The sequence below is a fragment of the Gossypium hirsutum genome, chromosome D12 (genome assembly GCF_007990345.1).
Source record: "Gossypium hirsutum isolate 1008001.06 chromosome D12, Gossypium_hirsutum_v2.1, whole genome shotgun sequence".
Lineage (NCBI taxonomy): Eukaryota > Viridiplantae > Streptophyta > Magnoliopsida > Malvales > Malvaceae > Gossypium > Gossypium hirsutum.
In genome coordinates this window covers 61,516,901-61,571,800 of record NC_053448.1, presented here as the reverse complement: position 1 = coordinate 61,571,800, position 54,900 = coordinate 61,516,901, and the positions used below count along the sequence as shown (strand labels likewise).

General features: G+C 32.3%; 8 protein-coding genes across 14 annotated transcripts in view; 4 read left to right on the top strand and 4 right to left on the bottom strand.

The window, feature by feature from the left end:
* Positions 1-2,511: 2,511 nt before the first annotated feature.
* On the top strand, positions 2,512-7,475 carry LOC107943479 (putative leucine-rich repeat-containing protein DDB_G0290503). 2 transcript variants are annotated; one of them, XM_016877230.2, is made up of 9 exons: positions 2,512-2,985; positions 3,076-3,276; positions 3,371-3,493; positions 3,611-3,648; positions 3,743-3,839; positions 3,986-5,992; positions 6,215-6,367; positions 6,752-6,867; positions 7,008-7,475. In XM_016877230.2, the coding sequence occupies exons 1-9, from the start codon at positions 2,914-2,916 to the stop codon at positions 7,195-7,197; spliced, it is 2,997 nt and encodes a 998-aa protein (XP_016732719.2). In that variant the 5' UTR covers positions 2,512-2,913; the 3' UTR covers positions 7,198-7,475. The 2 variants fall into 2 exon arrangements, with proteins under 2 accessions (XP_016732719.2, XP_016732718.2); XM_016877229.2 differs by having other exon boundaries at positions 2,516-2,985; positions 7,005-7,475.
* Positions 7,476-7,583: 108 nt separating this feature from the next.
* LOC107943477 (protein SHORTAGE IN CHIASMATA 1) lies at positions 7,584-17,085 on the bottom strand. Its single transcript, XM_041107688.1, has 10 exons — positions 16,766-17,085; positions 16,074-16,142; positions 15,881-15,967; positions 15,722-15,790; positions 12,783-15,055; positions 11,991-12,198; positions 10,435-10,926; positions 8,242-9,864; positions 7,990-8,150; positions 7,584-7,888 (listed from the first exon to the last, which is right to left on the bottom strand). Exons 1-9 carry the CDS (start codon positions 17,063-17,065, stop codon positions 8,055-8,057), a joined length of 5,217 nt encoding a protein of 1,738 aa, XP_040963622.1. The 5' UTR covers positions 17,066-17,085; the 3' UTR covers positions 7,584-7,888; positions 7,990-8,054.
* Positions 17,086-19,308: 2,223 nt separating this feature from the next.
* LOC107943476 (low-temperature-induced 65 kDa protein) lies at positions 19,309-21,479 on the top strand. Its single transcript, XM_016877224.2, has 4 exons — positions 19,309-19,412; positions 19,495-19,719; positions 19,809-20,276; positions 20,353-21,479. The coding sequence occupies exons 1-4, from the start codon at positions 19,379-19,381 to the stop codon at positions 21,300-21,302; spliced, it is 1,677 nt and encodes a 558-aa protein (XP_016732713.2). The 5' UTR covers positions 19,309-19,378; the 3' UTR covers positions 21,303-21,479.
* Positions 21,480-24,547: 3,068 nt separating this feature from the next.
* LOC107943475 (pentatricopeptide repeat-containing protein At3g60050) lies at positions 24,548-27,607 on the top strand. The gene is made up of 3 exons (XM_041107687.1): positions 24,548-24,759; positions 24,983-26,632; positions 27,141-27,607. The coding sequence occupies exon 2, from the start codon at positions 25,028-25,030 to the stop codon at positions 26,504-26,506; it is 1,479 nt and encodes a 492-aa protein (XP_040963621.1). The 5' UTR covers positions 24,548-24,759; positions 24,983-25,027; the 3' UTR covers positions 26,507-26,632; positions 27,141-27,607.
* A 1,782-nt stretch (positions 27,608-29,389) lies between these two features.
* On the bottom strand, positions 29,390-30,426 carry LOC121224402 (heavy metal-associated isoprenylated plant protein 39). 2 transcript variants are annotated; one of them, XM_041107686.1, is made up of 3 exons: positions 30,242-30,426; positions 30,035-30,113; positions 29,390-29,814 (listed from the first exon to the last, which is right to left on the bottom strand). In XM_041107686.1, the coding sequence occupies exons 1-3, from the start codon at positions 30,248-30,250 to the stop codon at positions 29,561-29,563; spliced, it is 342 nt and encodes a 113-aa protein (XP_040963620.1). In that variant the 5' UTR covers positions 30,251-30,426; the 3' UTR covers positions 29,390-29,560. The 2 variants fall into 2 exon arrangements, with proteins under 2 accessions (XP_040963620.1, XP_040963619.1); XM_041107685.1 differs by having other exon boundaries at positions 30,035-30,116; positions 30,242-30,370.
* A 3,481-nt stretch (positions 30,427-33,907) lies between these two features.
* On the bottom strand, positions 33,908-35,545 carry LOC121224401 (heavy metal-associated isoprenylated plant protein 31). Of its 2 annotated transcripts, none has more exons than XM_041107683.1 (3): positions 35,269-35,545; positions 35,105-35,183; positions 33,908-34,414 (listed from the first exon to the last, which is right to left on the bottom strand). In XM_041107683.1, the coding sequence occupies exons 1-3, from the start codon at positions 35,275-35,277 to the stop codon at positions 34,086-34,088; spliced, it is 417 nt and encodes a 138-aa protein (XP_040963617.1). In that variant the 5' UTR covers positions 35,278-35,545; the 3' UTR covers positions 33,908-34,085. The 2 variants fall into 2 exon arrangements, with proteins under 2 accessions (XP_040963617.1, XP_040963618.1); XM_041107684.1 differs by having other exon boundaries at positions 35,276-35,478.
* Positions 35,546-44,435: 8,890 nt separating this feature from the next.
* On the top strand, positions 44,436-49,762 carry LOC121224400 (O-glucosyltransferase rumi homolog). The gene is made up of 6 exons (XM_041107682.1): positions 44,436-45,232; positions 46,920-47,488; positions 47,931-48,123; positions 48,263-48,327; positions 48,685-48,895; positions 49,292-49,762. The coding sequence occupies exons 1-6, from the start codon at positions 45,047-45,049 to the stop codon at positions 49,646-49,648; spliced, it is 1,581 nt and encodes a 526-aa protein (XP_040963616.1). The 5' UTR covers positions 44,436-45,046; the 3' UTR covers positions 49,649-49,762.
* Positions 49,763-50,711: 949 nt separating this feature from the next.
* Positions 50,712-54,900, bottom strand: part of LOC121224399 (actin-depolymerizing factor 7) — a 5,843-nt gene continuing 1,654 nt past the window's right edge. The window contains exons 4-7 of one of the 4 annotated variants that reach the window (XM_041107681.1): positions 54,636-54,729; positions 53,810-53,841; positions 51,729-51,988; positions 50,712-51,106 (exon numbers count right to left, since the gene is read on the bottom strand). In XM_041107681.1, the coding sequence (XP_040963615.1) occupies positions 50,956-51,106; positions 51,729-51,988; positions 53,810-53,841; positions 54,636-54,729 (537 nt within the window). In that variant the 3' untranslated portion in view covers positions 50,712-50,955. Of the gene's footprint in view, positions 51,107-51,728; positions 51,989-52,482; positions 52,613-52,637; positions 52,793-53,486; positions 53,842-54,626; positions 54,730-54,900 lie in introns of those variants that run through there. The other 3 variants (XM_041107679.1, XM_041107680.1, XM_041107678.1) reach the window with 3 other exon arrangements.

Below are 54,900 nucleotides of genomic sequence, written 5' to 3'. Positions count from 1 at the left end.
TCTTGAATGTCTCAAATTAAATAATTTGTGAGCTGTCTATAGCACTTGTGTTTAGCACAATTCTCTCAAATGGTATCATACTCCATGGTATGGTGCAAAAAAACCTTTTGCATTTGCATCATTAGCATAAATCTTATAATATTTTTGTTTACAGTCCAAATAGTCTATAACTTTAATTATAAAAAATTATACAAATTTAATTTGGAGAAAAACTTATGCTATGTTATGTCCCTTTTTATAATATGTAAACTAAAAAAAAAGAATATATAATTTATAATATTTAATATTCATAAAAAAAGTTTTTTTAAATTGTCTAATAACTTTCATAACACTTCTTATAAATGATATAACTTTTTACCATAACTTTAAAAAAATATTTTTTTATAAATAAGTTTTGATAAAAAAGTTTAACATTTTTTTATGAATAACTGTATTATTTTTATAACGATGTTTTTGCCGGTATTGATCCAGATTTGGATGCTGAAGTAGAATTTGGAGCATTCCAAAAACTTGGAGATCCAACTACAAGAAGACAAGTAGTTTGATGCAAGATTGCTTTGTTATTTTCGGTTCTACTTCTATTTGTGGTTTGCCATACACTGTAGGAAAAATCTTGATTTAAATCACTGTCTTTTCTTTTATTCTTGTTATTTCTTTATTTTATTCGGGAGATGATTCCAAATAAAAAGATACGGGAGCTATAATTGTAAACCACGATCGAATTTATGGAAGCATTGGTTTATACATTCCTCTTAGTATCTATTCTAGGGATAGTTTTTTTCGCTAACTTTTTTTGAGAACAGCCTAAAATTCTAACTAAAGAAATGAAATAATTTTTCATTATCTCAATTGAAGTAATGAACCTTCCAGTATATCATGGAGACATAAATAAGTTATATTCATATTTTTTAACCATAATTTTTTATAAATAAATATATTATAACAATTTTATAATATGTATATTAATTTTTTTACAAACTTTTTAATTATAACTTTATTTTTTTAGGATTTACATAATATAAAACTTTATTATAATTTTATAAAAATTATATATTTTTTGTCATAATCATCCCAAATATTCATACATGTTCATACTTATAATATAAATTTTATAATTTGTATAAAAATAAATTTTTAAAAATTGACTTTGAATGTAACTTGTGTAATTATTTCAATTTTTACTTTCCTCCCAATAATGAGAAAGTGTAATTGTAATGCTTCAATTACATCAAATTCGACAAGATCAATTAATTATAATAGTTATCTAAACATGTCATTATTGTATAATTATAAATAATTATATCCAAATCTAATTATTAAGGGACTTTTCAAATATTATCTTAATATTTAAATAAATATAATGAAATTAGAAAAATTATTTAATATATTATTAGTGAAAGTTTTAAAAGGAAAATTCTAAAATTGACACCTCCCACTTATAAGTACAAATTTTTTTTTATAGAAAATATGATAATATTTAACTCTTATTTTAAAATTAAAATATATCACATCCACATTCTAGGTGGGTGTCTGTGAGTGGGGACAAGAGAGAGAAGAGAGCACATGCATCAACGTGTTTCCACACAGATTACAGAGCAAATTGGCGGGGATTTGACCAACAAAAAAGCACCCAATAATAAATGTTAAGGCCTTTTTAGCATCGCTGGAAACGATGAAGCTTTTGTTAAATATGGATCAGAATTGTCGAACCTCAAGGGTTTCGGTGTGGCCATCGCTGTCGCTAATCAATAATTCTTAAAACCACCCATAATTATAATTTATCCATTCCAAAAACCATCCAATTCTAAACCTTTAAAATCACATCTCTATAATTTTTGTCAAATCCTGGTTTAATCATTTGGCACTAATATTTTCTTTTGTTTAGTGGTTAAATGCTCTAACTGAAAATTAATTCATTGAATTTTTTTAATCGTACTGTTTTTATTAAATTTGAAAGAACCATTTATTAATTGTATCCTTTTATTGGGGTTTGATGCAACGGACACTCCCAATTTCACTTTGTACGGTATTTAATATTATTTAAAATTTTTATTAAATGCCTAAAAATGAGTCATTTTGATGTCCACAATACCTTTCTTAAATGCGATAACAAAAGATGCTTTAATGACATGATAAGTAACAGCTAAGTGCTAACTTCTGCCGTGCCTTTTTTTTTTTTTTTGCCCCTTTGCTTAATTTTCGTTGTTTTCCTCGTGATCAAACTTAATTTTACAAAATAAAACACTAAAAAATATTTTTTTTAATTTGAGGTTTCTATTAAAAAAAAGTTGAATTAGTAATAAAAAAGTGGATCCTGATGACGAATTAAAATTAATTTACATTTAAAATAAATAGTTAACTTTCAATCACTAATTAAAGTAAAAAAATCTTTATCATTTTAGATAATCCTGTGGATAAAAATAATATGATATTTAATAAAAAAGTATGTAAAATTTATATAAAATATATTTTTAATATATTAAATTTTATATAAGATGAAACAGCCATCTGTTTGGTTTGAAGTTTGGCACCTCGTGCCTTGCTGCAATCAAAAGAAAACTACGTTCCAATTCCAAAACTTTTATTACTTAGAATTATAAATAGATTTCTTTTGGTTAATATATTATAAAGAAGCTTCTTTATTTGCACTGTAATGCACTAAATCGATTAGTTTTGACTCTGAGTCATCTTCCATTTTGACAATCTCTAATTTCCTGAACTAAAGGAATTTAACAGACTGGAAGATCTAATTGCCTTCACCACACATTAGCATTCCCCCAGCTGTTCATAAACTACCCCCTTTTTTTGTGGACTATTTTTCAGTCAGAATCCCAATGCATTAAGTGGGATTTGCAGCAAACATTCAGCAGAGAAACTAAAAGCATATATACGACTGAAAAAAAAAAGTAAACCATGTTTAAGGCATGGAAGAGCGACAAGAAGAAGATCAAAGTAGTGTTTCAATTGCAGTTTCAGGCAACTCAGGTACTACTGAGTTAGATTCCTAGTTAAGAAATTTATTAGAGTTTTTGAAAGATCTCTTACCTGATTTAGCCTCTTTTGTTTTTTTTCCAGGTGCCACGGTTGAAAAAGTCCGCCGTAACGATAGCGTTGGTGCCGGAGGATGTTGGGAAGCCGACGCTGAAGTTAGAGAAAGTGGCAGTTCAAGATGGGAGTTGTTTGTGGGAGAATCCTGTTTATGAAACTGTGAAAATGATTAGAGAGATAAAAACGGGGAAATTGACTGAAAAAATTTACCATTTCGTTGTTTCAAATGTAATAATTCCTCAGCTTTTTGGCTTTTCTTCCCCATTGTTTAAGTTTCCACTGGTGAGTGGTTCTTGCTGATTTTTTCTGGGTTCGGTTGCAGGGATCTTCAAAAGCAGGGTTTCTCGGTGAAGCTTCGATTGATTTTGCTGATTTTGCTGCAGAAACTGAACCTGTTACTGTATCTCTGCCGCTTAAGTTTGCCAACTCCGGTGCCATTCTACATGTTAGTTCTCTCTCACTGTCAAGTGACCGCCTCAAGCATTTTAATTTTTTTATTTATTTCAAAATCTAATATTGGCTTCACTGTAATTTGGTTCTGGAAATTCATGATGACCCATAGGTGACAATTCATAAAATTGAAGGAGCAGAAGATCAGAGGTGATACAAGCATTAATAACCCATCTCTATTCATTCACTGTTTACCTTAAATTTTTTTCTTGCTCCATTTACCTATACGAAATTTCAATATCAGATATGTTGGAGATGGTGAAGGCTTGACCATTTCCAGGGAGGGAAGCCTGCAACGCGAAGGCATAAATTACAGTGACAATGTCCAAACTTTAACAGAAGTAAGTTCAAAGGCCCCACTTATCTGGTTTTACTATAGTTTAGCATGGCAATGATTTGGGTTTTAAAGCATCCTGAAATTACTACCTGGAACAGATGGCTATTTTATGCAAGTTTACAATTAAATTGTTCTTTAATTCTTTCATAGGATGGGCAGTTGGACTCCGCTGAATTATATTCATCTCTACGGCAGAACTCTATGCCTAAGAGAGCTGTGGATACTGGCATGACTAAAAAGAACATGCACCGGAGAACAAACACGGATTGGTCGGCCAGTTCAACTTCTGATGGAAGTTTAGCGGAGTTAGCTATTAGCCCCGAAGACGTCCCAAGAGAATGGAATAAGGAATCAGAAAATCCTGTTGAGAAACTCAGAAGTGAAAATGCAATGTTTTTGAGGCAGGTAGAAGTATCGGAATTAGAGTTGCAATCTCTTAGGAAACAGATTACGAAGGAGAACAAAAGGACTCAAGATTTATCGAGACAAGTTACCAGCCTTAAAGAAGAAAGAGATGCAATGAAGGTGGAGTTTGAACGACTCAAGTCAAAGAACAATCTGGATGAGGAAGTACTTGAAAGTCTATCGGAAGAGGAGAATGAGGTTCTGCTAAAGGAAATTAGGCAGGAGCTGGATCATCAAAAGGAATTAAATGCCAATCTTCGTTTGCAGCTGCAGAAGATGGAGGATTCCAATTCTAATTTGATTCTTGCAGTGAGAGACCTCAATGAAATGCTAGAGAAAAAGAACAGGGAAATATCTCGCCTCTCCAGTGAGATAGAAGCAAGTACCAGCATTGAAGAGGTGCGGTTGAATGAACAACATGATGCCGATGAAGTACACATGATGAAGCAGACAATCACAGACCTGAATGCTGAGTTGGAGTTCTACAAGAAGCATAAGGAGGAGTTAGAGATGCATATAGAAGAACTGAGCCGGGAAAATGATGAAATATCCTCACAGTTAAAGCAAAACCAGCAACAAGAATCGATAAAGGCACAAAAGGAGTCCTCAGAATATTTGGCTACTATAGATGAACTTGAATCTCAGGTGCAAAGACTAGAGGACAAACTCAAGCAGCAATCAGAAGAATACTCAGAGTCTTTAATTGCCATTAATGAGCTAGAAAGTCAAGTCAAAGAATTAAACAGAGAACTGGAGAATCGGACACAAGGGTTTGAAGAAGAACTCAACGCCTTGATGCATTCCAAAACCGAGCAGGAACAGAGGGCAATCCGAGCAGAGGAGGCATTAAGAAAGTCAAGGTGGACAAATGCTGCTAATGCCGAGCGGCTTCAAGACGAATTTAAGAAGCTGTCCGTTGAAATGGCCAGTAGGATTGATGAGAATGAAAAGATGACCATGAAAGCAGTTGAAGAAGCAAACGACCTGCAGATGCAAAAAAGAGATCTGGAAGAAATGCTCCAAAAAGCCAATGAAGAACTTAAGCTACTTAAAGATCAGACTGCAGTCGAATGGCAACACCTTTCACACCAACTAGATCTCAAAGCAAAACAAATAGAGAAAATGTCAATGGAACTTACCGATAAGACTTCACAACTTGAATATGCACAAAGGCAAGAGAAGGAAAAGCAGGAGGAATTCTATAAAGAAATTCAAATGCTTAAGACTGAGATCCAGAAGCTCGAAGAGCAGAGAAGCCAATTTTCTGATCTGGCAAAAGAAAATGGGAAGCAAAGTGATGAAACCAAAAAAGTGAAGGCATCAAATGAAAAAACTGAGATGCTGATACAAAGATGGAATAAAGAAAGAGATGAACTTGAGAAAAAAATCACTTTAGCAAAGAAGGAAACGGAGAAGGCACAGAAACAATTGATTAGCACGAGGTCTTTCAAGGATAAAAAGGAGATGGTGATCTCAAATTTGCAGGCAGAAATGGAAAATATTAGAGTGGAGTGTAATGACTTAAAACATAGCTTGGTCCGGGAAGAAAGGGAGAAAGATAAACTGAGGAAACAGGTATCTCAATTAAAGAATGACCTGCAGAAGAAGGAAGAAGAAATCGGCTCTATACAGAAAGAACTCAAAAGTAGTGGTGGTCAAGCTGACATTGCCTCGAAGAGCAGCCACTCTACTTCAGCTCCTCAAGAATCCAAGGATATCACTAGCTTGCAGAAAAAAATGAGGTTGCTTAAGGTAGTTGTTCTATAAAAAAATTAGTTGTTATGCATGGAAAAATTCGCTCTGTGTCATATTTAACAAACATCAATGGTGGAAGAAAACCACATTGATATATAATATCCTTCATCTAGTCATGAAATGTTTACATTCTACATTTTCATGCAATGCAAACATCCAAGCTGATATAAGTTCTCATTCATCGATAGCAAAGCTTAATAATTTCACAACCTCTCGCAGGAACGTATAAACCTCAAGGAAACTGCTTTGAAAACATCAGCTAATTCAGCTCCGGAGAAGGAAAGTAATCTCAGCAATATGATTGAAGAGCTCGAAAGCTTCATGGAACAGCTCAAAGTTTGTCATTGTTTTTCTGCAGACCGGTGTCAAAAGGTTTGTGGATTACAATTATAAAAATGCATTGAATAATATAGTTTTGTGATTTTTCATGCAACTAGACAGCAATATTTTAGTTTCATGAAACAATCATAGAAACAGTATTTCAGAATTATTATAACTCTATAGAAACAGAGTGACTCTATTGAGCAGTACTAACGGGAAAGAAATAAAGACATAAATAACGTTGCCACTTCAAAACTATATCAATCAATGCATAATTGAGATAGAAATTCCTTTAATTCTAGACCTCACAATTGAAATTTTAGTTAAGGTAACTTGTATCTCAGTTTCATCCTTATTGTTAATATGCTTCCAATTCCATCCATTTAGTTCTAGATGGTTACTCCAGTCTCAATATTACCAATGTTCAAAATACAGGAACCTATAAATGTTAACAAATCTGAGGAAAGAAGAAAGTCACGAGATAAGCTCCATTCTAAGACTACCGTTGCAGAAGGCATGCCTTTGTCAACAACAGCAGTACCAGTTGAAAGGTATGAGCATACAATAAGTTGTGAACAACAAGGCCAATCTGTTTGTCTCGAGAATCAGATTTAATTATTAAGCAATATATTTACTGTAGATGAGTTCATTGGCTAATCATTTATGTTTTTCCTACTTACGATACCAGCAGTGATGTTAATCTTGCCGAATTGCTAAGTGAAGTGGAAGGTCTTAAGGAAAGGAACAAATCTATGGAGCGTGAGCTTAAAGACATGGAAGAAAGGTATTCTGAAATAAGTCTCAAATTTGCAGAAGTGGAAGGGGAAAGACAACAACTTGTAATGACAGTGAGAAACCTTAAGAATGGCAAGAAGAACTAGCATGTTCAAAGATGCAGTATGCTGGACAAAGAAGGCTAAGCAGGGTAAAGCAGCTGATCGTCTAAAAGGAAATATGTGTTTGATAGGTACATCAAAGTCCAATCAAGAAATCCCTATCATTTGAATTTGTGAAAATAGCATTCTTCCTTTATTTGTTGCTCATCTCTCTTGTTAGGAACAGTGAAAAATTAGATTCAACCAATTTCATTGAAAGCTCAAGCAGCAAATTTGGATTTTGAGGTTTTAAATTATAGATACACAGGGACCCATTAATTATATAGGAACCGATTCATTCTGCTCAATAAATTAAAATCTAGAATTAATTTTGTGGAAACATCACTAATAAGTCAAGCACGTCTTTGTCACCAGTCCTGCTACTTCGCTTCAAGCTAACAACTGATTCACTAAGATGGAGCTTTTCTGTTTCTTGGGGTATAATACTATTATCATAAAAGATAAAACTATAACAAAAAAGCAATCATTCTTACTAATAAACAAGCCTGAACACGTCACACCTAATGAACGTTTTATAAATCCTAGCTGCCTATGGGCTAGTCAGTTCAAAATTTCTGAGCAAATCAAATATTTCTGGCATGACTCTGCTATTTGAGCTTGCCGTTGAGCCATATGGATACATTCTTGAAAAAAGTGTCGCAACTGCTCCAAGTTCATGTAATGTTTAAAGGAAGTTCTGCATAAAACAAGTAAATTTAAATAAGATAGTGTATCTCTGTATTTAATGCTAATTTCTAAACGGAAAAAGAAACTGTTGGAGAGCATAATTGAACCAACCTTCTAATTTTACAAATGAATCTATACCCTTATACATTGGACCACGTTTGTTTCGATCGTGATTATTAATAGCGAAGCTTTTTGCTCAAACCATGTGCTCCTCCGTCTCTCCAAACTAGCTTTGTTTGACTTCCACTTCCATTCATTTCAAAAGATAGAGTCTGGAGGAGAAAAAGTGCATGGTTTAATATTGTAGACATATGCAGTTGTATCTGTAGTACACGTCAAATACAGAGGGTAGTTTATACAAACCTGTCTTGTTCTCTTATCAGTGGGTGTCGATGTTTGTGTAAAGGAGGATGAAGTTTTTTCATTCTTAGATGAGCTGGATGCTTGTGGAGGTCTTTTCTGCTTCCTTTGTTCTAGTATTTTCTTAGGAGTGTTGCCTCCTTGGTATTTGAAAAACTCAAGAATTGATGGACTTCTTCTTCTCTTAGGAATTTTTGCTATATTTCCTGATCTGCCAAAGGGTGAAGCAGATGTATCAGAAGGAAGATTCTGCTGACGTAATCTGCTCTTCTCTCTGATCCTGTTAAGAAATTCTATCGTCCAAGGTGAACCTAATTGTGGTTGGTTTGAAAGAATGGCCTTTGAGAGTGATGTTGCACTATGATTTGATACATCGTTTTTTAGTAGTGATCCTTTGCAAGCTGCAGATCGCTGAGCTAAAACATCCCGTATGGAGTTTTCTTGGTTGCTGGGACTTGCATCTGAATTAGGATTAGTTCCTACAAGACCTTGTCTAGGACATGTTACAGAACTCAACATATCTGAACCAATGTTGATCTCAGAAACATATGGGAAAACAGTGTGACTGCCTTTAGTAAATGACAATCTTCTAGCAATTTTGGATTTTCTAGCAGAATCCTCTTCAATCTCCGACACCAAAGAGGAGAAAGGATTAGAGTTACCAAAGCAAGAGAAATCCTCACCAGACATCGGACTGTCAGCAAAGTCAGTAACTTCACTTGTAAGTTCTTCGCGCTGATTCTCAAAGCTATTGGTGTTTTGCCAGTCCAAACTATTCAGCATACCTGCATTTTCTCCCAGATTGTAATCCCATATATTATCTTTCAAGGGTACATCGAGTTTGGGCTTTTTTGCCTCTTTTAACATGTTAGGACCTTCATAGATGTCAGAATCATATCGCCCAGGAATTTGAGGGAGAAAATCAAAATCCTGCTCTTGATCAAATATATCATTTAAAGATGAACTGAGCTTTTTGTAATCCTGGAACATCTCAGAACCTGTAGATTTCCAAGAATCATATTGCTTCGACAGTCCAGAAGGATGCAGGAACTCATCTTTGCTCACAGGCTCAAAATGCTGTGATTCATCCATCCTTGTGCTGACTTTATTAGAGCTATTTTTGCGTTTGCCTTGTTTTCCTTGAGAACCAACATTGTAATGACACTTGTCGGAGTTACGACCCGAAGATACAGAAGAAGAGCAGTCTGTCATTACAGATTTTGAGTCCTCCCGCTCACCGTACTTACACAAAGCACTGAAAAGAGCAATACTTTCATCTGGTACACAGTACTTTTGAACTGCCTGAATCCTGCGTTCATGTGACGACTGAAGGAATTCAACGAGCATTCCTCCCGAAGAGAGTATTGCATGCGCTGTCAAAGGATTAACTGAAGGAAATTTAGTAAGGAACGATTCTGCAAGAGTTTCTGAATCAGGCATCTTTGGATATGGGCCCCTGGTCGTCTTAGCAGCATAGTCAATGCAGTTTAGTATAATTTCATCAGTTGATTCAGATGAATAAGAACAAAATAGCTGGAAGTCAATTCCCAAACTTGCTGCTGCTGCATAGAGTCCAGCTGAGGATTCCATTACAGTAGAAAGGAAGCCAATGCCTCCCTCAAATACCTTGAACAGAAAGTACATAAAATTTATAGTAATTCAAATTTCAGATTCCAACAACAATAGTTTAATGTTTTACTGAAAATAGTGCAGAATTTCCATCTTACCAGAGCACCATGTCTCATCTTGCGCATTTTATGAACAAAATTGTCTACCCTAGGGTTTATTTTAATTTTCAACCTAAACTAAAAGTCCGTACTTCAAGTGAAAAAGCAAGAACATCACCTATAACTACTAATCTGCTGATTCTGACCAAGCCAACAAAAGATGGCTACGAATGCAAATAAGCAGCATCAAATTACCATAGTCGTTTTTATTGATTATCAGTCACGAGCAACACAGAAAATGAATAGAAGCAACTTAAAGATTTTTTATTAGAGGTCCAATAAACCTACACTAACCATATTGATGAACAGAAAGGTACTACCAAGCAAAAACTTAGGTTGTCTGGTTCTAAGCATCCCAAGATACCAGAAACAAAACCTGGCATTTATCTTCTTGAAACTTTAAGATTTTCAAAGTAGTTAAGTATGAAAGTCAAAGTTCAAAAAAATTGATGTAAATTGCGAAAATTACCAGGAAACAGCCACTGAAAGTAAAACTCAGCAATGTCAAAATGTTAGTTGCAATATTCTCAATGCACAACTGTAAGCAAGAAGATGTTTCATCTGAAATGGCAGCTTTCCTTCCTATGTTTCTGGAATCATACCATACCAGGCAAATTGCAGAGCTAATTATGACATCCACTGGAAGATTTGAATCGCGTTCCACTACTTGAGCTCCTTCTTTCTCCATTGCAAGAATTTTTTGATAAGTAGATCTTCTGGATACGATCATTTCCTTATCAAAATTTTGCATGTTCACAATAATTACTATGTCTGCCAATCTCTGCGGGTTTGGATTGGTTTCAACTGCAACTGGCAGAGGCAAACTATAGGCTTCTTCTTCTTTCCCACTTCCGATAGACCCCTTGTTATGCTTGTCTACAATAGGTACAAAGTTCAGTAGGTCCTCCACATTCTCGTAGTTCACATTATCAAGGGCCAGGATTGAATGAAACTCCCCTTCCTAAAACATTGGTACCATCTTCAGAGAATGTCTGTGATTACCACTATGATTACAGAGCTATAAACAATTACATGAAGAATCAGAGACGCAGCTAATTCCGTAAGGAAATATATTACTTTAAAGTTCAGAACTTATCCCTTACAGCAGTCAATTTTTGGCGGTTATTTAATTGATGAATATAAATAATTTGTAAATTGTTTTCAATCCTAAGGATTCAAAAGGATATCAACTTCAATGGTAAAGACCAATTTAATACAAATCAAGCACCCATATTGTAACTCAGCTATGCACCCCTAACTCGTCCTAGAGGAATTTTCTCAACTTCAAACACAAGCTGCTAGAAGTAATGTATGGAAAAGTAATAAAAAACAAACTCTGAGGGATAAGGCAATTTCTTTGAGGCTTTTAAGTTTTTTTAAATGACTATCATAAAAGTGCATGCAATTATTAACTATTCTAATGCAAAACTATTGGGCTTAACCCATATAATATATAAAAGCCCACCAAAAGAGCTTAACCCATCGAGCTTAGCACTGAATTTCTTTGTTTATTGATACGAATAGGTAATTTTATATTATTTAGTTTAAACTTTTCTGAGCAATGTGCTAAATAAACCAGTAACATTGCAAACTACTAACACAAGCAACATGCTTAAATTCACAATTTATATTCCAAGGGGTCATTCTATCAATTACGTGCAATATTTTGTTCCTCTGTTTACTCTAACCACATATTTCAACTTTGGTGTTGAATTGATGTATTCATTAGTTTATAAGAATTTACAAATCTTTTGACCTCTTAATGTCTTCATTCCTTGACCTAATACCTAACAAAACCCTCTTAACGGTATTACTAGAATTAATAATGTCTTTTTGTTCTATAATTTTTATTTGAATTTTGTTACACAAAATGTGACTCTAGGAGTAAAACTAAAATTACAAAAATAGTACACCCACGCATTTAGCTCAGCAGTTCTGTTCATAATCCTATTCGAAATAGCAGGTTTGAATAGATATCATCAATGAATAGATAAATTCTTAGATCAAATAAGAAAGGAGACTTACCGTCAACTTCTTTGCAATCTGGGGGATATCAACACCTTCGCAAAGTGCTTTGGAGGCACTAGAGTCATCCAGTTCAATCTTCAGAAAGTGAACATGAGTCAAGCCAACTGATTTGGGGGGGAAAGAAGATACTCTAGATGAGCCACAAAAGCCTCCATATTCCACAATAACGTTGAACTTGTTGAATGGAAAAGATGCAGAAACATTCCTTGAGGAGAAAGAAAGAGAGTATCATATATGGCTTCCTAACACTGCACAACAGGCATACCAAAGTTTCGGATGGACCCACCCACTTCAGAGTTTTATCTTTAGTTTTCCATAATGTGCAATGCGTTGCATTCTTAACCTTTTGGTGAGACTTTTAAAAGTTGGATAAATATTTCAAAAAGGTCCCACATGCCTTTGCTATGAGAAATACTGCAATTAACCTACATGGTTAAATCAAAGCTAAAATTTGTTGAATTCCAACAACATCTCCCAAATTTACTAAGCATCTTATATTTGGTTCTACATGTGTCATAGCAATCTTATCTAGGAATATTTGTGCATTTGCAGACTATACATACTGTATAAATAGAGAACTAGGAATAGGTCATCGAATTCATGAGTACAAATCTGCACTGGTGGGGAACTAATATTTCCTATGTCCAGCAGTAACAACTTTATTAAGTTGGCCTTTTCACAGAGCAAAAGAAAAAAAAAATCATATAGCACCAAATGAAGTGAGTTGTTGATAAGCATTTTGCAAATAATATGCCATAATATATTAGATATTGAAGGTTTGGAACTTACTCCTGAGATACCAACCAACAATTTGAAATCAGCTGAGAATCCATCTTATAGGCACCTGATGGATTTGCGTTTGTGCAGAAACTTGATAGCTCGTTCCAGGACAATCCCATAGACATCAACAAACTCTTCAAAGACCACCAGAAGACTTGCTCCGCCAAGATCAACACTTTGGAATTACTTGAGCTGGTCTTTGACTGTAAAATTCCCCGTATAACACAGAGTGAGGGATGTGATGTAGTTATTTCCTTATCAACCTTGCCACGAGCATCCTCAATCAAGGAATGAAGGAAACTTAATCTTGAATTTATGCACCCAAGGCTTCGACATAGCTTGTCTACATATAAGTGAGCTGCATTGATGCCATAGAAACACATGTACCAAGCCATTTGCTTAATAGCGCACAACGTTACAAATGCCATAATATCTTCATCACCATGGGAAGTATTTCTTCGTGCCATTTTTTTCTTTATACAGTCCATTAACTTTTTCTTTGGAAGGCTAAGCAATTCATACCTATCTTCTCCCAAAAATGAAATTAGCTCTGTCTCATTCTGCAAGATAGCTAGATAGCACTTTTCAAAATTTTCAATCAGTGCCAAGATATCATCTGGCAATTTTATATTGTAAACCATGATATCCCACTGCTGCAATAGTAGACCCGTGGACGCACATGCTTCAACTGAATGACCAGATGAAACATTGGGTAATTCAGCCCTTGGGTTGAATGACATGGCCGCAGATCCAGCATTATCTCTAGTGCTACTTTTCTGGGGATTCAAGAAAAAATCAAGATCATTGACTTGTAACGGTAGACCAGTGTAAGCACATGCTTCAACTGAATGACCAGATAAACCATTGGGTGATTCAGCCTTTCGGCTAAAAGACCTGGCCGCAGGTGCAGCATCTTCTCTAGCACTACTTTTCTGGGGATTCAAGAAAAAATCTGGACCATTGACTTGTGACTGTAGACCAGCGGATTCACATGCTTCAACTGAACGACCAGATGAAACATTCGGTAACTCAGCCTTTGGATTGGAAGACATGGCCTCAGGTCCAGCATTTTCTCTAGCGCTACTTTTCTGGGGATTCAAGAAAAAAGCAAGATCATTGAATTGTGACATAGTCTTGAATAGTAATGAAGCCCTCTTATCATCTTTTTCTGCTAATTGTTTCGAGTTTCCTGGTTTTGGGAAACCGTTGTCTTGTAACTTATTGGACGCAACAGCCATAAGATTATCATTAAGCATAGGTACGCGATCAAAAGTTACATTCGGTACTTCCTCATATTGTTCAGTAGCTGATCCTGTTAAAGCATCATCTGAGAAAATGAAGTCAGAAACTAACTTCCTACCCTCAAAACTTTCCTGTTCAAAATCAATGCTGGAAGCATCTATCTCCTCCATCATATTCTGAAACAAAGCATGAACTTTACTACTGCATTTATCATCTTCCAATATATACCAGTCCAAGTAGATACCATCAGATGCAGATAGGGGCAGCGGCTTCAAATCAGACAGTAATTCCTCGATAACTGTGCATGGTAACCTCAACCTTCCATGATCAGAGAGAACAGGTATAGGCAAAGATTTGAATGTTTCATCTACCAACACAAGTTCATGACTAACAACCAATTCACTGAAACTCTTGAAATTCAAGTCTTCCTTGAACATATGGTTACATGCTTCTGGCTCATGGGTTATTTGTCTGTTCAAAAACACATCAAAGTTTTGAGATGAATCAACATAAAAAATCTGGAATTCCTCAAAAATAACCAGGTTTGTGGGAAAAAGATAACCAGTATCCTGTTTTGCCATAACAAGTTCAGAATTCCCATCAGCTTGAGGAGTTTCCACCATGCATATAATGTTCACATCCAGGAACATCTCTGGGAAGGCTACCTCAGGTTCCGGATATTTTTCCACTAAACAGAGATCAGAAAGAAACTGTAAGATATCGTTCCCAATAGAGCCCAAGAGCTCCTTGCTGTCAGTAAGCACATCATTTTCTTGAGTCCACAGCTGGGATTCAATAGATTCAAAAGCAGTAGGAAGTACATCATCAATAGAATGACTTGTCATGATACACAGACTTATTTCATCCACCTCCAAAATGGGGAAGATGCTATGCTGTAAGAGCTCTCGACCTCCAAAAGAACTATCCTCTTCCAGCATATAAATATTTTGCTCCCTGTTGCACTCTGAAATAACATCTTCAACTGAATAAACTGATTCTTGAATCTTGTCAGGAAACTGCAGTATAGGGCCCGTCTCATCCTGAAGAAAGATTCAATTCAAAGGAGACACCAAATTTTTCTAAGAATTTGAAGGATCATTAAAGCTTAATTAAAGCAGTGACAGTAATATTTCTCCTTTAAACACTGCAGATCTTTTGCATCAGTTAGCTTTTTTTATATGTTCTTTTTCTTCTTTTTTCCTCCTTTTCAACAGAATCAACTGAATATGATGAAGCATCAGATACTTAAAACATTGCTTTGCTTTTCTTTCTTTGATCAAAATAAATATAAAACTTGCATCCAATTTTCAACGACGTAATACACGAGCCAGATATGACTAAAGCTGCATGTAGGAAACAAGTGTAAAAAAAGAAGCCTATAGGATATGTGGAGAAACTGCAGATCCATCAGCATACTGAGCAAATTAAGACCAATCTGTAGGAGTTTTTAAATGTTAAATTAAATATATAAAACCTCTCTAAAGCACTGAGGTAATCATTAAACTTGATCTGTAAACTTACTTTACGCAAATTAAAAAGAAATGAATTTTAATATTTAATATAACTCAGCCAAAGATTAGTATCTATTATTCTGCATCCACAAGGAAAAAAGCTAAGCCTAAGGAAATTGTAAGAAGACTGGAAAGTCCGATTGTAAATACTATATAAAACTTCCAAAAGAAATCATTCAATAAATTACTATTTACCTTATTATTATCAATCTCTGAAATTCCAGAGAATGTCTCAATCTCTTTCTCGGAAAAGTGGGCATTATCCTGCAAAGAAATATACAAGTTATAAATTTTCAAATACCTGCTGTGGTACTGAATAAACTTTTCAGATATGTAACGAACAATAGATAATACCAAAAAAGTATCCAGCTCGTGTGTTTCAAACAGTATCACGTCTAACCTCCGAACATCCTTATCAGCTCCACAGGTTACATTATCCTCCTGCAGTGGCATGAATTAAGCTTTATGGAAGATCCTAAAGAGAACAAAGTGAAACAAGATTAACATCATTTGAGAAAGTTAGTTTAAAGCTTTTTGCAAATCTAACCTCCTGAATTTCTGATCCAGAAGTTCTCTGACTCCCTGCTTCCTTCTCATTACAAACCATAGCTTCTTCCTGCGCATCAATAAAATCATCTAGATCTAAAAAGACCAAGACCGTCGGAGGCAAAGCTGCTGGATTATAAAGATTTTTCCTAAAGACAAGTTCACTATGATAAAACGATCCAGTTGTAAGAATACCTCAACTATCTTAATTTTTTTCAACAACGAAATGCGAAACATTAATTTTCCGTTTGTAATCCTTCAAGAGAACCTAGACTCTCTAATAACATTAGTCTTAGTCATTGACTAAAAATAATTAGAAAAAAACTTACTACATGCATTTTCGCAGTTTCTTTCAACAAAAGCAGGGAATGCAAAATCAAGCGTCGAGTTAATATGAAGTGGAGAAAAAAGAAAAGCATTATACATTATTGAATCTAGATTGCTTCTATTAAGAAAATACAACTCGGTAATTTCCATTATTGAAGCACCTTTAACAATCGACAATTCATCGATCAAAAGAGACAGAGAGCTCTCAGGAAATAAACGACGTAAAAAATGGAGTCTCCCCATTAGAATCCAAAACCATCTAGATTTTCATACTTGACATCATAATCAGCTATTTTTCATTCCAAATCCGGCAAAAAATTTTAAAATCGCATCGGAGACTAAAGAGAACTGAACTCATCACTTTACCTCGGCGGAGAACTTTGCGCTGGCATTTCCACTTGGAAACCGAGTATCCTCGAAATCTCTGATATCGACATCGATGAACGGAGGAATTGCTTCCGACAAGAAGTTGGAGAGAGCGGCGTCGATCGGCAATCTCTCGGTCTGGAGAGGGAGGTTGAGGAACGAATCAAAGTGAAGAAGATCGTCAATGAAGTTGGAAGTATGAGGAGGGAAGTGAGGAGGCGGTAGATTGAGGAAGCTTAGGGTTTCGGCTGGGGATTGAAAGGCGCTCAAGTAATCGACGTTGAGAAATCGAGTTCGCATCGGTGGTGGATTCTACGAGTTTGTTGAAGGTGAAAATGGAGCATGAAATTTAATTTGGCGCTTAAATTTTAAATTGGTGGAGTTTGTTTCGCTTACCACTTGCATGGATGGCGCGCCCCGTTGCTTCATTCCTTTTTGTGCGTGTTTTGTTAAAATATGCTATTAGTCCCTGTATTTTCACCAAATTTGATATTAAATCCCTATGCTTAAAAGATTAAAAAATTAAGTATTCTTGTTTTCTTTTATTTAAAAATCTCAATCCAATCATTAAAATCATATTTTATATATGCACAAATACTAACATCATATTCTAAGCCCCTTTTAAGTGTGCTACTTAATTATACCAATATTTATAAATTATATAATTAAACATGCTCGAATTTATGTATTTTAATCGCAAAAAACAACCTTAAATTATCATTTAAATTTAAAATTGATTTCAAATTTTCAAAATATTTTAATTGAATCTTTTAACTATTAACTTTATATCAATTACATTCTCTAAATTTAAGCATTAAATGTCATCTCAAATTTAACATGTAACATTTAGAACATGTGAATCGAATTATAAGCATGCATGCACGCACTTATTACACAAACAACCACACGTCAAAAAAAATCTGTCATACAATAACAACATATGGATTTACAATTTAATCTAAGTGTTTTAAATATATTGTATGTCTATTTTAAAATGGCATTTTACACCTAATTTGATGATTTAGGCTGTTAGAAGAACCTTGATTGATACAATATTAATAATTTTAATTATTAACTAGAATATTTAAAATTTAGAGGCCAACTTAAAATCGAAAGTTATATTTTAAGTACGTCTTATGGAATTAACCCTATTTCATATAGGGTTAATATAACTTTTAATCTCTGAACTTAACAATTATGTTTACTTTAATACTTATTTTTTTTCTACACTAATACATAAACTTGACAATTAATTAATACTTTATTTATCATTACTTTTTAAAAGCATTTTAGGGGACATTAATATTGCTAAATAAAACACTTTTTGAAGTTAAAAAGTGATTTTTACGTAACACAATTCAATGTATTATATGCAATATTTAGTCGGGTATACAATTATTTCATTATTGAAATTTGTTTCAAATATATAACATTATATTTGAATTTATAATGATTATATTTTAATATTTATAATATAATTCACATACATTTAAATTAAATTTTACAAACAATTAATATTGATTGCTTAAATATATTAAAAATATATATTTTATATATCAAAATATTAATAAGGGCTTACAATAAATTATTTCCATTTTTTTGAGATATCATAATATTAATAAATTTGAGTATCATTACATCTATATTATTATTTTAAAATATCGTATCTAAAATTAAAAATTTATTTCTCAAAAATGTTTTTTGACGATAATATTTTAAATTAGGAATTGTATGAAACTGTGATTACACATCATCTCTATCCATTTTTAATAGGAGCATGACAAATCAATCTTTTCCTCCCAATTTTTAGTTGGATTTAATTTTTTTATCGGAAGAAAAGAGTTGAAAATTAAGAAAGAAAAATTTAATTTGCCACGCTCATATTAGAAAGAGATAAAAATGACATAAAATTATAATTTCATACAATCATTTCTTAATAATTTTTATAGAAGATAAAACTCCCGAATTAAACAATAACTTCAATTGGATCTAGTACTCAACTCCAATCAACAATATCATAATACCACGCGATTAAATTTGGGTGAAAACCTAAGTTCAATTACACAAACAAACCTAATTGTCAAATTATTTTTGGGTAAGTACCTAATTCTCAAATCCAACTATCAAAGTGAACTAAAAAAATCTACATTATATTAACCCATTAAGCGTGTATAGCTTTAAAAAAAAATGGTGTGTCGATATCTTGAAGGTTGCTATTGGATAGGTGACTGAATACGCGTGTTCCCTTCCACACCAGACACCTACTCCCAGTGGGACCTTTCTCCCCTTATTAAACAACATTCCCCAAGTCCAGCAGTTCGTCGTTTTTAACATAAAAGCATATATCTTCTGATTAAAGATAATCATGAATTATCCCATACCAAAAAAACAGGAATTATTGCCACGTCGACAATGAAACGCTAGTTACGTGGCTGGTAATAGAATCCTGTCGGTCATGTTCTACGTGTGCCAATGTTACACCGCCACCACCATGCAAAGGTGGCGAAACCATGGCATTTTAGTTCCCTTTATAAAACCTCCCACCCGAGATTTCTCCTTGCGTGCAGTTTTATACTCTTATTCTCTCTGCAAATCACTTTTCTGAAACAAAAAATGAATACCCAATCGGCCTATCCTCACCAGCATGGTGAGAAAACCTATCTCTGTTTCTATTTATAGTTATAGAAATGCATTTTAAGTTTTTAACATTCTTTAATTTCTTATCACAGGAGAAGGTGAAGATGACCACCATGAGAAAAACTCAGTTTTGAAAAAAGTGAAGGCAAAAGCAAAGAAGATAAAGGATACAATTAAAAAACATGGGCATGGGCATAACCATGATCATGGTCATGAGTACCATGAAGGTCATATCCCTGATGATCATGACCTGGACGAGGAAGACGATGAAGAAGAAGAAGAAATTGTTCAAGATCCCGAAGTTCACGGTGCACCAAGTATGTTGGCGTTCAATTCATCATCTTTCCCTGTTCCTTTTTCTTTTTTGTTTATTGACTTGTGGAATGTCTTGTCGTGTTTTTGAAAGTGTACGAGTCTGCCGCTGCTAAAATTGTTGTGTCTGGACAACCAGAAGACTTGAGCCGTCCTGGGATTACAAACGACAGGTCAAAACCCATGGTCCTGGATCCTCTAGAATCAAGGGGAATAAGCGGAAACTACGGGACAAAAGACAATGAACCACCTAGCAGCGCTGTTGATGGCTTGGAAGGCTTAGTGAGAGAACAAGCGAGGGTCGACTTTGGGAAGAGGACTGATACTGTTGGGGAACCACTAGCGCCGCAAAACACACCTATGCCGAGTTCTCAAGGCAAAGATACGACCGGTCCTACGAGGACTTTTCTTCATGGGGAAGGAGGAGGGTATTCAGGGCAGCCAAAAGTTAATTTACAAAGACCCATAGGGTTGGAGGAAGACCCTGCTGCTCCTAAGGACAATCCTGATGCTTATGTTACTACAAATTATCAGTCCAAGGTCACAGATCCAACAGGAGAAGGTTTAGTCCTTTCAAATTGTAGATCATAAGCTTTATGACAAATTGGTGTTGCTTATTTATGGTGACATTGTAACAGGTGGAGAAGCAAGAGGGATAACCCCACTTTTGCACTCAATGGATAAAATGAGTATCTATGAGGAAGACAATGGTAGAAAGGACAATTTACCTCCTGCAACTCATCCTGTTGCATCAGAATTATACCCTACAGGAAGCCATAACCAGTTCTCTCCTGGACCAAGTCCTCCATTAGACACCGGAACCGTGGACACAAAGCCTGAAGAACACCCACGTAATGTTGCTGCTGATGAGCCGGTAAACCAGAGCAGTTACACTGAGAAAATATCGTCGGCGACCTCTGTTATTGCAGATAAAGCAGTGTCAGCTAAGAACATTGTAGCTTCAAAGCTCGGGTATGGAGAAAAGGACGAGAGTAGGACTACCACGAATGGATCAAGTCCGACTACGAAAGGATCCGCTATAGATTATGGAAAGAAAATGGCTGCAACTATGGCGGATAAACTAAGTCCTGTTTACGAGAAAGTTGCAGGAGCGGGAAGCACCATGGTGTCGAAGCTACACGGTCCCGGCTCTGGGACGGCAACCGAAGTGTATCCTGATCAGGTTCAAGATCAGGACAAAGGGGTCTCAATGAAAAGCTATATCGCGGAGAAATTGAAGCCTGGTGAAGAAGACAGGGCACTATCAGAAGTCATTTCGGAGGCCTTGCAAAAGCGAAAAGAGGAACCAGAGAAGGAAACAACGGCGGCAAGAGGGAAATTGACGGAGTCGGAGGAGGTGGCAAGGCGATTGGGCACGACGGGAGAAACAAACGAAAGGGTAGGTTCAGGATCCATGAATAGTCCCACTAAGAGTGTAGTGGATAAACTTAAAGGTACTGTTGGTTCCTGGTTTGGCAAAAGTGAAGTGTCTTCCCAGGGAACTGAACAGGGACATGGTTCATCATCTGGTAATAATGGTGTTCCAAGTTCTACCGGCGAGCGACGTCTTCAAGAATCGAGCAATTGATTCAATTAAGAAATCTACAAGGAATGATATAATGGAAGATGTTTTATCTTTACGCTTTGTGTGGAGATCATGATGTAGTTTTTAAAAAATTCATTGAATGTGTGTAGCCATGGGCTTATGGCCTCTGTTTCATATGTGTACTTTTTCACAGTGTTTATATATATTCTGGTTAACAAATTTGGGTGCTCTTTACACCAAAAAATAAGTCAGGTTTTTAAGTTGGGAATTTATTGGCAATTCAATCAGAAATTGGGAGAATATTCGAGCAGTCAGTGGTGTACTTATTGCCTCACTTTATTTCACGAGAAGCAACCCTGTTTTTCTGTTTTTTCCATTCTCGCTTGCCTAAATTGGGGCTTTGAGGTTTGAGAGTTGAGACCCCATCCTTGTCTTGAATTGGATACGGCTTCTGTCGTCAACCCCGAATCTATTAATTCAAATAGACTAGTAATTAAAACATATAACCATTTGGATTTTGGGCAATTGATGCTCATTCGAGTATTAAATTATTATAAAATTTGAATTTTGATATTCAATTAAGGGTGGGCGATTGGGTGTGGTGTGATGCATTTAGCTTACTTTTTCTCTTACGCTATAGTATCGCACCGCCACCGCTGTTTTTACACTAACCACAGGTAAACACACCGTCTATTCAAATTCACTCTAAGGGCTAGTTTGGTTGGGCGGTGTGTTTACCTCCGGTGAGGTTAAAAACAGCGGTGGCGGTGAGATTAGTTACTGTAGCGGTGAGATTGGAAACAATGGTGGAGTGTGTGTTTGGATTCAAACGCAGTTGTAGCGGTGAGGTAAGAATGAAAAATGACTATTAAGGACATCATATTAGAATTGATATATAATAGAAGTTATTCATATTAGAATTGATATATAATAGAAGTTATTTAAATTATTTTACTTTTTTAAAATTATTAAATATGCAAATTTATTTAATAAAATATTATAATGTATCTTCCAATATTTTAATGAATTATATAATTAATTTAAATTCTTTATTAGATAAAATGATAATTATTTTTAATTTTTTATAGTTATAATTAAATATTTTTTATAACAATGATAAATATTATTTTCACAAATAATAACATTATACTTGGATCAAATTTTGAAGTATCTAAACGGATGATTTTTAATAAAAAAAATATAGTAACATAAGATATAACAAGTTTCATTATTACTAGAAATTAAGTTATGATACAAAATGTGTTTACAAATATTGATTCATTAAACTAGTTGCAATGGTTTCCCTTAACATTATGATTTCAAGGTCGCTTTCTCTGTTAGAAGAACTCGATTCACCTCTGTCAAACTGGCTTGAAGAGACTGGCATGTCCGGTATATTCTCAAATTCTCGAAAATCCTCATCATTTGACCAAGCATGTCTTCGAATGTAATTATGCAAAACCATTGTTGCAATAACTATTAAAATTTGCTTGTCGAATGAATAACTTGAAATATCTCTTAATATTGGCCATTTTTATTTTTAAAATACACTAGAGTCTTTGATTCAACTGGTTCAAGTTCTCTGTACATTTGGGGTTGTTCTATATCTTCACAAGAAATGTTTCCCTAATTTGTTTCACAAATCCCATAGTTTTTTATTATCATGATTTAAGTTCAAAATTAGTATGCGAATCAAGAAAAATATTGGATCTTCATGCTTCAAGTAATTCGAATAAACCGAATACAGTACATATATTTTTTTATTTTTAAAATACACTACATATATTTTTTATTTTTAAAATACAGTACATATATTTTTTATTTTTAAAATACACTAAATATATTTTTTATTTTTAAAATACACTACATATATTTTTTTATTTTTAAAATACACTACATATATTTTTTTATTTTTAAAATACACTACATATATTTCTTTATTTTTAAAATACATTACATATATTTTTTTATTTTTAAAATACACAAATACAATGCAATTTCCCCATTCCCATCTTCCCTTTTCCATCGATTCCCCTCTTCCACCGTGCCCTCCTCCCATTTCCCATTCCCATTTCCCCTCTTCCATCAATTCCCCTTCTCCCATTTCCCATTCCCATTTACGGTTGCTTCTTCAAATTGAGGCAGTAGGATTGTTTCTGGTTTTGCTTTGGATCAGGTGTCTTAGCAAGCACCATGTTGTGGAGTGGGAATCGGGTAAAGAAGGTTGCACAATGCATGTGTTTCCTGATCAACTTTGGCCTCATACCAAGGTTCGTTTTTTTTTTCTTGTTTTGTTTCTGAAGGTGGCAGCAAACTCAAAATGCTCATCAGCTATGTTGACGATTTCCCTACTGGGTTTTTCAATTTCTTTCCTTTGTTTATAAACATCAATGGTTATGTATTTACTGTTGTTGATTGGATTAAAATATAGGGTGTTTTCTCAATTATGTCTAACATAACATGTATAAAATATCAATGTTCGTTCATATACTGCTTCTATAAATGTGTGTGTTTATATACATACGCCTGAGTATTTTGCATCAGCCAAGCCAAGTATGGGTATTATTGTCTTCCCAATGTCTACTGCCCCAGCTGGAGCTTTTACCACCAGTCAGCTTAAGGCTGTCCAGTGCGGTAGAAGCTCCTCACTGTGCTGGAAGCAAAATGTTCCAAAGGCTGTCCAGTCCAATCCCAGTGCAGTCCAATTGAAAATAAAGGGGAAATTTATCAACGCACTGTAGTGCATTAGAATCCAAAGGGACCCTAAGTCAATGACTCATTAGCATAGTGCAAAGACAGTGGATTACCTGCTATTAATAGATATATGTAAATTGTTTTCTTTTTCAAAGATATATGTATATTATGTATTTAGCCTCAATCTGTATATATATATTATCATACTTTATTTAAATAAGCTCTTAAAATAACTCTTTTATGTTATTCATTTTAATATTAAAGTAAAATTATTTTAAAATTTAAGTTCTTATCTCAACAATAAAATATTTTAAGGTGATTACTTTTAAAAAAATTTTAAAATTATTTTTTTACTTTTGAAAAGTCATGAGCCTAAGGCTTTTTTAGATAAATTCTAGTAATTTAAGGGTCTTTTTTATATATTACCCAATAAACTAGTAGCAGATTGGTCATTATCTAACACCCTAAACCTTAATATCACTATAAAAATTAATAAAAGAAATATTTTAGGAACCGGGCCAAACCAAAATTTCAAAACCCCATGTCGGATCCGGCCACTCGGCCCATGGGAAATGTTTACTTTGCAAAAACGGCAGCAATAATAAACGGCGTCGTTTCCTAGAAAACCCTGATTGAGATTGCACTCCTCGATTACACTCCCTCACATGTCGTATCTCCTTGTTCCTCACTTCGCCTCTTCAACTCTCTTTTCACCACCAAAATCTCCAAAAACCCTGGGTGCCCAATAAACTCCGACCACCTCAAAAAAGGTTACAAACCCTCTGTCAACAAGTTTAAATCCCAGGTAAGTCCCCCCTTCCAGTCTCTATTCATCGTCAAACTGATTCCAACTATTCATAAAGAAACTGTAGCTATTCAATGAATATATCTTATCCCGATAAACTGCTGTCATGCAATCGGGTGTTTTCAGCTTAATGGGTATTTACCAACTCGAGATTACAGCGTTTCACAAGCTTTCCGTGTTTGGGTATCCCAATCTGATTCTGGGTTTTTTGTGTTTTGTAAAGATTCAGAGATAATGGGAGTGACCCAGTGCTTAGTCGTTGCACAAAATGAACTCTTTAGCTCTGTTCGGTGTAAGGAATGTTTTTAAATCATGTTATATTATCGTTTTATCGAGGAAATTTTGTAGTGGTAGTTTTGATAGTGGTAAACTTGATAGTGATTTTTATTGTTCGGATGAACCCTTGAAGAGAATGTGGAAGGGTCCCAGTTTAGACTCTGTTTTTGATGAAATTCATGATGATTGTGATGGGGACGGGAACTGGAACAGGAACAGCTCTAAGTCCCAATTTACAACTAGAAAAGGGTTTTTTGAGACTGGGAGAGACGATGCTAGGACGATTCTTGAAGTTTTAGAAAAAGATGGACCGGGATTTGATGTGAAAGCTGCTATTAGTAAAATGCAGGTGAGGGTCTCGGGGTTCCTTGTGAGAGAAGTTCTTTTGGGAGTTTTGAAGAACACAAAGTATACGAATAAGACCAGGTGTGCAAAACTTGGATACAAGTTTTTCGTGTGGGCTGGTCAGCAGGAAAATTATAGGCATACCGTGGATTCGTATCATTTGATAATGAAGATATTTGCAGAGTGTGAGGAATACAAGGCAATGTGGAGATTAGTAGATGAGATGGTAGAGAATGGTTTCCCTACAACAGCAAGGACATTTAACATTTTGATATGTGCTTGTGGAGAGACCGGCTTAGCTAAGAAAGTTGTGGAGAGGTTCATTAAGTCAAAGACATTCAATTATAGGCCATTTAAGCATTCATACAATGCTATTTTGCATACATTACTTGCCATTAATCAATACAAGCTAATTGAGTGGGTGTACCAGCAGATGTTAGCCGAGGGTTTTTCCCCCGATATTCTAACTTACAATATTATTATGTATGCAAAATACAGATTGGGGAAGTTAGATCAATTCCACAGGTTACTTGATGAAATGAGTAGATCCGGATTTTCCCCTGATTTTCATACATATAACATCCTTCTGCATGTTCTTGGCAAAGGAGATAAACCACTTGCAGCACTTAATCTATTGAATCACATGAAAGAGGTGGGATTAAACCCAGGTGTTCTTCATTTCACGACATTGATTGATGGCCTGAGTCGTGCTGGAAACTTGGATGCTTGCAAGTATTTTTTTGATGAAATGATAAAGAATGGATGCATGCCTGATGTCGTCTGCTATACTGTAATCATTACGGGATTCATTGCCGCTGGGGAGCTAGAGAAAGCTCAGGAAATGTTTGATGATATGATTACCAAGGGACAGCTTCCGAATGTGTTTACATACAATTCGATGATTCGTGGTTATTGTATGGCTGGAAAGTTCGAAGAGGCATGTGCTATACTTAAGGAAATGGAGGCTAGAGGATGTAACCCAAATTTTGTCGTGTACAGTACCCTAGTGAGTCATTTACGGAGTGCTGGAAAGCTTTCTGAAGCTCGTGAAGTAATAAGAAACATGGTGGAGAAAGGACAGTATGTTCATCTACTCCCAAAGATCAGGAGATATAGAAGATGCTAAGCAGTAGATTGTACAATATAATGATTGTTTATTGTAACCTAATTGCCAGTATACTCATTGGTTCAGCTATGTCAGCGCCACGTACCTCCTGCCTGTAATAGATGTCAAGGGAGTAGAAAGAACAAAGTATGCGCATTCTTCTTTCCCTCCTCATTTTTTTGGCATTCAATTTGTATAGCATTCTTTGTTCCCTTTTATCTTATTGTTCTTTAGTTTTATTTTTCTAAGTTGAAACTAATAACCTAATCCTGGGAGTAGGCATGGTGAACGATAATGCTAAACAGAGTCCTTTTACGTTTTAGGATCATGCACTTGCAGTAGCTTAGATAGACTTGGAGGAATGTTAAAAACTGATCCCTATACGTCAGCATGAGGTATATATGGCACCCACGTGGAATTGTCTAGCTATTTTGTTAGTTATCCTAGTTTTTAGCATTAGAAATGGATGAAATTTTGAACAAAAAGGACCACTTTGCTTTTTGATATGAAGTATAAGGATTTATTTGCCCATTTTTTAGTAAAAGGGGCAAAATGCAATCCGACTTCTAGTACAAGGGCTTCCATGGTACTTTTACCTGGTGGTTGACTTTTCAGGGAGAATGCAACTCAGTTATTGTATTTCCTTGACATGCAGGTATCAAACATTCCGTGCATCACTGAAGTATTTTTGCCTATGATTCCATCTCAGACAGACAAAGGAGGTAGCCTGTCCGGTATGTCATTTCATTCCATAACCTTTCTGGCTTCTCCCGGTTTACAAGGCTGCCACTCCTCGGGTGACTTCCATCAAGTAATCCAACGTTACAAAGGTGAAAAATCTTAAATGAGCCGACAAAGAAGAAAGAATGGCATTTCCTGTTAGTGTTCCAATAATTGTTATTTCTAGGCTTATGTGGAACATGCCTTTATTTCCTGGTTTTCATCACCATCAAATCATTTGAGTTGTAGAACAACGCCTGAATAAAGGTTTCATTCTTTTAGCATTAGGTATTGTAACAAGGAAGGAGAAACATGTAGCTAGGTTGAACAGTTAACTGCCTTCTTCTATATTTTGTTTCACATTTCATGATATTATATACAAGCACTAACAGTTTTTGGCAATTCCTTAAAGTTTGTTGCTTTATCTTCCTGTACTCACGTTGACCTAGAGAAGACAATCGAAGTACCTACTCGTAGTTGACTTCCGGGGACTTTGTAAGTTTATTTAAAAAAAAAAAAACCTGTTCAAAGTTTCAAGGAATAGTCTCTTATAGTCTTGGTCTCTTATAGTGTTGATGCTTAAAATGTGTAGCTAGGTTTGGATTTTCAATGTGGCAACTTCTCCCTCAGCATTGTTGCTTTTGGAACATGATACGTTACGGAACATATTAAAGCCGGATCCGGCTTTGGTCGAGTAATTGAATCACAATGTTGTGTTTGGAAACCAGGGTTATTACTGTCCCTATAATACCAGAACATATCATGCACAGGCATAAAATGATACAAAGCTGAGCAGTTAGACAGTTTTATTATGTCTTTTAGCGTCGAAAACATGAAATCTCCATACTGCCATAATACCCTAAACATGGATTTCGTTCAACTGTGATGATATGATATTTTGAAGTCATGCATGTCATCTGATTTTTTAAATGTTATAGTTTTATAGTATTTTTTATAATTTTATATAAAGGTTTTAAAAGTTTAATGTGACAATGTGGAACTTTGAGATAGTCTAATGTTATCACACCATAAATTGAATATTATATTCTCATCAAATTTACGTCAACATTAAATGTGAAAATTCTAAACATTTTTTTATTTTAATACTAAAATATGAGGCTTTCATAAGTAAAAATAATAAATTAGGGGTTTATTTAATTACAAAAATAATTAAGAATTTATTTAATTATAAAAATAATATAATGATTTGTTTAAATAAAGTATAAAAGTTTTTTTAGTATATTAACGAGGCTTTCGTTTTTATGAATTAAGGCCATATGGGGCGGAAGAATGATGCGATTTTACTCATCATACTTTGTAAGACTAAAGTGTTGCCGTATTTAGACTATGACGCTCCATTTATTCCTCGATTGAAGTAACACTTCAACTATTTGGAAAGGAAACTCGTGACGTTAATCCAACGCTTTGTTTATCGTTTTCCTTTTTGGGAAATCAATTTTTTACATAATTTTTTATTATTATAAACATCTAAATCTTAATTAATTTTTTAAATAAATGCTAAAGTTCATTAAATTATCACTTAATTTTAAAAAATTATAAAATAATTATTGAACTGTTTAAAAGTTTTTATTTAAATTATCGAACTGTTAAAATCATTAATGTATAGTCAACTTCGTTCATTTCACTTGCAACAATCGAAAGATATTCTTTCCTTTCTTTTCAATAGTTTCTTTTCAATAAGAAATTTTAAATGTCACGAATTAGTAAACTAAAATCGAAACAACTTTCATCTTTGATATCCGACACTAATCATCGAATTGACTTAAATCTAATATATGTTCTTTTACTCTTTGATGGATATTGATCCACTGTACCTATTATTTAATCATCATTTGAAGGTTGCTAGCTGAATTTTAAAAAAAAATTGAACAGCCTAATGACTTGAATAATTTACTTTAATATAGTTCAACGACTTAAATCAATTCATTGATTATTTTATAACTTTTTAAAATTGAACAATCAAAATATAAACTTATTAATAGTTTAATGACTTTAATTAAAATTTATCCTAATTTTTTAAAAAAATTTATTTCTACTAAGCGTAGCATAGGCTTCAATTTGTTGAAAAAGGACAAATCCAATAAATCTTGTCCTAACCCAAATTGAAACATAGAAGCTAAATCTTTTTTACATTATTTATCTAACAATCAAACCCTCTGATTATAATCTAAACCAAAAACCCCTTTCACATTGCTAATTGCCCATTCATTGTTTTTCAGACAATCACTAAAAAAAACCTTATTTCCACCAAAAAAAAAACAGAGCATACACTGTAACACTACAAGCAGAGATTTGTTTAGAAACCTTGAAGATTGTTTGGGTTTTTTTTTTAATTTATTTCTTTTCTTCCTTCTTTTCTTCTTTCTTTTCCTCTTTCTTCTCTTCCTTCTTCTCTTCTTTCTTCTCCTCTTTCTTTTCCTCTTTCTTTTCTTCCTTTTTTTCTTCCTTCTTTTCTTCTTTAGCAGGTCCTATAGATATTATATCCACTTTTGCCACTTTCTTCAGTTTCTTCACCACCGCCACTGCATCCATTTGTCCTATCACCGTCAGCTTCTGATCCTTTAGATCCGCAGCGATTGAATCAACCCCTGTTGTCATCCATAGTTTTCACATAAACAAGCTTTCCAGGAATTTTTTTTTATAATTTTGTGAAATTTCTCTGATTTTTTAATTGTATCTAAAAAAGGGTAAGTAGAGATCCAGAAAGCTTTTATAATATTAACCCCAAGATCTGAATTTTTTATAAGGATTTGAGGTTCAAAAAAAAGGAAATTATTAATATTGCACGCAAACTGTTTGGTGAAATACCGAAGATATCTGCAGCAGCTTCTATGGATTTTTGCTTGGTCTTTTCGTCGGTCATGGTTAGAACTTTCAATACCACTTTCTGCTAAACACGGTGAACAAGGTGACTACGTTAGATGTAGGGGATGAAAATGAAAATGAAAATAACATCAATTTGAATATAAATGGGATTTTTAGTAGAATCATGAAGAACAAACGAAGAAAAAACACCTGAGCCATTTTTGGTGTGGGAAATAATGTGAAATTGAGAGAGTAGGAAAGTAAATGATGTTCCGAGGACCAGTTTTGGCCTTTATAAAGAGTGAAAATTGTAATGTGATTTACAATGCAGTCCTTTTTTGTGTATGGCTACGCTGGACTGGTGGCTGCAGTTCATCGTAGGTATCACGATGGATAAATTAGACCGATTTCACTAAATTATTATTAGGAAGTTTATATTTTAATAGTTTAATTTAAAAAACTTATAAATTAGTCATTGAATTATTTCAAAGTTTTTATTTAAATTACTGTGTTGTTAAGTTTTTTTCTTAAAATTCGACTAATGAGCTATAAGTGACGATTTGACAATTGGTATTGTGGATCAATACTTATCGATGAGTAAAATAACATACATTAGTTCTAAGCTAATTTGACAGTCAGTGTCGGAGATTAGATAATAGAGTTGTTTAAATTTTGGTTCATAAATTTGTGACATTCAAAGTTGTGTCATAAGAATAACTAAAGCTCTGTTTATTTCAACATAAAAGCTTTTACGAATAATATTTTCAGCCTTTTTCCGATATTTTTTTCATGTAAAATAGGATGGTCAATGTAAAATTATCCCCTTATTCCTATAAAATGTCTTACCAATTTTTTTTCCGTAAGACATTTTCCAAATTGACAAGGCTTGTTCATTGTAACACCCCCATACTCAACTCAAATATCAGTTCAAAGCACTGGGATGTTACATTCCCTATTACATTCTTCACTTATCAAATATTTTCTAATAAACTTTCATAACTTTTCAATTTAGTCCATTTTTGTCATAAGAGTTCAATATTCACTAATTATCAATATTCTTTCTTGTTACACTTTAATCACATAATTTATTTCAATATCTTGTTTCACATATCAAATTTCTACGCCTTTCACTTGTTATTATTTCATCCACATATTTTCTCAAGTTTAACAAATTAGTCATTGTCATCATAAAAATTCCATATCTTTCCACAATTTCACTTTTACAATACTTTATACATATTTTACCATCTCATAACACATTCATTAAACTTTTATCATAATTTCCTTATTCACATATTAAATTGTTCCACACTTAAACTTTTGTACATTTTTCAATTTAATCCCTATTTCCATGTAATTTATTTTTCACCATATAAGCACTTTAATCAAATAATTCATTATAATATCTTATTTCACATTACAGATTTTCATACATATCACTTTTCTTGTTTCAATTATAAATTTCACAAAATTTACATTTAATCCTTAATATCATGAAGATTCCTTATTTACTATAATTTCACCTTAATATCACTTCGTAATAAATTTACTACTTATCATTGTTAAGATAGTTACCACCATCAGTCCAAAACCCATTTGGGTTTGGGCCAATGCTGGCCAAAACCCACGAGGTCGCAAATTGAGCTCGTATTATGGGATCGCAAACTGAGCTCGCTCATTGAGCCTCCTCCCCTGCGATGTTATACGTGCATGAGAACGCATAACACGTGTTCAATCTAGAATAGGGTACGTGCCTACATGCATGGAGCTTACTTAGTTTGTCATCTCAATGAACAATAACCATATTATATAAATAGACAAACATCACCGAGAAAAGGGGATAGACAGAAAAAAAAATTATGTTTGTTTCATTGAAAACAACTTTTATGAAATATTTTTAGGAAATTTGACAAACAGAAAATATTTTACACTGATTCATTCAAATACAAAAAATATCAACTTTTCCAAAAAAGTAAGTCATTTTCCAGAAGCTATTTTCAGTTAAACAAACGGAGCCTAATTGGAGAATAGAAAAGAGAGTTTTCAACAAAGAAGGCATACAACAATAATTTTAACAGTCTAGTGACTTAAATGAAAATTTTTGAATAATTCAGTGACCATTTTATAACTTTTAAAAAATATGCAATTCAATACAAATGATCCTTTAATAAATTTTAAAAAATGATTAAATCAAAATAAAGCAGATAATACGGTATCATTATTTATTAAAGGGTAAACTATTAAAATAGTCAATTTTGTTTACCTCATGTTATATTTTAATTACTTATGTTTGAAATATTACGTTTTAGTCACTTATGTTAAGATGTTGTAATATTTTAGTCACTGAGCCGTTAATTGTCGTTAACGGTGCAATAGTAAGCTGATGTGTCACGTTAAATCATTATTTTAAACAAAAATTTTAAGTTAAATTATACAATTAGTCCCTACATTAAAAAGTGACTATTTTTGTACCTTTTATTAAAAAAGAGTATTCAAATATTAAAAATCATAAATGGTTTTTTATTTTATTTTAAAGATTGAGCTATAAACCAAAAAAGGGCCAAACAAAAATAAAGTACGTTAGAGGGTGGCACTGCAAGTTTCTAAAATTTCGTCCTCCTTTTTCTTAACAAGTCATTTTCAAATATTTTTGTGAAATACAACTTGAGAAGGGGAGGCCTTTTTTTGTAATTTTACCAAGATTCTCCCATTCAAAAAGTGAGTAATATAGGCCTTTGCTGACCGACAAATTAATTGAAGTTAGGATGATTTTTTTGAATATCTCCACTTTGCCAGGTCAGCCCTATACTTTCCATGCAAATCAATACCCACCATTTTCTTTTTCCTCTTAATCACTTTTTAAGGGTCAAATTTGAATTATGAATTTTTGAAAGTGTCAAAATGTAATTTTAATACCGTATTAATTTTAATAGATTAAATTATAGATTTTTTGTTTTTAGAGAAAGTATAATTGAATTTTTAATTAAAAAAATAGAAATACAATTTTACAATTAAATTAACTTAAACTTTTACAAATATCTAAGAGACTGAAGGAACAAATTTTTCATTTTTGGGGAGAGCTGGCTCCGCTTGCCCCTTTACCTTCGCCCATCTAGCTTTGCCGTTGATTTTAATTGATGGAATAATTTTAGATTTGATTCTTGGACACCTCGTATCTCATTTTTTATAAAAAAAAAAACACAAAACCCTGCAAATGTTTGACATAAACCATAACTTGTTGGATCGAATGGTCAGAAATTTAATATTTTTTTAAAGTTTTTTATTTGAGTTTTGTGATTGAAAAAATAATATTAAGAGGGTTTTGGATCAAGGATTTCAATTTTATAGCTTAATTACATTTTAAAAACTCATTTAAATTGTGTTCTTGAAATTAAAATTAAAAAATAAAAACTGATAAAACAACATTTTAATTTTTAAACTTAGTAATTTTTCTCAATTTTTTAAATTTCATATTAGTTTTGTAAATTGACAACTTTTCCTATTTGACCATTGACCTTGGATTTTGTTAATTTATAATGATGTGATAGTTTAAGATTGTACTATACCATTATTTGAAAATTTTTAAAAAATATTATCTAAAATCTAAAAATATACAAAAAAAAATTTAAAATTCAAATGATGATGTTTCATAATCTCGTAGGGGCTTATCTTCAAACCTAACAAAATTCAAGTTTAAGAACTAAATTGACAAAAGCTACCAAGTTCAAGGACTAATGTGATACAAATTTAGAGTGTTAGATCATCATACCTTAATGGAATCTAAGTTTAAGGACCAAATTAAAAAAAACTTATAAATCTTAAAGACTAATATGGAAAACAAAATCAATAACTAAAATGTTGCTTTATCCCGACTCAAAAAGAAAAATTGTAGCACATTTCATGCTATGAATCATATTTGGCAAACACTCAAAAAGCATGCACCATACATACATAACAACTCATACAAAAAAAAATGAGTTTTCAACGCAAAGAGTCATTTCAAATACAAAACTTGAAAGAAACTAATAAACAAATTTTGCAATATTAACTACGTTCACATGATAGAACAAGCATGTGGATTATCGTCACTAAAAAGCGAGGCGACAGCCTCATCGGAAGCGACGGCAACCGAGTAAACAGCCGGAGTTTGGAAGAAAGTATGAACACCATTGGAAGCTTCATTCTTGTAATAGTCATAGTAATGGTTAACTATATAGGTTGGGTACTTGTAAAACGATGCATAGTGAGAATACCCGGGAAACGGCCACGGCTCCGCCGCTTTCCCGGCGCGTTTAATAGCTTTCAGCACCTTCTTTTCTTCTAGGCCATACCCTCGAACTGTGATTTTTTGTATCTCCATTTCTACCTCTATTTCTTCAACCCCTACAAAAAATATATATATACATTTGAAGCCCAAGTTAGTAGACAATTGGGCCATGTCTTGGTTCCAAAATTTTAAATTTTGGGTAAATTACAGTAAAGGTCGCCCGATTATAGTTATTTTTTTGTCGCTCAATTATAAAAAGTTACAAAATGATCATTTAATTATTGGGTTTTTTTCATCCAACTATGAATAGTTATAAAATGGTTATCAATTTTGTCTTTTTTTTTATCACCAACTGGTTAACTTAAAAATGGAAACACCCAAAAAAAATCCATGATAGTTGGGTGACTAAAAAAAGATAAATTTGAATAGTTGTTTAGGTGACAAAAAAAGAAAAAAAACCATAGTTGAGTGACTACTAATATAATTTACCCTTTACTTTTTTTTTTATGTATTAATGAAACTTAACCCTCTTGAAGAATGTTGGCACTATCGGTTAAACCGGTAAAAATCATAAGTTGGATTTTTGAAAAGGGCACTTATTGTTCTTTGATCTTTGGAACATTTGGTACCCATTCAAGCACCATGTTGTAGCAGCAATGTAAGCCAGGCTATCCAAAATTCTCGTATATATTATGAAAGCAACTCCACCAAGTGCCAAGGCCACCCAACATGTTGGTTGAAAAGGCAGCGTTCTCGACGCTCACGACACGATAGAGATTAGTTTTAAATGAATGGATAGAGAGTACCTTTGAGCTTTAAAAGAGCTTTCTTTAACTTAGAAGCACAACCTTCACAATCCAAGTTTGGAACTCTTACTTCCAGCATCTGCATTAAGTTTACATCCACATTAAAATTATTATTACTCCAAGGCATTCACTAACAAACACAAATAACAATAATAATAACTCACTGCAGACATTGTTGTATAAGCTGTTCCTATAAGAGAGATGACAAATTACGGAGCTTTGTATGGTAAAAAAAAAAAGAAACAAAGAGCTCTAGGTTTTGCAAGTGCTGAGAGCTAAGCCCTGGGAGGTTTTATGAAGGAGCCTTGGGGTTTGAGATTTGAAGGCTTCACGCGTGGGATTGGAAAAGCGTGACTTTTTTTTTTCTCAATGCCAGTGTAAAATGGCGACATGCCACGCTCCCTTTGTGAAATGATTAACAACACTCACAAATCAAGGGGCAAAAAACAATAGGACCCCCCTTCCCCCCATATACTTAAAATCATTTAATAACACCATGTTTATGCTTTAATGTTTCTAAGCTTCGAGGAGTTTTTTCTTTTAAATCGTCACCCACAATTTTTGAATCAGCCAAAATTAATAAATATATCAATTCAGGAGCAGGTATTAAATTAGGGCTTGAGCTAATTACTCGGGATTGGTTGAACACTTTTAACCCCATAAAATTTTGCCCAATGGGTAAATCCTCACTATAAAATACAACTCAAAAATAAAAATATGGCTTAGATAAGCAAAACCCAATCTAAAAAATAAATAAAATTTAAATATATATATTAAAATTATTATTTATCTGTATTTTTTTAGTTTTTTATTTTATTATTAGGATTTTTTTTTAAAAATGATTGAACACGTAACCCACCAATCATAAAATTACCATGGAGGTGTCTTGACTAGAAATCAGGTTACATTTTGTCATCTCTACTTAAAAAATAGTCAAATTAATCTCGATATATTAGATTAAAGAGTAATTTGGTCATTCTATTAAAAATTTCATTTAGTCTACTGTTAAAAACTAATCATTAGACATTAGCATAAAGTACATATGATATGTCATATATTACTTTATAATTATTCTATCAATCATATTAATTTTTAATAATACAAATAAGTAAATTTTAACATAAAAATTAATTTATATTTTAATTTAACGTATAATGATTAATTTATATAATTTTTTAATAGAATAAATATAATTTAATTTTTAATATAAAAGTTTTTATGATATTTTTACGAATTGATGTACTATTATAAGAATATTAGTTTGAGTCTTCGAGACGCGCTCTAAAGGAAAGTAGTGGTTTTTCATAGGGTTCTTTATTTGTATGTGGTGAGGTCTGCAAAGAGACAATGACAGTGTACACAGTGCACAGAAGGTAGAAACTAACAGACCAAAAAAAAGAAAGTCGGCTTTACTGAACCAACTTTGGCACTGCAAAAAGATAATTCTCCCTTTCTCAAAGCAAAGTATCTATCAACAAATTTATTTTTTTTTAAAAAGTTATTTAATTTTTTGGACAAGACAAAGATATGCCGTGACATAAGCTTCCTAACTGGATAATCCGCAGCCAAAAATGCAGCTATGTGACAGCTCCTGTTTAAAATATTATTTATATTTATATAATTTTTTAATGTATTGAATTAAAATTTGTGCATATAAAACTTCAATATTATTTTTCGGAATTACCTAGTTTTTTGTTTTCAAGTATTTCCTAATATATGAATTTTGCTTAACTAAAGCAGATTATGTTGTTTCCCTAATATAGGGGGTCTTACAATCTAAAAGCTGATGATATTTGTGACCGTTAGATTATGAGGATTTTCATGATGTCCAATTATCAATGATCACCACTGAAAAGTTGTCTGCTATACTCTGTTAATAAAAATATTTTTTACATAAAAATTAATTTAAAAAATCAATTTTAAACTATAAAGAACACATACAAAAATATATATTCTCTTGGAAAGCTGCAAAAATAAGAGGTTGACATAAAGAAAGATTAGAAAGAACATATCAGTCGCTCTTGTCTCATCAAACATGAAAAAAGGTAAATTTAGGGTATAATTTGTTAGGATTATTCTGGTAGCATAATCATCGTAGTAATATTATGGCCCAAAAAAATCATCATAGTAATGATGTTTGTGGAATAATGGGGAAATAAAAAGCTTTCATGCTCACAATCCAACCAATCATATTTGAATTCCAAAACCCAAAATTAATTATAATTCCATTTTTTTTTCTTTATTTGATGTATAAATTTATATACCAATATTAATTTACATTAATTTTTTATAATTATTAGTGTTTTCGTTTGTCTTATAGTGTGTGATTAATTTTATTTGGACCGGAATGATACCGAGTTGAAACCTTTCTAATACATGGTAAGGTATAGTGTGGTGAGTTAAAATTAATGAAATATATGGTAATACATATAGCACTTTTAAGGGAAGAATGTATATTCGAATCTCGGAGATAATATTGTTAAGAGAAGAAGTCACGAATCCCGAATAAGAATTGTAAAATAGACATGCATGATATAAAAAAAAATAATTAATGAAATAAAAAGAAGAACGAGAATTTTGAATATAATCAAAATAACTTTAAGCTGAAAGCCAGATTTTGAATTAGAACAAAAGAAAGAAAAGCACTATCTTGCCTATTTAAAATTAAGCAAAATTATTGCATGTTTAAACCTGTAAGAAATGGGGTCGACCAAAATGGGACCTTAATGACTTAACGACGTGCAAAGGCAAATCATGAGACGTAATTTGGAAAAGACACCTATTCGTGATTGACCTTATGACATTAAATGTTTGTAATTATTTTACATATATCGTGTTAAAATTGTATTAAAATTAATTATTAACATGTTATAATATTTTATTGATGTTGAAGTTAAAGTTTTAATTATACTAATAAAACTTGTTTTTTATGGCCTACGATTAATTAAGATTTGTTGTTGTTGTTGTTTTTTCCTTAAATTATATAATCTCATTTTTATATATATATATAACCATTTTCAAGCATATTTTATCTTATACTTTCTCCCAAATCCCCATAATTTAGCTAATGCACTCAAGCTACAAATTTTATGTCAGAGTGAAGATGAAACTTTAAAATTTTGAAAAAGATTGAAGTTAAATTTTTTATTTTAAAATATTATTGTGGCATTTTTTATTTTGTCATATTTTTATATTATCTTCAAATAAAAAAATTAAAAATTAAAGTTCAATATGTTCAATAATATTAAAATACAAATACTTTTAATATTTAATAAATATTACAAGAAAATATTTTTAATATAAAACATGATTGGATTGAGATGAGTTTAATTTTTTATATTTTATATGTAAGATGAGCTTAAATAAATAATTAAGTCCATATTTTAGATTAAATCGAATCTAGACAAATAGAATGTATAGAAACATTTCATATGAATCTAGCTAAATGCGAATTTATAACATGTATAGAATGTATAGTAATTAAATAAAACATATTTCAAATTTTAGCTAAACAATTTAGGTATTTATAATATATGTTTTGACATGTCATCATATGTGAAAGTTATAGAGATAAGATGGTTACACATGACATAATTTTATCAGTTAAAAATACTGATAACGTATCAGTTGTCAAATAAAAAACGTATCAGTTGTCAAATAAAAATATGAACTTGGATTAAAATAAAATAATAATATAATAAATTTAACCCTTAATGTTTATTTTTATTTTCTGTCACTTTAATTTTAATTTTTATCACTTTGACCCTCAAGCTTAAAAATTTTTTTATTTTTAAATAAAAAAGTTGATTAAACCTTTAAATTATAATAACATTGATATGACAGAGCATGGGACAGTCCTTGTGTATTTCATAAAGATTATTAAAAAACATAAAAAAATAAATTATTTTTCCAAAAAAACATATAATTACTTTTAACAAAATTATCTACATTAGCAATTGAAATTATATAGACTACCATACAAGTTATCATATCAATGCTATTAAAATCTCAGTAAATAAGTTAAAATTTTAATTTAAAAAAAATCAAATTTAACTAAAATTTAAAAGTTGAGGTTCAAAATTAAAAAAAAAACTAAATCTATTACAAAAAATTGCATTAAACCAAAATAAAAATTGACAGTAGAGGTGTTCATGGGTTGAATTAGGTCGGGTTAAGGCCGGGACTAAGCATGATATTAACATGTTTTATGCTTGTCTAAGTCCGACCCAACCCGAAATATGGGATTAAAACTTTGCTCAAACTTGTCCATTTTTACAAAATACTAACCCAAGCCCATTTAAACTCGCCCATATTATTTTTTAAATTAAAAAAAGTTATATTATATTTTTTGGTATTTAATAATTTTATATATTTTTTATTTATTGAAAATTTTTATATAGTCATTTTAACATTATTTTAATATTTATATTAGATTAGTATTATATATTTAATATAAGTTTTTTTAATATGTTTTAAATTACATAATATATAAAAATATAATATAAAGTATTATAGACTTAAAAAACAGATCGAATCTCATTCAAGGCCCGAACTCAACTCATATATAAAGTGGGCCTAATTTTTTCTCAAACTCTTTTTTCTTTACTCAAAACTCTCTTAAATTTGGCCCGCCTCTCACTCCCAACACAAAAACAGACAGCTAGTTTCTAGGCATGTGTTGAAATCAGAAGTCAAATCTAGGGCCCACAACTTTGGGTTACTGAAATAAGACAGCGATCAACAACTGATCTTAGTACTTCTCTTGGTGTTTTTCTTTTAACCCTTTATACCTCTATTCTTAAAAAAGGACATTGGTACCACCACTCCACCATTAAATTTGGGCCGGACATCAGCTTGTCTAAATGTGATCCTCTCTGCCAACATTCGGTCGGTGGGAAACTTAACAGAAAACACAAATATTTAAACTAACAAGGCCTGCCTACTATTAACTCCCAATGTCCCCCCGAAGAGAAAATTATTTTTTAATAAGTTACTATTTTTAGTGTTTAATTTAGATTTAGAGTTAATTTGATAAAAGTTATTTGTTAATATCATTAGGTTTAAATTATTTATTTGTTTAATTTTGTGTTTAATTTTTAAAATACAGTTTGATGGACATGATTTAATTTGAGTTATAGGGTAGATTTGATAATTCGAGTTATAGGGTAAATTTGATGAGTGTTAATTGATAATATTATTATTAGCTAATTATATATTTCCATCAAATAAACTCAAAAACTTAAATTAAATATTAAAAATTTAAGATCGTTACATTTAGATACTAAAATATATAACTTTTGTCAAATATAAATATTAATTTGGAATAATAAATAACATAGGTGTGACATTAGAAAAAAAAAAGAAAAACAACATGTAACAATTATAATAATAACAATTCATGGTAAATAAGAAAAATATTTAAACTAAATTAATAAATATATTTAATAATAGGGATTAAAAAGTAATTGTTGAAATTTGACTTCATTTTCAAAACAAACTCATAAAATATTTTTCACATCCACGGAACAAATAACAAATAAAAAGAAAATAAATAATTTTAAGAATGCTAATTTCACATAGTATAAACTTATAGAAAATAAAATACATATATAATATCATATTACTTTATCGTCAAATGATAAACTTTGGTCACTCTTTGATGCTATTGTTGTTTAAATTTCAAACTGATTAAAAACCCGCTTGGGACCAATTTGCTTTTTAGATTTAACGTATTAATCATTATATATCCTTTACGTAGGTAAAACAAAATATAATGTAACTTTTAGTATAAGAATTTCCGTAATACTTTTACGTATTTTAACCATTTGAATATCATATTTGTTTCTTCATTCCCATCTTTGCTATCCAGCTGGCAGCTACTTCCACTTGCTTAGACAACCAATTAAATGAAAAAACAAGGGGAAAAAGAATGAAAAAGAAAGCTTTTGGGGAGCTTATAATGAAATTATTGAACGAGCTTTTGTCGTTAACGAATACAACTAAAAATGATCAAACTTTTTAAACTATTGGGCCACAATTATTATTAAAATGTTTTGCTCGTGGATTAGGGGTTTAATATAATTTTAATTATTTATTACATGTTTATAAAAATTTCAATATATATTTATTAAAATAATTATAATGACTGCAATTATTTTTTATTAATTAAAAAAAGTTGAAAAATTTTATTAAACCTATGTTAGTATAGATGATTTTAAGTTAAATTATGGTTACTGTTTATTTATCATATTTAAATTTACGAATTAAGAATTAATATTAATATTTTAATTTGATATTATTTTATTTTTTATTTTTTATAATATCATTAATTAGTATAAATAATCAACACCTTTAATAATTCTAATTAAAATTTTTAAACAATTTTTTCTTCTTAAAAGTACACGTTCTAATTTATCACACTAAAATAGACTTTTTTGTGTATTAAAAATGTGTTTTCAAGAAAAGTTCACGTCCACATTTTAATTGAAGTAGTTAAAGGTGTTGACTATTTGAAGTAACTAATATCATTCTATAAGTATATGATCAAATTATATCAACTTAAAATACAGAGGATAAATTTTAAATACAAGTATAATAAAAAGGATCAAATTCAATTATGTTTCTTTTAATGATTTAAAAACAAACACAATACGTGTCATGTAGGGACAGGGGTGAAGCCAAAAAAATTTTTAGGGGGGCCAAAATTAAGGGCAAATAACCAAAAAAGGCCGTTTTTTTTCAACATTTACCGAAATGGGCCGGTTTTTTAATTATTTACCGGAACGGGCCATTTTCCGCGAAATCGCGTCCACGTCAGCGCGATGTCAGGGTACGCGCAGGAAATCGCGTCCACGTCAGCGCAATTTGCTGACGTGGAAGGAAATCGCTCCCTCTAGGACGCGATTTGCTGACGTGGCATGAACAGTGTGTTTTTAGCTTGGAAAACTTTGAAAGGCCATAACTTTTGGCTCGGTTGTCCGATTGAGACGATTTTTTTTATTTCGAATAAATTTTCGAGATATACGCGCTGGAAAACAGCTGAAGGTGGTTTGCCGAAGTTTTCGTCAAAAAATATCCTTTTTTGCCCCTAAATTTTGATTTTTTTCGGTTTAAAATTGAATTTTGAAACATTCAAATCGTTATTTTCCTCATTTATTTGAAGTAAACATCGGATCTTTTTTTACAGAATTGTCTTATATCATCCTGTTATAGGTATAAGTCAGCTCATTCCACTTTTGAGAAGTTCCCTAAAATTTTCCATTTTATTCAATTTAGTCCCTAAAACCTAAATAGTCATATTTTCAAATCTAACATTTGTTTTTCAATTAAAATTCAATTTTATCCTTCCATAACATTCAAATATTCTTAAATACAAAAATTTCGTGCTAATTTTGAAATAATTACACTTTAGTCCCTATACTCGTAACTAACAAATTATACTTTAAAAATTAGTCCCTATTCATCTCTAAGAAGTTTTCCAGCGCGTAGATCTCGAAAATTTATTCGAAATCAAAAAAAAATTCGTCTCAATCGGACAACCGAGCCAAAAGTTATGGCCTTTCAAAGTTTTCCAAGCTAAAAACACACTGTTCATGCCACGTCATCAAATCGCGTCCTAGAGGGCGCGATTTCCTTCCACGTCAGCAAATCGCGCTGACGTGGACGCGATTTCCTGCGCGTACCCTGACATCGCGCTGACGTGGACGCGATTTCGCAGAAAATGGCCCATTCCGGTAAATAATTAAAAAATCGGCCCATTTCGGTAAATTTTGAAAAAAACCGGCCTTTTTTGGTTATTTTCCCCAAAATTAAATTTTAATTTTTACGATAATAAAAATGGAATTTCACCATTTTAATAGCTTCTATCTTTATAATTTTTAAAGGATTAAATTAAATTTTTATTAATCTTAAAAGGACCAAAATGTAATATTATCTTTACTAATTTAAATTTTTAAAAATTTCAAATTACTTGAATAAAAAATTTTCTATTTTAGGACCGGTCTGCACCCCGGTTTCGCCCTGTGTAGGGAGGCCTTAATGGCTCCTTTTATATATATACAGTAGTATAGATTATCTTTGTATGCTTTTTTATTTGAAATTTCAAGATTGAATTAAAGTGACTTAAAAAGGTGGAGAGAGGAAGGACAAATTGGGTTAATTTATTATTAATTAGTAATAAAAATAGTGAAATATTGATAAATAAATACTAATAATTTTATTTAATGTAATTAAATAATAATTACTTATAAAGTAAATATTAAAATCCCAAATTTTAAATTCAACACTTAAAAACCTAAATCAGAAAATTATCAATATTTCTTCATAGTAATGAATTAATATTTAATTTTATTTAAATAAAATTATTAATATTTATTTTTAATTTCTTTTTCCAAATCTTGTTGTAATGATATTTTTGTTATTTAATTTTCTAAACTTTATTGCTTAGACACAATTTTTTTTCTAATTTGTTGGTTCCCACGTGTCATAGGTCAGTCGAATCGAAATTCGGTGATTCGATTGATTCAATCATCAATCTAGTTATTAAAAACATTTACAACTGCATATATAAAATTTTGACTTTGATGTAATTATACCCATCAAACACATCAAATTTCAATTTTTTTATTATTTAACAACTTGTTTTCATATGTCTCACGATGTGAGACCAATTATGTTTAGGTCAAAACAATAGTAAGTAAAATCCTCTTAATAATAACAACCCCAACATTCGAACTCAATCCAAATACATTAAAAAAATTCACTATTCCACTTATTGACTTTTAACTTAAATATTTATTATTTAAGTAGTATAAAAGGATACTTTTTTTATTAATATGGTATAATATATTGAATCATTTGTAGTTTTACTAATAACATTGGGTATTTATATTAAGAAATTTAATAATCAGTTTGTTAAAAGGGATAAATCTCAAAACTATATTGAACTTTAGTCAAATATGTAATTTTATACATAAACTTTGATTTTGTGTATTTTTATACATGAAATTTCGATTTGATTCAATTTTCAAAATTTATTAACACAATTGTTGCTATAACACCATTTTATGTTTATATATTGCGTACACGTATAATTATATTTATCTAATATAATAATAAATTAATATATTTATTTCTTTAAATATGTATGATTGAATAAAAAATAAAGTTACAAATCAAAATCCGTGTATCAAATTACACATCGAATTAAAATTCATATATAATTTTGATATTTATCCATTTGTTAAAGTATCTTACAAATTTTTTTAAATAAAAAATAAAAAGAATTAATTTTAAAATAGTATAAGTTAGTTATTCCTCGTGTCTATAAAGAATTCCCAAAGGAAGTACTAATATTGAAAAATAAAAACAAAAAGCCGAAAGGTGAAAGGTGAAAGCATTGAATTTCCGTCATTCAAAAACCGCTAAAGTGAGAGGCCGAGGCAGCGCACTGCTGCCATCGCCATTCGTCACCCATTCCCACACTTTTGGCTTTTCACTTTTAAGTACCTTCCCCAAAATTTCAATAATAAATTATAATTTTAAAATTTTTCCTGATTATACTAAAATACCTTTGCTACTTTATTCTTACGCCTTTGTTTCTTATTCTTTGTAATTCAATTGTCACTCCCTGTACCCCTTTATTAGTCCTTTTCCCCTCCATTTTCCTTTCCTTTCGTTCCTCGTTTCCCTTCTATCCAAACACCCAAGTGCATCAGTTTCTAAGTGTCCTTTTATTTTCTCCAAGTTCATGGGATTTTCTCCTCTGCTGCTGCCACTTTTGAAGCAGTGAAAAAAAAACCTTACCACAAAGTGATCCAATATTGAACTATTCCATTTGGATGAGATATTATAATTGAGAGATACGGTCACTTTCGGCATTTTCAGAGACGCTAAGGTAGCTCTCGCGGCGGAGCGAGGGAGGTAAGAGATTAATTAAAAGAGATGAACATCGACGGTACGAGGGAAAGCGCGCCACAAGGGAACGGACATGGCGGTCACGGCGGTAAAACCACGGACACGATCTGGCGTCCTTTTGCGATAACATCAACCAGATCTTCAGCCGTATGCGTCGTCTCTGTACTCCTACTCGTCGGCGCGTTGATCTCCACGCAATTGCTCGACAGCTCTGTAAGTAACAATAATTCTTTCACCGCATTGTTTAATTATTTACCACAACATTTTTTTGAGTTTTCATTAACTTAGTCAAAATTCGAAAACGACGCTCGAAGAAGCGTAGGAAAAGCCGTGATTAAAGCGGAAAAAATAATTAAAATTAGAAAACAAAGATTAAATGAAGGCATGCACAAGTGTCGGTCCGAATTAAAAAACTAAAGGGATGGAATTAATTTTCTATACGCTCAGTCAATTCCTACGGTACGCGTGTTAACAGTTTTGATTACTTTCACGAACCGGCATATACTAATGGGACCCCTTTTTTTCATTGTTCTTGGCGTCCTACTTTCTTTGAATCTTGTTTACCATCCCGAACCTAATTTTTTCAATTATTGACCATTTGCACGTTGACAAACGTGGTCACAGAAATTTCGAGAAACAAGTATATATATCCATGTTTGCATTTAGCTACTACTGTAATCACTTGTAGGCGAAGTTATGCTATTTAATGTTTAACACATGTTAGTAATAGCCCTAGATGGTGTAGGACTGTGTGTTAATTTGTTTTTTTTCGTTCTTACGAGAGCTTAAGTCGCGGATGGACACGTGATGGAGGATGATTTTTGTTCTTGGAATTGGATATTGCAGTACTGAATTAGGTTAATTATAATAAACCTGTTATTTTAACAATATAGTTGACCCAAAGATGATATAATTTTTTTACTGACAAAATATTTTGTTTTTCCTTTTTAAGATTGAGTTAGAATTTTCATTAGAATTACATATATAAAATTAGCGTGAGCGAATCAATTTGTTAGATGGAATAGTAAAATATATTGCATTATTAGATGGTTCAGGTTATAATGTTAAAAATATATATTATTAAGCATATTATCAACTTCAAATTTTAAAAAAGATTTTTATAGAAAATACGAAATATAATAATAAATTATTGTCCCTGTATTATAATTGAAATTATTGGTACTTCCCTTCAACATTAGAATTAAATTTTGCTCTTAAAAGCTAGTATTTTAGCTTTAGATTTTTTTTATCAAAACAAATATTATAAATTTACCAAAAAAATAATTTTTACACGTAAAGTTCACTTTGATCTTAGTCTCTAAACTACTAATAGGTTTACATCTTTGTATAAGATTATCATTGAATTATTCAAAGTTTTTAGTTAAGTCACCTAATTGTTAAGTTCTTTTTTTCAAAATTCGACTAGCGAGTTTCAAGTGACAATTCGATGATTGATACTGTGGATCAGTACTTAACAACGAATAGAAAAATATAGTGGTGGTTAGTATCAGAGATTAGAGAAGAAAATTGAACTGTACGAAAGAAGTAAAATGAGAGCTTTTGATTAGTTCAAACAATACGAATGAAAAAGACTATACAATATTAATTTTAATAACTTAATGAATTAAATAAAAATTTCTGAATAATTTAATAACTATTCTATAATTTTTAAAATCGAGTTAATAAAGCATAAATTTACTAATAGTGATATTGAGTTGAATTTAGCAATTAGAATTTAAAAAAAACAAATTAGTACTTAACTGATGTAATCTTGAAAATGCAATTTGCTGGGTCAGTAATCGTGCCGTAGATGTTAGTGGGGACTGGGGACCATTGATATGGTGATCACTCTTTATTAACCTTTTTTTAAAAAATTTTAATTTTCAAAATCGGGCTGTAGAATTTTGTTGGCGGCTTAGCTCAAATGCCACTACTAAGTACAAAATCAAAAGGCGAGTCTCTCAAAAAGCACCGACAGCAAATCGAAGTCCCACTCGACTGCAGTGCATACGAGCTCACAAAATCCTGCCCTAGAAGTTACCCGACAACAACCGATGAAGAGGATCCAGACAGTAATTTAAACGCCACGTGTCCGGAATACTTCCGTTGGATCCACGAAGATCTAAGGCCATGGGCCTACACTGGGATTACGCTGGACATGGTGGAGAGAGCCAAGGCGACGGCAAATTTCAGATTGGTTGTACTAAACGGAACGGCTTACGTGGAGCAATATCAAAAGGCGTTTCAAACGAGGGATGTCTTTACGCTGTGGGGGATCCTACAGTTGTTAAGGAAGTACCCAGGCAAATTGCCTGATTTGGATCTCATGTTTGATTGCGTTGACTGGCCGGTTATCAAATCAATCGATTATGGTGGTCCCAATGCTACCACCCCGCCACCTTTGTTTCGTTACTGCAAAGATAATGAAACACTGGATATCGTCTTTCCCGATTGGTCTTTCTGGGGATGGTAAGAAAAATTAGACCCTTTCTTATGGTCAAATTCTGGTTTTAATCCCTCTAATATGCTCAAATTTAAAATTTAATTCGTATAGTTTAATTTTGCACAGATAAATCCCATTACTTTCATAATATCATTAGTTAGTTCAATAGTTAAGGATATTAACTAATTTGATTGAAATGCTAATGTGATTTTTTTGTGTTGAAAGGAGTATTTTTAAGAAAAATTCATATTAAACAAATTAATTGAAATAGTTAATTATTTGGACTAATTAATGATATTATAAAAGTTGAAAGATCAAATTATGTCAAAATAAAGTATAATCTGAAATTCAAGCATGATAGAGGGATCAAATTCAAAATTTGACTTTTTATCACTTTCTAGTTAGTTTTTATAACTTTAAATCAAAATTAAAAACCCAACTTTTTTTTTTCTTATGTGATTAAATCAGGCCTGAGATTCGGGTAAAATCGTGGGTGCCATTATTAAATGACCTGATGGAAGGCAACCAAAGAATGGGATGGGACGAAAGGGAACCTCATGCTTACTGGAAAGGCAATCCCGAGGTTGCCGAAACCAGGCAAGACCTGCTTAAATGCAACGTTTCCGACCAACAGGACTGGGGTGCTCGTGTCTTTGCCCAGGTGATGATGAAACCATTGTCCTTTTTCAGTTTACTCACATGCCTTGTAAAACAAAATATATGCAGTTGTTTTATTTGTTTTGCTTTTTCGATTTATTTTTTTAAGAAGTAAAACTAACAAACAGAAAGGCACTTTGCAGGATTGGAAAAAAGAATCAAAGGCAGGCTACAAGACATCAAACCTAGCGGACCAATGTGTACATAGGTTAGTGATAAGTTCTTCACTTTTTTATTTTAGTTCATTCTTTATTGTTAATTGCATAAGAAATCCCCAAATCATAATTGTGTAGATTCTAAATTTGTCAACCTAATCAGCTTATGCATTATACTAGCTCGAATTCGAGGCTTAGCACGTGTGCGTTGGAAAAAACATGTTCATGCAGTAAATACAAACATGTTTTACTCTAAAATGGTGATTAGATTTATAGAATGTATTAAAGTTTGGGATCAATTTAAAATATAATTCATAGTTCACGATGTTTGGTGCAATTAACTCTTTTTAAAAAAAGCGCAATATATATTTTTTCAATTTTTTCTTTTTCTAAATGCACAATTGTTTTAGGTTTAAGATATACGTTGAAGGGTCGGCATGGTCTGTGAGTGAAAAGTACATCCTGGCTTGTGATTCGGTTACCTTACTTGTACAACCCCGATACTTCGACTTTTTCACCAGAAGTTTGAAACCATTGCAGCATTATTGGCCCATTAAGCCTAATGATAAGTGCAGATCTATTAAGCATGCTGTTGATTGGGGCAACACCCACCAACAAGAGGTAATTAATATTCTTTATATTTATTTTAAGAATTATTATACCTTAATTCTTAAACTTGGTAGTTAAGTCGGTTTTAGTATTCTTTTCAAAAAAAATATTTACTTGATACCTGGATTTGTCAACTAGATTCATATTAACCAATGAACTTGAAAAATATAAAAATTTGATAACATAACATAATTTCAAAATATCATGTTATCAAAATTTGATGGTATTCAAATTCAGTGACCAGAATAGATTTAGTTGTCAAGATTATGAATCATGTTCTAAAGTGGACTAAAAAAAGTAAAGCTACCAAAACGAATTGAATTGTAAAGTTATATTAACCCCATATTTATAGATATGACGTTTTTTTTTTTTGGTATAACTTCATTTTCGAATCACTTATTTGATCAGGCAAAGGCAATGGGAAAGGCAGCAAGCGAGTTCATAAAAGAGGATTTGAAGATAGACTACGTGTACAATTATATGTTTCATCTTTTAAACGAGTACGGTAAGTTGTTGAGATACAAGCCGACCGTGCCAAAAAATGCCGTCGAACTATGTTCGGAATCGATGGCTTGTCCAGCCAAAGGACTAAATAACGACTACATGATGGAATCATTGGTGAAGGGTCCCTCGGTTACGAGCCCATGCACCATGCCCCCACCTTACGATCCGGCATCTCTTCGTAATTTGCTCAGTGAACAGGAGAATTCGATAAAGCAAGTTGATGAATGGGAGAAGAAATTTTGGGAAAACCAAAAAGTATAATTTAACCACAGCTGTGTATTGTTGCACCAAAGCTGGGTAAATTTTTTCATGTACGGTCCATGTTTTGTACTAGTAGTAACCAGAAAAAAAAATCAATAACGCCATGTTTATTAAGATTGATGAATATTTAAATATTTTAATTTTTTAAATAGAATCGATTCAACAATAATTAAATAAAAATTTATAAAAAAAATCTATTAATTAGGTCAATTTTTTGAATTTGGTATACTCCATTGGCTTAAGACACAACGGCATGAGAGAATGTCAGAAAGACACCCGTGAACGATCCTTTGCTCCCTATTGTATGGAAAAGTCACTAGGTCATCAACATCCCAAAAGGACTACTTCTACCTAACCTCTCGCCTACTATATATACCCGCAGTTTGATAAAGGGGTGCACCCTCCAACATTCTAGCCTTCATATTATCTTTGGTACTCTCATTTACATCCTTGGCTTCCTTGCTCACTCACCACCTCTAACTCTACGCCTTGCAAGGTGAATCGGCTTTCCTCAGTGCCATCACATCTTTCTCCTTGTCTCCTCCTTTTTTTATTCCTTCATCAACAAAACTTTGGATATTTTTATTGGTAGACAAACGGTTTGCTTTATTTCCAGTTATATATTATCATTCAAACCACTCAAACCACAAGTTCTAACTACAACGAGTATAACAAGTTGATCTTGTTTTGAAGTACTAATTGCGGTTTTTTGTCAAATTGGATTGAAATGAACTTGCCACTCTTGATTCAAACCTAAAATTTAATATAATCAATCTGAACTCAAATTCGATTTGATTATAAACATCAATAAACCGAACTTATCTAACATAAATATAAATCTGACTTAAATTTAAAACGATCTAAACTCTAAATGAAACAAATTCAGAAAAAGAAAAATATTAAATAAAACAAGAAAAAAAAATAATATGAACTAAATCAAATAATGATATAAATTGAAACATGTCTAAAAATTTTTCAGAAACAATGATTTTCAGAAAGCTAATTGTAAGAAAATAACTTGCTATGAAAAGGTCGCGGAGTAGAAATTAAATGATCGAAAATATATTGATGATAAATGAATGTATAGATAATTAAGAGTTACATTAAAACTACACGGTAAATTAATTAATTGTAAGAAAACATAAAACAACAAAACAAAGCCACACAGCAGAAAATGAATGATTTTCAGACAATAATTTTTCTTAAGAACACAAATAATGGGATATTCCGAAATGGTAATGCTTGAAACAAGGACATCAATGTTTTTTTTTTCTTTTTGGAGAAGAAGAGTAGGCAAGTAACAGCGTTTAAATTGCCCGGGCTTTTATAATATCGAAGCTCATTTCACTAGGATCCGTTGCTTGTAACTCGACTTGAATCCCATCCAATTCTCTTTTGAATCTGTCTTTTGAGCTAGCGTACACCATCTTACTCCTCACCCTTGATGTATCGGGTGACCTGCAAAAAAGAAAAAGAAAATCTCCAACAAAAATGAGACTCAAAATTATAGTTAATAAAAGCAATGTTATTAGAGGTGTTCTTGCACCGATCAGATTCAAACCGGGTCTAGGCATGATATTAATACATTTATGCTTGTTCAAGCTAGGATCGACACAAAATGTGGGCCGAAAATTTTGACAAAGTCTATCCACATTTGAAAATGGTTAATCCAAACACATCCCATGTTATTTTAAAAAAATATATATATATTTATGCTATTTTTAATTTAATATTTTAAATTTTAAATTTTATTTATTTATCAAAAAATTATATATAATAATACGCTAGATTTAATTTTTATATGTTATAAATTATATAATATAAAACATTATAAACGGGTTTGAAGTTTCAAGCTTGAGCTCACCCATATTTTAGACTTAATATTTTTGTCTAAATCCTCTCAAATTTCGAGTATGTTTTTGAACTTATGAGAGTAACCCGGCCCATGAATTGGTTTAAGTGTTGTAAATGGCTCAAGGCACACTTTACATGTTACAACGCATGAGTTAATTTTTTAACTGAGTTGATATACAATTAACTTGTAACATGAATAAGAAAAAAAAGAAGAAAGGAATTTTACCATGCAATGAAGAAGATTTTGCTTTTTTGGCAATTCTCATCAGTGGTGAAATCAAAATCGAAGACAGAATAGCGACACTCGTCAGCAGGTAAAGAAGCAGTGAACTCCTCATAGGTAGATCCTGGGTTCCCAACTTTCTCCACCACCACTTGCTGGTCCTGAATCTTGAATATTATGTAGCGGTAGTTCCTCTTTGCCTTTAGCTCCAAAAATTTTAGCTTACATTCATCATCAACAGCCATTCCAGATGCCGCGTTCGCCTAATTCCATAATTTCAATTCCAACAAAAACAAATATGAAACAATAATAAGAAATACATATTAATCTATGTGTTGAGAGGGGGTCGACTTTTTTTCAGGAGAAGTTTATAAAGTGGTGTTTGCCCAGAGTAAACAGGATCCTTGAGTATATCTGGTATTGTTTTTAGTGCGGTTTTATCTCTTAGCTCTTCGTAGAGTTGGAGTGCTTGAAGAGGTGGTGGATTTGAAACTCTCGCTTAACCAAACGGAGAGTTGAGAGACAAAACTCAAACTTGGAACAATATCAGACGTATTGAGAGATTTAACAGCTTGGGCAAACGACACCTTCACAATTTTTTCAAAAAGAATTGAAAATCCATCCACAACATGTAATTCCTAAACATTACCGATCACATATTGATGAATGCATTCATTAAAATATTTTTTAAAAAAAAACCAGATAAGGTATAGTTCATATATTGTTTAGGAGGTGTTTAAACTTTATATATTTTTACCGATTTGCATTCATTTTCCTCATTGTTTCCACTGGAATTTCAAGATGAACAAATATCGAAATTACAAAAAAGAAAAAGAGGAAAAACAGACATGGGTGTTTCGGATTATTGGAAACTCTTAATACTATGATGTTTCAAAAGAAGAGGGACCTCACCATTTTGTCTTGTCCAAAGAGAGAAAAAAGCAAGTACTTTTTTTTGTGTGTGTGAAAAACAAGCCTTTTTTTGTGAGAAAAAGAAGAGTGAAGAAAAGAAATGAAAGAGAGGAATGTAGTATTGTGTTAGGGAAAGTAAAATAGATCCTTTAATTTTGGAAGGGGGGACAAATGTGATGGTGAAGAGTACTTTCAGGGCTAAAAACAAGGTGTACATAGCTCCTACCAATAGCACTTCAATGGCCTAATTTCATGTCCTCAACAAACAAACCACGTTGCTTATTGCATATGGCCAGTTTTCTTTGTTGCCTTTTCTTATCTTAATAGGTTTCCTCGTATACAAGTTTAGGTCCTAGATTTGAGCTGATTATATTTTATATTTCAAAAATAAGATTGTATATTGTTCTTATATTTTATATTTCAAAAATAAGATTGTATATTGTTCTTAACTTGTTAACCATATGTTAAATGTCAATAAAAGAAGAATTAAAATTCTCCACTAAAAGTTAGATTACATTTTGTCCTATTTATTTAAAAAATAGACAAATTAGTCTTAACCATTAGATCAAAGAGCATATCCATATTTTTTGTTAAAGATTTATTTAATTTGCACTGTTAAAAACTAACATGATTAACAAAACAATTAGATAATGACACATAACATGTCACGTGCACTTCATGTTTACAATAATCAATTTTTAAAAGTAAAAATGAATAAACTTCACGTGCAATATGAACATTTTTAAGTAAAAAGCAAAATGCAGTCAAACTCCAGTATAAGAGCCTACATGATGCTTACCATAAATTGTGTTGTAAGGCAATAAATGAACTTAATGTACATTGAAAACATTCATTCAAAATTCAGATCAAGCTGTGAATTGAGGGAGAATGGAAAATTCCCAATGTTCTTTGAAACAGAATCAATCATAAAAATACAAGAACATCATGCTATAGAACATTCTGTGAAAAATAGACAAGCATATGTCAACCTAGATAACAAAACACTTGGTCATAAAGTTCAAGGGATAGAGATTTTTTTTTTATCCTTCAAAATTTACTACTTTAGGCCCTTTTTGATTTTTAGATTTTATCTTAGCATCATTGGTCGCTGATTCGGATTCTTGTATTATGAAGTCATCCTCGAGATCATCCCCACTTGAAAATTTCGTCACTTTACCTGTAGGCCTTTCTCCGGTTCCAAACGCTGGAATCGAGAAACAATACAAAAGTAGAAGGTTAATTTCTCAAATGCATAAAAAAATATGATACCATTAGATGAACAAGAATTCATAGCAGGTCAACAAGATTGCCGGCTTCGAATTTACTTTCATCGTAGAATAAGTTTGAAAGATCGTAATAGGAAAGCGGTGACAGATTTATGACTATAGTCTCCTTAAAATCGAACAATTATCTTATAGGGTTAAGTCACTTTTTAGGGTCTAAACTTGGCAACTATTCTCATATTGGGGTCTGAACTTTTTATTTGTTAAAGTTAGACATTGAACTTGGTAATTGTTCCTACATTGGGACTAGAACTATTTTTTTCCAAGAAAGTCCGTAAATTAGTTGACAAGTTCAGGCAACAATATGGAATAATTGCCAAGTTCAGCGACTAATTTGGACAAAAAAGAAGTTCAAGCCTCGATGTCAGAACAATTGCCAAGTCCAGGGCCTAACTTAGACCAAAAAATTGTTCAGCCCCAAATAATGAATTAACCTATGTTATAATTGAAAATAAGAAATTAAGGTTATTCTTAAACCTCAAAAAAATAGTATTGAAATGTATCTCTACGGTAAAGACTAGACGCATATATATCTTGTCCTCAAAACAGCAATGAACTTGTTTTTGGGGTATCAAGTAATCAGAGAAGTTTACTAAACGACACATCACTTCTAAAAGAACGAACAAAAGCAAGCCAGAGGATTTAGCAAACAAACAGCTGAACAATTTGGAATTAAATCCCTGATTTTGGTAGTGAAAAAACTTACATAAACTACCTTCTCTGCTAGCAGACATAGATGCTCTTTTGCCTTTATCGGGACAATCTTTGGCCAAATGTGTTACTCCACCACATATTTTACAACAACCACCCTTTAGGAGACGAAACAAAAGGGAAATCGAGTGTCAAATTTGTGAAGAAAAAGACTAATGAAATAAATTGAAACATTTACCAATGAACATCCACATCACTAACATGATGTCTGCTATAAGTAACACATACGACAGCGCATTGCATATAAAAAAAGCTACAAATAATTCAGT

What these genes read in the sequence shown, in the direction of transcription:
- LOC107943479 (XM_016877229.2), top strand. Translation starts at nt 2,914, where the DNA reads ATGTTTAAGGCATGGAAGAGCGACAAGAAGAAGATCAAAGTAGTGTTT. An exon ending in GAAGGAGCAGAAGATCAGAG is followed by an intron (nt 3,649 to 3,742) that starts GTGATACAAGCA and finishes TTTCAATATCAG; the next exon opens with ATATGTTGGAGATGGTGAAG. An exon ending in ACAGCAGTACCAGTTGAAAG is followed by an intron (nt 6,868 to 7,004) that starts GTATGAGCATAC and finishes TTACGATACCAG; the next exon opens with CAGTGATGTTAATCTTGCCG.
- LOC107943477 (XM_041107688.1), bottom strand. Translation starts at nt 17,065, where the DNA reads ATGCGAACTCGATTTCTCAACGTCGATTACTTGAGCGCCTTTCAATCC. An exon ending in GCGCAAAGTTCTCCGCCGAG is followed by an intron (nt 16,143 to 16,765) that starts GTAAAGTGATGA and finishes ATTGATGCGCAG; the next exon opens with GAAGAAGCTATGGTTTGTAA. An exon ending in TGTTGGTTGGTATCTCAGGA is followed by an intron (nt 12,199 to 12,782) that starts GTAAGTTCCAAA and finishes TTTCTCCTCAAG; the next exon opens with GAATGTTTCTGCATCTTTTC.
- LOC107943476 (XM_016877224.2), top strand. Translation starts at nt 19,379, where the DNA reads ATGAATACCCAATCGGCCTATCCTCACCAGCATG. An exon ending in GGCCTATCCTCACCAGCATG is followed by an intron (nt 19,413 to 19,494) that starts GTGAGAAAACCT and finishes TTCTTATCACAG; the next exon opens with GAGAAGGTGAAGATGACCAC. An exon ending in CACAGATCCAACAGGAGAAG is followed by an intron (nt 20,277 to 20,352) that starts GTTTAGTCCTTT and finishes ACATTGTAACAG; the next exon opens with GTGGAGAAGCAAGAGGGATA.
- LOC107943475 (XM_041107687.1), top strand. Translation starts at nt 25,028, where the DNA reads ATGAACTCTTTAGCTCTGTTCGGTGTAAGGAATGTTTTTAAATCATGT.
- LOC121224402 (XM_041107685.1), bottom strand. An exon ending in AGCTGCTGCAGATATCTTCG is followed by an intron (nt 29,815 to 30,034) that starts GTATTTCACCAA and finishes GGATGACAACAG; the next exon opens with GGGTTGATTCAATCGCTGCG.
- LOC121224401 (XM_041107683.1), bottom strand. An exon ending in AGCTCTTTTAAAGCTCAAAG is followed by an intron (nt 34,415 to 35,104) that starts GTACTCTCTATC and finishes TATTTTTTGTAG; the next exon opens with GGGTTGAAGAAATAGAGGTA.
- LOC121224400 (XM_041107682.1), top strand. Translation starts at nt 45,047, where the DNA reads ATGAACATCGACGGTACGAGGGAAAGCGCGCCACAAGGGAACGGACAT. An exon ending in GTGCTCGTGTCTTTGCCCAG is followed by an intron (nt 48,124 to 48,262) that starts GTGATGATGAAA and finishes GGCACTTTGCAG; the next exon opens with GATTGGAAAAAAGAATCAAA. An exon ending in GCAACACCCACCAACAAGAG is followed by an intron (nt 48,896 to 49,291) that starts GTAATTAATATT and finishes TTATTTGATCAG; the next exon opens with GCAAAGGCAATGGGAAAGGC.